Raw genomic sequence first — 69,330 nt, forward strand, 5'->3', positions numbered from 1 at the left:
CTCCTCCCGTGCCACGGGGGATGTTGTTTGTGACCTCTCTCCTCCTGTGCCACGGGGGATGTTGTTTGAGACCACGTAGCAAACTAACTAACTAATGAATCTTGTATCATATAACAAACTAACAGATTGGCACTTTTTCGGTGCATATCACATGGGAGTGAGGGATTTGTTCGGTTCGTATGATATGGTTGTCGGGGGGAAGACCCCGGGTAGGGCAATGGACGCGGAGCGGCCGGCTGGCCACTGGCCGGCTCGCGGCAAAGGCCGGCTGAGGAGCAGCCGGCTGGCGCCGTGGCCGGCTGGTCCGGAAGCCGGCTGGCTCTAGGTCCTAGTCGGCCTGGCTACGGCCACCAATGCTGTAGCTGGGCCGGCTTCTACAAGCCATATCCGACTGGGGGTTTGTACCTCAGACCGACTCGAGGCTGGCGAGTCTTGCACTAGAAGGAACCGGGTTGGTGATCCGGGTTCCCAAAGTCCACGATGACTTCATCTTCCGTAAAGCGCGGGGCACTGTAGAGCAATAGTGCCATGCGCCGGACAGGCCATCATGGTCTACGTCGCACCGTACTGGCTACAGTGGCTGACGGCGACAGGGACACTTCCTCTCCATACCGCTGACCGTGGCAGCCGGATGGGACAGGCCACGACGCCTCAACGGCTCCTGACGTCACCGCCTCGGGAAGGAGCGGAAGCCGAAGCCGGCCAAGCCGGCCGATGAGACTATAGGGTCTTATATGTAAAGTGTCGGCGCCTATATAAGCCGCACTACCCCCTCTCGTGCAGGGGATCCATCGATCGATCATTCTCACTTCATTCCACCCCTAGCGCTGCCCTGTGAGAGAGACCATCGTCTCCCTTAGCCTCCCAGGAGCAGCCGGACACAGCTCTAGGAGCACCATTGTATTGTGTGATCATCATATACACTCTAGCAGGAGTAGAGGTTTTACCTCCATCGGAGGGCCTCGAACCTGGGTACGTCGCCGTGTCGCTCGTACCCATACCCGCATCCGGATACCGCCGTGAGATCCCTCAGGAACCACTTCGATTAGCCACCCTATGGCATATGCCGTGACGATACCACGACATTTGGCGCCCACCGTGGGGCCTTCAGCATCCTCGGCCGGTGTCTTCATCCGGACGGGCCTCACCATCACCACCGGCGAGCGAGTCGCTTCAGGCTTGATCTGGAGATTCGGCTCCCTCGACTGCGTCAGCGACAACGCTGGCTGCTTCGCCGACCGGCCCTTCCCAGCCGGCGGCAGCGTCATCTCCTTCGGCGGCCACGACGTCTACGTCGCCACCGTCGCACCGCCGCGCTACCCGCGGCAGGTGCTGCGCTGCGCAAGCCCTCCTCCGCGAGCCGGCAGCAGCGCTCCCGTCAGCCCCGTCGTGCAAGTCATGATGGCTGGCGAGGAGCTCCCCACCAAGAACCCGCGCACCCGTGGTCCCAACCTGGAGCGCAACGTCGACCCCAACGCCTCCGGCTCGGGCCCAAAAGCGCCACCACCACCGTCCCAGCTGGACGAAGTTCGGGCAAGGCTGAGCACCCCGCTCACGCGCGTGGCGCCGACCCCACCACCATCGAGGCAGATTTGGAGGCGCACCGCCAGCTCCTCCTCAAGCAAACCGAAGAACTGGCTGCTGCTAAGCGCCAGATGGAGATCACCCAGCGCGAGTACAACCGCGCCCACGGCCTCACTCCAGGCGGCGACGAGCCTAGCCGAGCCGGCCAGATCCGCCGCAGGGGCCGCGACCTTGGCGCCGAGATCGCCCGCGACGGCGCTCCCTCGCCGACTCCGTCCGCGGAACAACCCGTCTACAACACCCCCGACAAGAACATGCGCGCGGCACAGGCCGCCGCAGAAGAGCTGAGCCGCCTTCAAGGCGAAGAGTTACGCCGCTAGACCAAGCGGGTGACTGAGCTGCTCAACGCAGCCACCAAGCAGGCGGCCGACCCAAGGTATGTCAATGCCCCCAGAGCTTCCCACGCTCGTGGTGCTGCAGGCAACGACAGGGAAGGCGCCAGGGACACGGCCGAGTCCGCCTCCCCAGCACCAAGCCGGCACCGTGACTCCCGGGCCACACATGCAAGCTCGAGCCGGCCGAGCCACCAGCCTAGCGGCAGCAGCCGCAGCCGGCCCCCTCCAAGCCGGAACCAGGAGCAAGACTCCGAGCCCCGCCGCCAGCACCGACCGGCTCCGGAAGCAAGCGGCGCTCGCCAGCCGGCACGCTCCCGGCTGGGCCCGCGCATCGAGCCAACCGACGCCCGAGAACGCCTCGACCGGCTGGTCGAATCCCGCATTGCGGAAGAAGAAGCGCCAGCCGGCCCAAAGTGCTTCGGGCCACGCATCATCAACGAGCCCATGATCGACGGCTTCCAACTCCCGCGCGACACCCCCAAGTACGACGGCACTGCCAAGCCGGAGGACTGGCTGCTGGACTACTCCACCGCAGTCGGCATCGCCAAAGGCAACAAGCGCTGGGCTGTGCGCTACTCCCCCCTCATGCTGCTCGGCTCCGCCCGCACATGGCTCAACAACTTGCCAGCCGGCAGCATAAACGGCTGGCTGGACTTTGAAGCGGCCTTCATCAGCAACTTCACCGGCACTTACCGCCGGCCGGGTCGGCCCCAACAGCTGGAGATGTGTAAGCAGGGCCCCGACGAGACGGATCGCGCGTACCTAACGCGCTGGTGCGAGACGCGCAACTCCTGCGAGGGCGTGCACGAGATCCAGGCCATCAGCTTCTTCATGGGAGGCTGTCGGCCCAACACCATGCTGTGGCACAAGCTACGCCGCAGCGACCCCCAGTCGATGGCCGCCTTGATGGCCATCGCCGACAAGTACGCGCTGGCTGAGGAAGCCGGCAAGCCTCCGGCTGAAATTTCGCCGGCCCCCGCCAGGCGGGACAACAACAAGCCGGCCGAGGGCGCCTCGCATGGCAGCCGGCGGGACAACTACCGCGGCAAGCGGCACAGCGACCAGCCGGACCGCCGGTACGGTTCCACCCAAGTGGCGGCCGTGTCGGACCATGCGGCGGCTGGCGGAAGCCGGCGCCAGAAGCAAGACCGGCAATGGAAGCCGAAGTATACCTTTGAGCAAATGCTCGATTCGCCGTGCAAGTACCACAGCGGCAAGAACCCCTCCAACCACACCACCCGCGACTGCCACTTCATGAAGCGGCTGACAAGCGGTGAACCTCTCCCGCCTCCACCCCCGCCGCCCCCACCCGGTGGGCCGGGTGGCGCAGCCGGCGCAGAGAACGCCAACCTCGAGCACCACGAGGCTAACCAAGTGCACCATGGCGGCCGATATCTGGCCGAAGATGCTGCCTACATCATCTTCACCTCCGAGCCCGAGGACAAGACGAGCCAGCAGAGCCGTTCCCTCGAGGTCAACGCGGTCATACCGCCGGTCCCCCAGTACGAACCGGTCGTAGCGGGCCATCACCTTTGATCGCCGCGACACACCGGCTGTCCTGCCGAAGCCGGGTAGCTACGCCATGGTCCTCGACCCCACCATCGGCACAACCCGGCGCAGCGTGCGTTTTTCGCGCGTCCTCATCGACGGCGGCAGCAGCATCAACATCCTCTACCGCGACACCGCCCGCAAGATAGGCATCCAAGAAGCCGAGCTGCGTCCCACCCCCACCGTCTTCCATGGCATCGTGCCGGGCCACTGCTGCCAGCCGATCGGCCGGATCACGCTGGAGGTGATGTTCGGGAAGCCGGATCACTTCCGCACCGAGCAGATCGAGTTCGAGGTGGTGGACCTCGTGAGTCCCTACCACGCGCTCCTAGGCAGGCCGGCCCTGACCAAGTTCATGGCGGTGCCCCACTATGGGTACCGGAAGATGCAGCTGCCTGGCCCCAAGGGGGTCATCACCATAGCCGGCGATTATCGCCGCTCCATGGACTGCGCCACGCAGAGCTCCAAGATGGCCCAGACGCTGGTCATTGCCACCGAGAAGCAGCTCATCCACGACGCCGTCGCCCTCGCCAAGGCCGCGCAGACAGACATGCCGGCTGCAGGCAACCCGGCTGGGACGACTCACTTCCAGCCGGCCGACAACACCAAGAAGATCCTGCTGGACCCGGCGCAGCCGGACAAGTACGTCACCATCGGTGCCGGCTTGAGCAGGAAATAGGAAAGCGAGCTCACCAGCTTCCTCCGTGAGAATCGGGACATCTTCGCATGGACTCCAAAAGACATGCCGGGTGTGCCGAGGGAGTTGGCTGAGCATCACCTCCACGTCCGGCCTGAAGCCAAGCCGGTGAGGCAGCCTCTCAGGCGCTTCGCCGAAGAACGAAGGAAGGCCATCGGTGAAGAAATCGCCCGGCTCCTAGCTGCCGGCTTCATCATGGAAGTGCTGCACCCGGACTGGTTGGCGAACCCGGTCCTGGTTTTGAAGAAGAACGGTTCCTGGCGCATGTGTATCGACTACACCAGCCTGAACAAGGCGTGCCCGAAGGATCCCTTCCCCCTGCCGCGCATAGATCAAGTCATAGACTCGACTGCCGGCTGTGAATTGTTGTCTTTCCTAGATGCCTATTCAGGCTACCACCAGATTCCTTTGAATCCGGCTGATCAAATAAAGACTTCGTTCATTACCCCGTACGGGGCTTACTGCTACACGACTATGCCGTTCGGCTTGAAAAATGCAGGCGCCACCTACCAAAGGTGCATGCAAAAATGCTTGCAGGATCAAATCGGCAGAAACGTTCACGCATATGTGGATGATGTCGTTGTAAAGACCAAGGAGACGACTACCCTCCTTGATGACCTGAGAGAAACCTTCACCAATCTGAGATGATTTCGGATGAAGCTCAACCCGGCCAAGTGCACATTCGGCGTGCCGTCTGGCCAGCTCCTCGGCTACCTCGTCTCTCAGCGAGGAATCGAAGCCAACCCGGAAAAGATCAGTGCCCTGGAGAAGATGGAACTGCCGCAGTGCCTCAAGGACGTCCAGAAGTTCGCTGGCTGCCTGGCTTCCTTGAGCCGCTTCGTCAGCCGGCTGGGGGAGAAGGCACTGCCCCTGTATCAATTGATGAAGAAGGCGGACAAGTTCGTCTGGTCACCACACGCGGAGGAAGCCTTCCGTGACTTGAAGCGCGTGCTCTCAACCGCGCCAATTCTTGCAACGCCGGCTTCAATGGAGCCGATGCTGTTGTACATCGCAGCCACCAACCGAGTGGTTAGCGTTGTCCTGGTGGTGGAGCGCGAAGAAGCCGGCAGGGAACAGCTGGTTCAGCGGCCAGTCTATTACCTTAGCGAAGTGCTCTCCCAGTCGAAGCAAAACTACCCCCACTACCAGAAGGTCACCTACGGCATCTACATGGCGGCCAAGAAGCTCAAGCACTACTTCCAAGAGCACCCCATCAAGGTGGTTGCCACAGCGCCCTTGGCAGAAATCATCGGCAGCAAGGATGCCAACGGCCGGGTTGCCAAGTGGGCCCTGGAGCTAGCCGCCCACACCATCCTCTACGAGCCACGCACAGCCATCAAGTCGCAGATCCTCGCGGACTTCTTCGTCGACTGGGCTGAGATGCACACTGCCGCCTGTGCCAGATTCCACACACTGGAAGATGCACTTCGACGGCTCGAAGATGCGCAACGGCTTGGGAGCCGGCATCGTCATCACCTCTCCCAAGGGAGACCGGCTGGACTACGTCCTGCAGATCCACTTCGCCGCATCCAACAATGTGGCGGAGTATGAAGCGCTCATTCATGGGCTGAAGCTAGCCAAGGAGATTGGCGTGCGTCGCATACTTTGCTTCGGCGACTCCGACTTGGTCATACAACAAGCATCACGCCACTCGGAACGCGAAGGACGCCAACATGGCCTCATACCGCTTCCATGTCCAGCAGCTATCCGGCTTCTTCGACGGCTGCGAATTCCACCATGTGCCACGAGCAAGCAACGAGGCGGCTGACGCCTTGTCCAAGATTGGCTCAACCCGGCAAGCCATTCCGCCGGGCATCGCCTTGGCGGTTCTCAAGAAGCCGTCCATCATACCGTCACCGGATTCGGATTCAATATTCGTGCCGGCTGACCCGGGGGCTGCTCAGCCGAACCCGGGGGCTTCATCGCCCAAGTCGGGGGCTAACAAGCCGAACCCGCCGGCTGCCATGCCGAACCCGGGGACTTCTCAGTCCAACCCGGGGGCTTCATCGCCAAACTCGGGGGCTAGCAAGCCGAACCCGCCGGCTAGCAAGCCGAACCCGGCGACCATGCAGTCGAATCCGGAAGCTCCCACGCAGGAGGCCCTGTTGGTTAGCGTATTCGAGATAAGATGCGTACCTTCATGGGCACAAGAATTCCTCTCCTACCTCACCGGCGGTGTGCTGCCTGATGATAGAGTCCAGGCCAGGCAGATTGAGAGAAGGGCCAAGGCCTATACAATCATCAACCACCAGCTGTACAAACGCAGTGTAAGTGGGGTGTTCCAGCGGTGCGTCGAGCCGGCTGAAGGGATTGAACTCCTACGGGAAATCCATCAAGGAGAGTGCGGACATCACGCCTCATCCAGAGCCATAGTGGCCAAAGCTTTCCGGCACGGTTTTTACTGGCCGACTGCGCTCAGAGACGCAGAAGAGTTGGTGAAGAAGTGTAACGGCTGTCAGCGCTTCGCAAAGAAGAGACACCAGCCGGCTTCCGCCTTGAAAACCATCCCCATCACATGGCCGTTTGCCGTATGGGGCTTGGATATGGTGGGTCCGTTCAGAACAGCGCGAGGCGGCATGACACACCTCTTGGTGATGATTGACAAATTCACCAAGTGGATTGAAGCCAAGCCAATCAAGAAGCTGGACGGCTCCACAGCCGTCACATTCCTCAAGGAAATCATTGTGAGATTCGGCTACCCTCACAACATTATCACCGACAACGGCAGCAATTTCTCCCAAGGCATCTTCTCTCGCTATTGCGGGGAAATGGGGATCCGGATGGCCCTAGCCTCTGTGGCGCACCCAGAGTCCAACGGACAAGTGGAGAAGGCTAACGGCTTGGTCCTAGCCGGCATCCGGCCCCGGCTGGTGGAGCCGCTCGAGCGAGCAGCCGGCTGCTGGATTGAAGAGCTGCCCAATGTGCTATGGAGTCTGCGCACAACGACAAACCGCTCAGTCGGCTTCACACCTTTTTTCCTCGTGTACGGGGCCGAAGCCGTCTTGCCAACTGATATCGAGCACGACGCGCCAAGGATCAAGCTCTACACAGAAGCCGAAGCCAAAGAAGCTCGCGAAGATGGAGTCGACCTGGTCGAAGAGGCCCGGCTGCTAGCTGCGTCCAGATCTACCATCTACCAGCAAAGCCTCCGACGCTATCACAGTCGGAAGGTCCAGCCCTTAGCATTCCGAGAAGGAGACCTAGTGCTCCGGCTGATCCAGCGGACAGCCGGACAGCATAAACTGTCATCCCCATGGGAGGGTCCCTTCATCGTGAGCAAGGCAGTAGGCAACGATTCCTACTATCTCATAGATGCCCAAGAGGCCAAGAAAAACAAGCCGGACAAGGCTGACAAGGAGACTAAACGTCCCTGGAATGTCAACTTACTCCGCCCATTTTACACATGAGAGCAGGAATGTATGTATCCCTTGTATCCCTTTTGTGAGCTATGAAAAAGCACGCGCCAAGAGCGCCGTTTCCGACAAGTTTTTCGCGTACTCTACTTCGTTTCGCCAATTGGCTTGAACCCTCTCACGCGGTCGGCTCAGTAACGTGATCCGGTTTCCGACAGCCGGCTTCCGATCCAGCTACAGACCGCAACCCGGCTGTCCGGCTGGCGGGAGTAAGGCCTAGGGAGCCGGCACGCGAAAAACGACTAAGGGAAAGAGTAAAAGCGAGTTGACTTGCAACTTTTCATAAAAGTGCCGGATTGCCGAATTCAGCTCGTTCGACTGAAATACTGTCGGCCTCACCCAGCGGCCCGCTCTTGATCCGGCGACGGATCGCAAGTCGGACGTACGACCGGCAAGAGCACAGCCAAAGAGTGGGGCAGATGGGAAAAAGCGAACGAGTCGAAAGACAGCAACTTGGCACACAAATGATTAACAAACACATTAAAATGTGACATAATTAAAGGACGGTTATATCCATACATATGCACCCGGCATCCCGGGGATTTAATAAACTGTCTTGGCAAAAGAACAACTGAAAAGCAGGTAAGCTAAGCCGGAGGGGCGTCAGCGGAGCCGGCTGCCGGGTCGTCCTCGGGCACGTCTTCCGCCTCTTCATCTTCCATGTATTCCTCATCGGACAGAGGAGGGTTCGGGTCCGCGACGAAGACGCCCTTGTCGACGAAGTCGGCGATGGCGCTGGCTCGGGCAAGCCGGGCGGTCTTGTGTTCGGCTGGGAGCTTGTCCTCCACGCCGGCTCGCCGGAACTCGAGCTGCCCCAGGTCCACCTCGGTGTACCAAGAGAGGACGAAGGACAGAGCCATGTCGGCACCAGCGCGTGTGGCCGACTCCTTCCAGTCGAGGAAGCGATCCGACGCCCGCTCCATCAGGGAGGTGAGATTGGAGATATCTTGCGGCACCGCCTCCTCAGGCCACAGCATCGGCACCAGCTCCTCAGCCGCCTTCCGGAGTTCCCAGCCAAGCTTGGTGATGGGCTCGACGCGGGCAACCATGGACGCCATGTAATCCTCCATGGTGAAGAACTCAGAGCTGCCCTCGCCGGTCTCCCGCCTCCTGGACTCGCGCGCAACGCCAACAGCTGCCAAAGCCGCGTCCTGCGTCTCCGGGAAGGCCGCTGCAAGAAGAAGCAAGTCAGAAATCATCAAAGCCGAAATAAGCTGAAAAATGCAAATTTTCGAAGCTCTAAAGTAAGACTGGCGGCAGCCGGCACGAGCCGACTGCCCCCAGCCCGAAGATGGAGATTCCGAAGCTCTAAAGTAAGACTGGCGGCAGCCGGCACGAACCGACTGCCCCCAGCCCGAAGATGGAGATTTCGAAGGATAAAAGAAAAAGCCTGGCGGCAGCCGGCAAGAACCGACTGCCCCCAGCCCGAAGATGGAGATTCCGAAGAAAAGTTTCTGCCGCCGGCTGCCACCAAAAGCCGGCAGCCGACAGCCGAAAGCCGGCAAAGGGAAAGGAACATGGAGATGCACTCACCCGACAAGCCGCGATCAAGCGCGCCAATCTCGTCCGTCCAGCGCTTGGCGGTAGCCGTCAGCTCCGTGGACTTGGTGGTGACCTCCTCCTGCAGCGCAAGCCGCTGCTTCTCCACCTCCGTCAGCCGCCGGCTCAGATCCTCCACCTTCTCCTTCTCCGCCGTCCTGAGGGAGTTGAGCTCAGCGAGGTGGTTCTGCTCCAGCAGGCGCAGCCGCGTCAGCTCCTGCTCAGCCAGCTTGAGCTTGGCGGTGGCAGATCGGCCCGCCTCCTCGCTCTCGGCGCACTGGGCGCGAGCAGCCCGGAGATCCGCCTCCAGCAGCGGGACCTTGGCGGCTTCAACTGCAAGGCAGCCGGAAAGAAACATCAGCCAACCAAGACTAAAAAGAAAGGACATCGAGTCGAAAGAAGCAAAATCCTACCCTTGACGGTTTCCAGCTCGCGGACCAAGTCGGCCCGATCCAGCTTGGCCTTGTGGTAGTGGGTCACGGCGCGGTTGTACAGAGTGGTGCGCCGATCCGCCACAGCCTAAGGAAAAAAGAAAAATCAGTATGCTAGGCGAAACCCGGGCCGGCTCCAAGTAGCCGACCCATGCCTCGGAAGGCTACCAGGATGATAACCAAATCAAAAACAGATGAAGCATACCTTGTTGGCTTCCTCCACCTTGGCGACGTTGGCCGCGGCCTCGGCAGCCCTGGCCTTGAGGTTGGCCTGCAGGCTGGAGAAGAACATCTCCACAGATGCTTGGCCGAGGTTCCCCTCCCGGCTGGTCACCTCGTAGGAGTCGGCGCGGAGCCACGCCTGCTCCATAGTGGCAGCCGAGCCAAGGCTGGAGTCGGAGGCGGACGGCACCTGAAGGAGAAGAGCACCCTTGGCCACGTGCAGGCCCTGCTGTGGCGCCGATGGGGCTCCCGTCCTCACCAGCGCGCGCGAGTCGGCGCCCTCCGTGCGCGACGGCTCATCTCTTGCCGGCTCCCGCCTGGCCGGCTCCTCTATCGTCGGCTCCGGCGGTGGCGACGCTCCAGGCGCGGCAGACGGCCCAGCCGACGCAGCTGTCTCCGGCGCCTGAGGCGCCCCCTCCGGGCTCTCGTCCAGCACCACCACGCTTGGCCTGGTACCGGCTCCGGTCGCAGACGGCGCAACCCTGCCGGCTCCGGCTCCAGTCGCGGGCGGCGCAGCTCTGCCGGCTCCGGTTCCGGTTGAGGGCGGCATGCCCCGCCCGGCCCCAGCGGCTGGGTCCAGAAGACGTGTCCGGCGTGGGAACATATCGTCCAGCGTCGGCTGCCGCGTCGGCTCGGCCCGCGTGCCGCGATCAGGCGCTGAGGCCAGCGGTACGGCGGAGGAAGGCGCCCCTGCGGGAGGCGGAGTACCCGCAGGTGGCGGCGGCGTAGGCGCGCGCGATGTTGGTTGTGGCGTCGGTTCCCTCCTTTGGCGCAGAGGCGGCGACGCGACGCGTGGAGTCTGCCGGGAGCCACCGCCCTGGGCAAACTTGATAGGGGCCCTAGCCGGACAAACAAGAAGAAGATAAGCATAAAGAGTAAGGAAAGAAAAGGAATCAAACAAGAGAGAAGAAGAGAGCTCACCCGGCCTGCTCCGGAACCTTCCTCGGCTGCAGCCGGCGGAGTTTCTTCGCCTTCGCCTCCAAGGCGGCAGTAGAGCGAGGCTCGCTGGCCCGTTTCTTCCCCTTGGGCGCCGAAGTCGCCGTGGTGCTTGGCGGCCTCGTGCGCAGAGGCACGGCGGGGATTGGCCCCGTGGCGGACGTCGCCGGCTCCTCGTCCTCCTGCTGCTCCGGTGAAGGGGGCGGATTGTGCTCCCCCTGGCCGCCCAGATCAGGCGCCTGCAGCAGGTCGTCGTCGCCAGCCTGGTCGCCGGCTTGGTCAGCCGGATCGACGTGATCCGGCGTCCACCTCCTCGTCGCCAGGTCGCCGTCCTCGGCGTCCTGGCGCTCAAAGAGCTAGAAAGACAGAAAACATAAGCAAACAGCAAGCCGGAAGTCGGCAAAAGCAAAGGAAGTCGGCCTCGCAGCCGCAAGCCGGAAGCCGGTGAAAACGTAAAGCTTACCTGCTCGGGTAGGTGGTCCCTGTCGTGGGGCGCCAGCCCGTAGCTCCAGTCGTCCGCCACGTTCGCCTTGGTGATGTTATTCACCCGGCTGGCCACCTGGGCCTTGGAGAGCGGCGCCTTGGACGTCCGGTTCGGGTCGAACCGGCCGGACATGTGCCCGATTTTGTGGGTGCGCATTTGGAGCGGCAGCACCCGGCGCTCGGCGATGGTGCAGAGGAGGTCCTCGGCGGTCAGCCCGTTGGCGACGGCCGCCCCCAGGAAGTCCCAGAGCTGATTCACTTCGGCGTCCGGGTTCGCCGTGCGGGCGTTGTAGCTCCAGTTGATCCGGCCGACTGGAGGAGCCGGGTTGTACTCCGGCAGGTTGATCCGGTCGACGAGCTGCCCCTCGTTGCGCACATAGAAGAACGACATTTGCCAGTTCTTCACCGAGTCAACGGTGGGGATCTTGGGGAAAGGCGTACCGGGCCGAGTGTAGATCGAGGCGGCGCCGCAAGCCCGCAGGCGGCCCTCGGTGGTTTGCGCCTTCAAGTAGAACAGCCGGCTCCAGAAGTCGATGTCTGGCCACAAGCCGGCGTAGGCCTCCATGAACGCCACGAAGCAGCTGAGGAGGACGCACGCGTTGGCCGGCAGGTGGTGCGGCTGCAGGCCGAAGTTGTCGAGGAACTGCCGGAAGAAGGTGGAAGCCGGCAGGCCCAGCCCGCGATCGAGATGCGCGCCGAAGACGACGCGCTCGCCGGGCTCCGGCGTGGGCTCCATCTCCTCGCCGGGCGCCCGCGTGACCACCGACCGCGGGATCCGCCGGAGGCGCACCAACCGCTCGATGTCGTCTTCCCGCATGTACGAGCCCCTCCACGATCCGCTAGGGGAGGCCATTGTCGAGGCAGAAGATGAAGATGACCACGAGAGGCGGAAGGGCGAAGAAGAACCTTGCGACGGCGGCGGCGACGACGGCGGCTGAGGACGCTCCGTCGAAACGCGCGGCCCCGTGGCGCCGGATTGGTGGAGTGGCGGCGGCGGCCCGGCGGAAGAACGTCGGGGCAGCTGCCCGCCGGAGTTCGCCAGGAGAACGGTGGAGGAACCGCGTCGGAGCAGCGAAGAGCTCGAAGGAAGAGAAGGAGCGGAGCGGGAGCGCGAGGAGGAAGAAAGGGGCAAGTGGCCGCCTCGATGCCTCCCCGCGGCATTTATAGCCTCCTGCCGCGGGCGGTTGGCCTCCAAGTGGCGAAAGTGGGCCACGTCCCCGGATTTACTGCGCCATAACTCCGCCCACGACCACAGCAGTTACCGAAAACGGCCACACCACGTCGCCCACGACCGCACCGGATTCGGAGGGAACATTGATGTGACCAGACGAACCGACCGCAGAGCCAGGCGTCAGACCGGTCAAGTCGGGTGCAGGACCCGAGGCGGCGGAGACTCCGGCGCGCCGCAAGCCGGAGCCGGACGATAAGTTCAACTCGGACCAAAAGTCATCAGCAAGGCGGAGACGCCACCAAAACTTGCGAGAAAGCAAAAGCTGCCTAAGTGTAAAAAGTGGCCGGCTAGAAGCAGTCGGCAGGAACGAGCCGGGTGAGGGCGTAGCCGGCTGAATGGAAATTCTCAGTCGGCCCCTCCAAGTGCCGTCAAATATATTCGAGAAGCCAGGAAAACCTGCCTAGGTCCTTCTAAACGCAGGACCTTGCCAGCTTCGGGGGCTAATGTCGGGGGGAAGACCCCGGGTAGGGCAATGGACGCGGAGCGGCCGGCTGGCCACTGGCCGGCTCGCGGCAAAGGCCGGCTTAGGAGCAGCCGGCTGGCGCCGTGGCCGGCTGGTCCGGAAGCCGGCTGGCTCTAGGTCCTAGTCGGCCTGGCTACGGCCACCAATGCTGTAGCTGGGCCGGCTTCTACAAGCCATATCCGACTGGGGGTTTGTACCTCAGACCGACTCGAGGCTGGCGAGTCTTGCACTAGAAGGAACCGGGTTGGTGATCCGGGTTCCCAAAGTCCACGATGACTTCATCTTCCGTAAAGCGCGGGGCACTGCAGAGCAATAGTGCCACGCGCCGGACAGGCCATCATGGTCTACGTCGCACCGTACTGGCTACAGTGGCTGACGGCGACAGGGACACTTCCTCTCCATACCGCTGACCGTGGCAGCCGGATGGGACAGGCCACGACGCCTCAACGGCTCCTGACGTCACCGCCTCGGGAAGGAGCGGAAGCTGAAGCCGGCCAAGCCGGCCAGTAGACTATAGGGTCTTATATGTAAAGTGTCGGCGCCTATATAAGCCGCACTACCCCCTCTCGTGCAGGGGATCCATCGATCGATCATTCTCACTTCATTCCACCCCTAGCGCTGCCCTGTGAGAGAGACCATCGTCTCCCTTAGCCTCCCAGGAGCAGCCGGACACAGCTCTAGGAGCACCATTGTATTGTGTGATCATCATATACACTCTAGCAGGAGTAGAGGTTTTACCTCCATCGGAGGGCCTCGAACCTGGGTACGTCGCCGTGTCGCTCGTCCCCATACCCGCATCCGGATACCGCCGTGAGATCCCTCAGGAACCATTTCGATTAGCCACCCTATGGCATATGCCGTGACGATACCACGACAATGGTTACTTGTGCGGTGGTAATTTTTATGTATTAGATAGAGGTGTGACATAATGTGAGGTGTATCACCATCACAAATTTTGCTTTTGTTGTAAAGATTGCAGTATGCCATATTCTGCTACATTGTATTTCTAGATCATCCTCTTCACATCCACATGTAAAAATGGCAAGAAATATATATGTGTGTACCTATATATCGTATTTACTAGTTAAATGCCCATGTGTTGCCACGGTTTAATTTCCGTCGGTTCCGTCTCTTTACTTTAATAAAATGAAACATACATTTCTATTGTCCCTATCATATGAGGTGTAAAGATTCACAGTTCTTGCAAAACAAGTCCACAACAAACATATTAGAAATCCTACAAAATTTCGCTACAATCAACAGGCGAAGGCGATATTATGGAAAAAGCAGTAGGCGACTGAGCTCTTCCGGTTTTCCGTTCACACTCACTTTTTCAATCCTCACTTTTCCAGTATTATGTACCTATGTCTCAGTTGACTGAGATTTTCTTAAGTCTCAGTCAACTCAGAAAAGTGCAACTGCAGTTCAAAGAAATGTGCAACTGGGTTCAGTTGCACATTTCTGTCAGAAAAGTGCAATTGCACTTTTTTAACAGAAAAGTGCAACTCCAAGCACATTTTTGTAAGTGACTTAGACTTAAGAAAATCTCAGTTGACTGAGAAATAGCAAAACCGCTAATATATTCGGTCAGTTGTGGCCCAAAGACAAATTTCACATCCGTGATCCGATGCAAACGGACACACACGATCACTTTTTGCGTCCATTTTACATCAACTTAAGATAAAGTGAAGTTTTCTCAGCTCACTCACAGCCCTATGGTCCAGGTAGAGCTTCTATCTTACTTGAACTGGTCCAGGACTCCAGGTAGAGTTTTGATGGGTCTTCTTCTTCAGCTTTGAATATTTTACGTGGCGGAGCAGGAGTGTTCTTGCTTCTTTTGGAAGGAAATCTAAGAAGTGGTCAACATGCAGAACGACAGAAGCCATAAACAGGCGTAGACCAGTCAACACGCGAATGCACGGCTGACTCACTGCTTGGACCGACAGTACATATGCAACAGAAGCAGTAGGCGGCGATCCCACATCTGCGATGAGGATTCCGGCGACTCCACTGGCGGCTTTGTTGCTGTTGCTGCTGTGCTTCTTGGCGTCGGCTCAGGTCACACGAGGTGCATCAGGGCCGCCGCCAGGCTGCCCCACCAGCTGCGGCGGCGTGAGCGTGCCGTACCCTTTCGGCATCGGCGACGGATGCCACTGGCCGGGATTCAACCTCACCTGCGATCGGACACGCGGCCGGCTGCTCATCGGCGGCGGCGGCACACTCGAGGTCGTGGAGATCTCGCTGGCCAACTCCACGGTGCGTGTCAAGGACAGCGCGGGCGCCGTCAACATCACCTACCATGGTACCCCCGACGGCAACGGCACCTGGGGCGGCCTCGCCGGCGCCGGCCCGTTCGTGGTCTCGGAGACGCGCAACCAGTTCGTGGTCACCGGGTGCAACGTCCAGGCCACCCTGCTCGGGGACACCGGCAACGTCATCGCCGGCTGCTCCGCCTTCTGCGCCATCAACGACAGGTGGGAGCAGGGCGCCGGCACGAGCTCCCCCGCCGCCGTCGCCGCCTGCTCCGGCATCGGCTGCTGCGAGACGCCCATCCCCATCGGCCGCCCCTCCTACGGCGTCGAGTTCAAGTGGCTGGACCCCAACCACGAGAAAGACCACGAGCTGCCCAACACGGTGCGCGTCGCCGAGAGGGGCTGGTTCCAGGGCGCCTCCGCCGCGCTGCTCAACAACTCGCTCGCGGACTCCTCGCCCCGGACGCCGGTCCCCGTGGTGCTGGAGTGGGCGGTGGACTCCGCGCCGCTCGCGCCGCCGGCGCTGGCGACGACGGGCTGCCCCCGGGACGCGGCGAGGAGCGCGTGCCGGAGCAGCCTCAGCTCCTGCCGCAACGTCACCGGCAACTACCGCAGCGGCTACGTGTGCCAGTGCCAGGACGGCTACCAGGGCAACCCCTACGTCGCCGACGGATGCCAAGACATCGACGAGTGCGCGCTGCCCGGCCTGTGCTCCGGCGAGTGCACCAACACCCCTGGGGGATACACATGCCGGTGTCCGCGTGGTGCCCGTGGCAACCCACGCATCAAAGATGGATGCATAAAATCCTCCCTAGGTGAGCACATCACCAATCATGATAAATGCCGATTGCACATCAGAGATTGCATCGCTTCTTGCTCTGTTTCATAGTACTCCGTAACAGAGTTTTTCCAGAACCATGACATATTTTCTTCACAACATAGTTTTTCCAGAACCATGACACATTTTCTCTCCAATTTTCAGGTTTAAGTGTCGGCATAGGAATTGGCAGTGGCGCTGGCCTTCTACTCCTAGTACTCGGTGCTATTTTCGTGACCAGGAAGATCAAGCATCAAAGAGCAAAAATGTTGAAGCAGAAGTTCTTCAAGCAGAACAGGGGACATCTGTTGGAACAATTGGTGTCGCAAAAGGCGGACATCGCCGAGAGGATGATCATCCCCTTGGTGGAGCTGGAGAAGGCCACGAACAACTTCGACAAAGCCCGGGAGATCGGAGGAGGAGGGCACGGCACCGTGTACAAGGGGATCATGTCAGACGACCTGCACGTTGTGGCGATCAAGAAGTCCAAGGTTGCGGTCCAGAGGGAGATCGACGAGTTCATCAATGAGGTGGCCATCCTCTCACAGATCAACCATCGCAACGTGGTCAAGCTCTTCGGGTGCTGCCTCGAGACGGAGGTGCCGCTGCTGGTCTACGAGTTCATCCCCAATGGGACCCTTTACCACCACCTTCACGTCGAGGAACCTCAACCATCGCTGCCATGGATGGACCGGCTGAGAATCGCAACAGAGACCGCCAGAGCTATCGCGTACCTTCACTCGGCCGTATCAGTCCCCATAGTCCACAGGGACATCAAGTCTCAGAATATTCTGTTAGACAGCACTCTCGTGGCAAAGGTGTCGGACTTTGGAGCTTCCAGATGCATTCCAGTCGATCAAACAGGGGAGGCAACTGCCATCCAAGGGACATTCGGGTACCTAGACCCCGTGTACTATTACACGGGGCGGCTCACCGAGAAGAGCGATGTTTATAGCTTCGGCGTTCTGCTCATGGAGTTGCTCACCAGGAAAAAACCGTGCTCATATCGGTCGTCCGACGAGGAAAGCCTTGTCTCATATTTCACCACTTTGCTTGCAGCAGGCGACCTAGCTCGTGTCTTGGATCCTCAGGTCGTGGAGGAAGGAGGCAAGGATGTAGAAGAGGTAGCTATGTTGGCGGCAGCATGCGTGAGAATGGAAGGTGACCACCGGCCGACCATGAGGCAAGTGGAGATGACGCTCGAGAGCCTTCATGTATCCCACGGAAACATTGTGGCGTGTCACATGGATGCACCAAATTATTCTGTGATTAAGGGTGCAAATAGGGAGGAGGTGAGCAGACAATATAGCTTGGAAGAAGAGTATTTGTTGTCATCAAGGTACCCCAGGTAGTCATCGATGTATAATGTGTGTGTCTGCAGTTTGACTAGCCAGGTGACCCGCTAATGTAGTGTACTAAACTTGCTTGATACACTAATACTGCCTCCGTTCCAAATTCACCGTCCAGCTTCCCTCAGATTTGGTGTATATATCTTGACGAGTTTTAGTGTGTAAGTTTGCTCTTGAAAAAGAAGGTGGAATACTAAATTTGAAACGGAGGAAGTACTCCCTCCATACCAGTTTATTATGGTATATCATGCATTTCGAGGTTAATTTTGACTAATAATTTAAACAACAAAATCTTAGTTATATGTTACAGAAAAAAATATATCATTGCATTCACATTTTAAAGACGTTTCCAACTATACAATTTTGATGACATATAAGTAATATTTTGTTGGCTAAATTACTAGTCAAAGTTTTACCTCGAAATGTGTAATACCCTAATAAACTGGTATGGAGGTAGTATGTCATTGTTATTCATATCAGACTTATCAGTGTATGTATATCAAAAAATAATTAATTGTATTATGAAGAAGGATCTATGACGAGTAAATTGAACTTTTCTTTGTTGACCAATTAAAATATCACTATTTTATATACGGCCTAAGTTTTTTTTTTTTGAGTTGTAATCCACTGCTTTATTAAACGGAAAAGTGGTTACAATCCGACTGAATCACATCAGCCAAAAATCCATGTATTACATCAAAGCGAACAAAATCTACTAAGCTAAGAGCTTCCTTAGCACACAAATGTTCAGCCTTATTTGCATCACAACCTAAGAAAAGAAGCTTGACTTCCTCGAAACTAGAGCTTAAACCCTTCATCCCACTAATAATGTGAGCTCCTTCTATACGAACTTGCGCCTCCTCTTGCCAAACCCTCTCAAGGGAAAGACAGTCAGTTTATATAATCACCTTCTGAATGCCCAACCTAGCTGCCGCCTCAAGACTTTCTCTGGCAGCCAAGATTTCACTGATAAAGGGATCATCAACGTGAATGTGTTCCCTACATCCTGCCTCAATAAGCTCACCATTGTGGTTCAGTGAGCCAACAACATTCACCATGCACCATCCAACCGGATGTTTTGACCATTTGCATATCTGGATTGGCATCTCTGCTTGCCGTGGTGGTAGTTCTAGAAGAGCCATCTGCTCTTCAATTAGCTGCATGGAGCCCAGAGGTTTGTATTATTCTTCTCCATGCACATATTTATTCTAGCTAGACCAAACACACTAGAGCACTGTGATAGCTATACGTAGCTGGTCTGTACCAAGGTATGAGCCTACCAGTATATCCCGTATCCAAGTAGTTGGGTGCTACCTCGGAAACGTAAAGCCAAAGTGATCCGAAGCCATCGACCAAAACTGCTTTGCATGGGGACAAGTCACCAACGCATGATGCAGCGTTTCATCTCCATGTCCACAAAGCTTGCATGTATCATGTGTTAGAATTGTAATTAGGTTCGACCTCCTCCCTGTTGTGTATCCCGGTGTATCAGTGGATGCTACTTCCCTTGAGCATGCCATTTGTTTTCCCTCCGATGAACCAGTTACTAGTGAACCTGTGCGAAATTACGACCTCTCGTACCTGTCTACTAATCCGCCTGTGCAAAGTGTTGATGTTTCCCCGCAGGTGGTCGGTGCTCTTTCAGATCAGGCGAGGACCGACGATCCGATCGTAGTGCATGGCGATGGCATGCGTGCGCCGTCCCTCAGCGCCAACCCGTCTCCCTCCGTGCCGGCCCATGGGCCGCCGGCGCCCCCTGTATCTGGTCAGCCCACGTCGCCTCCCGCCGCACCGTCGGCCGCGACGTCTTCGGCTGACCCGACCGACGCTACTGTGTCGCAACATGCGATGATAACCAGGCATCGTGACCAGACTCGACGGGAAAAGGAGTATACTGATGGTACGGTCCGATATGATCCTCGCCGACGTGCCTTCTTTGCTGCCCCGTCTTCGCATCGCGAAGCACTTCTCGAGCCGGCTTGGCATTCAGCTATGGCTGATGAGTTCTCTGCACTGAGGAAGACATGCACGTGGATTTTGGTTCCTCGGCCTCCTGGTGTTAACATAGTCGGCAGCAAGTGGATTTTCAAAACAAAGCATCGTCCAGATGGGTCTATTGACAAGCATAAGGCCAGGTTGGTCGCTCGTGGTTTTACTCAGCAGCACGGGATTGATTATGGAGACACGTTTAGTCCGGTGGTGAAGCCGGCCACAGTTCGTCTCGTTCTGTCTCTCGCAGTTTCTCGAGGGTGGACACTTCGACAGATTGATGTCAGCAATGCCTTTTTGCACGGGTTCTTGGCTGAAACGGTCTATATGCAGCAACCTCCTGATTTTGAGGACGTCCAGTATCCCTCTCATGTTTGCAAACTACAGCGCTCGATCTATGGTCTAAAGCAGTCTCCGCGTGCATGGTATGCACGGCTGAGTCAGCGTTTGTATCGACTGGGGTTTACTTCTTCCAAAGCTGACACGTCGCTCTTCATCTACTCACATCACGGTGTGCAGATTTTTATGTTGGTATATGTGGATGATATTGTTATTGCTGGGTCTACGCCAGATGCAGTGGATGTTCTGGTTCGCTCTCTCGCTGCTACTTTTCCTATCAAGGACTTGGGCAAGTTGGAGTATTTTCTTGGATTAGAGGCCACTTACAATTCAGGGGGGATGATCTTGACTCAAAATAAGTATGCTCTTGACCTTCTGCACCGAGTCAACATGGAGAATTGTAACCCAGCTATTACTCCACTTGCAGTGTCAGAGACTTTGTCCAGAAGTTCAGGTACTTTGCTCAGTTCTGATGATTCTCATAGATACCGCAGTGTTGTCGGAGGACTAAAGTATCTTACGCTCACTCGGCCAGATATCTCTTTTGCGGTAAACAAGGTTTGCCAGTTCCTATCACAACCAACTGATGTTCACTGGGAGTCTGTGAAACGCATTTTGCGATATATCAAAGGGACGTTGGCGACTGGCTTGCGGATTCACAAGTCATCATCAACAGTCGTTAGTATCTTCACTGACGCAGATTGGGCCGGCTGTGTGGATGATCGGCGTTCTACCAGCGGTTTTGCAGTATTTGTTGGAGCAAATCTTATTTCTTGGAGCTCTAAGAAGCAACCAACAGTCTCGAGGTCAAGTACAGAGGCAGAATACAAAGCATTGGCTAATGGCGCTGCTGAAGCTATATGGGTCGACTCTCTTCTCAAAGAGCTTGGCGTGGTTCGGCAACGTACCCCTATATTGTGGTGTGATAATCTTGGGGCAACTTACCTGACGGCAAATCCAGTCTTTCATGCTTGGACGAAGCACATTGAGATTGATTTTCATTTCGTGCGAGAACGAGTAGCTACCGGTGACTTGGATGTCAGGTTCATCTCCACACGTGATCAACTGGCTGATGTACTTACTAAACCAGCCACCCGACAGATGATAGATAGATTTAAGTCCAATCTTAACCTTGTCAAGGTTTAGATTGAGGGGGAGTGTTAGAATTGTAATTAGGCTCGACCTCCTCCCTGTTGTGTATCACGTATACGTGCCGTGTATGTATGTAATTGTATGATCATATCAATATAAGTGGAGACCGGTGCGGGGCAGAGACCCACGCACAAAAACCATAAACCTCTTTTTCAAACTTCATGATCCATCACATGTCATCTCTTCAGCTCAGCGTAACAAGGGAGGAAACCTTTCATAGCCCGCCACAAAAAAAATCCTCACCTTTGGTATAACCTTGAGCTTCCACAACTTCTTCCACTGCTGCTCCGAAGTGGAGCTACCTGGATTATCAGCAACATGCTGAACCAACATATAGTATGCAGGCCGAAGTGTATAAGTTCCTGTTTTTTCTTCACTCCATGCCCAAAAATCTTCACCACCATGTGTTGGGCGTGGTAGTCGAAGACTACGGCCGCATCTAAGGGGCACAAGGTTGCATTGACAGCAGCCTCATCCCATTTCCCCGTCGCATGATCCAGTAGCTCCGAGACTCTTGTCAGTTCGGTGCCATCATTTTGTTTGGCCTCATCTCGATACAAGGGTTTAAGTCCTGGGACCCATGTGATCCACTGATCATCCCAGATATAGCATACTGCCCATCACCAATGCACCGGACAAGACCCTTCTTTAAAACCTCTCTACCACAGATGATTGCCCGCCAAACCTTTGAAGAATTCTTCGGACATCTTGCAGAAAGTATATCACCATTGGAAAGTATCTCCTTTTTAGAACACGGGAACACAAGCTCGTTGGTTTAACTAATAGTCTCAATGCTTGCTTACCCAGCATAGCATCATTGAATTTTTGGAAGTCTCTGCAGCCTAGACCTCCTTTACTTTTAGCAAATGGCATCTTTTCCCAAGCCTACCAATGCATACCACATTTATCTAGTGATCCACTCCACCAGTATTTGGACACAATTGCCATTAATTTGGAGCATAAACCTTTTGTGAGCTTGAAGCAACTCATAGAATAGGTTGATAGAGACTGGATCATTGACTTTATTAAAACCTCCTTGGCCGCAAAGGACATAATTTTCTTACAATAACCTTGGACCCTGGACCTGGATCCTTCCACCAAATGATAAAACTGCTTATCTGTGAGTCTGCCCGAGGCAGTGGGTAGCCCTAGGTACTTTTCAGACAGAGCCTCTCTCTCAATATGGAGCCCGTTCCTCACCAGACAGGAACCAAACAATTGCCGTTTATTCAATATGGAGCCCCTTGCTGTAAATCCTCACCTTTGGTATAACCTTGAGCTTCCACAACTTCTTCCACTGCTGCTCCGAAGTGGAGCTACCTGGATTATCAGCAACATGCTGAACCAACATATAGTATGCAGACCGAAGTGTATAAGTTCCTGTTTCTTCTAGTGGTGTCGTGTGAACGTCGACTACACGACACTTCACCTTTATGGGCCTAGGGGAATGCATCTTGTACTCGTTTGCCAATTGCGGGGTTGCCGGAGTGACAGAAACCTGAGCCCCCGTTGGTATATCGATGCAGGAGGGATAGCAGGATCTCAGAGTTTAAGGCTGTGGTTAGATTTATCTTAATTACTTTCTTGTAGTTGCGGATGCTTGCAAGGGGTATAATCACAAGTATGTATTAGTCCTAGGAAGGGCGGTACATTAGCATAGATTCACCCACACAACACTTATCAAAACAATGAAGATTAATCAGCTGTATGTAGCGAAAGCACTAGACTAAATTCCCGTGTGTCCTCAAGAACGTTTAGTCATTATAAGTAAACAAACCGGCTTGTCCTTTGTGCTAAAAAGGATTGGGCCACTCGCTGCAATTATTTCTCTCGCACTTTATTTACTTGTACTTTATTCATCTGTTACATCAAAACCCCCTGAATACTTGTCTGTGAGCATTTACAGTGAATCCTTCATTGAAACTGCTTGTCAACACCTTCTGCTCCTCGTTGGGATCGACATTCTTACTTATCGAAGATACTACGATACACCCCCTATACTTGTGGGTCATCAAGACTATTTTCTGGCGCCGTTGCCGGGGAGTGAAGCGCTATTGGTAAGTGGAATTGGTAAGGGAAATTTCTACTGTTTGTGCTGATTTTATTTTTGCCTGCTGCTATAATTCATTATGGAGAGATCTTCTCTTGAGTGTTTATTTGGGAAAGTTTCGTTTGTCGGTCTTTCTTCATCTAGTCGGAGTGATGAGGTTCGGAAAGCTCCGTGTAATATCCGAGATTTAGAGGCTACAAAATGAGAGAACACCAAAGTGTGCAATGCATTCATGCATAGAAACTCTGGGAAATTTTCGAGCTTTCAAATAAAACTTGTCACATGAAGTTTCACTTGACTTGATGGAATTGAAGTAGCTCATCAAGTTAAGCGCTATAAACCTTAATGTGACCTTTGCTAAACCCTTATTTTGGGTAGACATAATCTGATCCATAGGTTGGATCAAAAGGAACTAGAACTATTACACAATACTTTAAGTGGGGATCAAATACCAAATCCTATAAAGGATCATAGCTCAGGTCACACGAGGTGCATCAGGGCCGCCGCCAGGCTGCTCCACCAGCTGCGGCGGCGTGAGCGTGCCGTACCCTTTCGGCATCGGCGACGGACGCCACTGGCCGGGCTTCAACCTCACCTGCGATCGGGCACGCGGCCGGCTGCTCATCGGTGGCGGCGGCACCCTTGAAGTTGTGGATATCTCGCTGGCCAACTCCACGGTGCGCGTCAAGGACAGCGTGGGCGCCGTCAACATCACCTACCGGGACCCCTGACGGCAACAGTTCGTGGTCACCGGGTGCAACGTCCAGGCCACCCTGCTCGGGGACACCGGCAACGTCATCTCCGGCTGCTCCGCCTTCTGCGCCATTATAATATCTATAAAATTGATCTCCAGTACGTGCATTTAATGTTATCTAATAGCTTCACGCCAATGGAACACGTCAACAGAAAAAAGCTTCACGCCAACCGAACAGACTTCAACAGCATCCTAGGAAACTAGCCCATGCATGCCATGACTTAATTAACCAGGAGGATACGTCCCCTTTACGAGATGGTGTTTCGTTTCCCAAAACAATCCTCCACGTCACTGATCCATGCCATGATCCATTTCATCCGTTGATCATCTCCGTCCATAGCTCCCAGCATGCTAAAAAGGAGAACCGATCGAACATGCGGTATCTCCCTCACCTGAAGCTTGTCTCTATAAGTACAAGTTCATCGTCACAGTCCGCGTGCGGTTACGTGTGTGACTTGTGACTTTGGACTTTGGCGAGGAGAGGTGAGGTGAGGACTAGGCGATGCCAAGAGTGGTGAGCGTAGTCTACTTCGTCCTCGCATCGCCGAATGGCCGGTCACGAGCAGACGCCATGAACTCCTTCCGTCGCAGCACCATCGTCGATGGATCGACCGAGCTGCATATCCTTCTTGTATGATTTTACTCTTACCCATACAATGGCAATGGCGCTGCCGGCGGCTAGGTGGTGGCTCCGGCGGGAGGTGCTCGCGGGGCTTGCGCTCGGGCAGCTCGTGTCGCTGCTCATCACCTCCACCGGCTTCTCCTCCTCCGAGCTCGCCCGCCGACCGGCGGCGCCGCCCGTCTGCTCTGGTCGATGTCTGCCTGTGTTTTCGCTTCCTTTCTTCTGACTTCGTGGTATTTTGCTGTAATTAGTGCTAGCTCGACAAGAAATTTCTTCTTTTGCAACTCTTAATTTCGTCACACGAACTGAACTTTGGTACTGCTCTCAAGTCTGAACCCATGTCTATCGGCTCAACCAAAGGGGATTAGTGTAATCTGCCGCAATGCTAAGCAGCCTTTTTTTACGAAAATGCAAAACGCTTTGCGTTTCAAATGTAAGTACAAGCTTGAGACAGCCAACACCCCACCATATTACTCAGCCCACTAGATCCCAAATTACTTTAGCGAGGAGAGGGGAGGGAAGGTGATGCCGGCCAGCGAGCGCTCTTCATGGCCTGGTGTGGCGAGGACATGAGACGAGGCCGGCCAACACCCCACCATATTACTCAGCCCACTAGATCCCAACACCACCACACGAACTTGCCAAAACTGGATTATTCCTCTTCCCTCATGGAGAGGTGAGGCCGGCCGGCGAGCGCTGTGGCGTGGTGTGGCAATGATCGGCAAGGAGAGGTGAGCCCTTCCCCGATGCCGGCCAGCGAGCGCTCTTGGTGGCGTGGTGTGGCGAAGAGCGGCGAGCTCCAAGCTCCTTCCCTAATCCCATAGACTCCGCTCGTACCTTGCTCTTCATCCATGGCGACGAGCGGCGAGCTCCGAGCTCCTTCCCCGATGCCGGCCAGGCAGCGAGCGCTCTTGAGGGTGTGTTGTGGTGATGAGCGGCAAGCTCCTTCCCTCATCCCATACACTCCACTTGTATCTTGTTCTTCAATCCCACTAGCCCGTGGAGTCTCCCCTCTCTCTTCTAGTCTGTCTAATTGAATCACTAGTGCAGGTAAGTTCTTTGATGGTGTTCGCAGGCCTGATAGACTTTCCAGTCTACTTTTCCATCCTTAACACATCCTTTCCATCTCCCAACACCACCACACGAACTTGCCAGAACGGACCGTTCCTCTTCCCGGCGGCTGCTCGACCTACGCGCGCCTGCACGCTAATTGCCGCGATGGTGATGTACCCTGGCTACCTCGTGCCAAACCTCCGGTGACAGTAGTATTGTCTTCATCAACGCCCTATGGTACACACTTGATATTTTTTAGAGGCCGGCCAGCGAACGCTCAGCGTCACCTGTCTCGCTAAATCACTATAGCACTCGTTCACATCTCATAGCGTGACCCGTCTTGTTAAATCACTAGCACACGTTCACATCGCTAGACTTTTCAATCCTGTTCACATCCCTTTTGTCTCCCAACACCACCACACGGATAACGGACAGTTCTTCTTCCCCGACGGTGGACTGAACTCAAGACTCCAACCTCCCTAGTACTGTCTTCATTGACTCGGGCTTCTGATAAGAAGAACACTAAAAATAGATCTTTATCCCGCCCACTGACATCTTTGTCCCGCAAGCCGGAGGAAGGCGACGGTGCTGACGGGCACGCTACTACTGTCTTCCATCGACTCCAGCCTCCAACCACACTAGTATTGTCTACATCAATGCCCTATGGTACACACTGGAACTTTTGTTTTGTGAAAGTACACGGTGGAACAAGAACTGAAAATAATGCATGTTTTTGCTTTATATGGAAGACTGGAATAATGCGTACTTTTGCTCTATATCACCTAAAAGTCCAACTGTAATCACTAACATGATTGGAACATTGGCTGTCCACTTTGTCTGTTTTACAGGTAAAAGAGACAAACCACGATGCGATTAGTTGGGGAGCCAAATTATTCGTGCAATTGTCAAATAAAGTGTTCCAAGCGAATCATGGACGGAGGCCCATGAAACTGATGAAGTGAAGACAAGAACATAGGAAAACAAACGAATGATAAAAAAGTCGGCACACAATCAAGAATTAGGAAAAGATCATGTTACTTGTGGTTGAATAGCTGCTTTTTCTTGAGACTCTTGGCTCTCTTGTTTTTTATTTGTCTGATTTCTTTCTTTCTGTACTGAACATGGTTTCTGGTAATAGAAATCGGGGGAAATCCCTTATTTAAGAAAAACACACACACCCTCCATACTCGAACTAGAACTAACAGCACGTACACACGTACAACGGGAGGAACCTGATTCTCTAAAACTTCTTCTCGGTTTCCAGAGTTTCCAGCAAGAAAATGAAAGTAGCCAGGACATGATTTCCATGCTTTTTTCAACCCGTCTGTTGTGCAAAGAAAATACACACTTAGGTGGTTATTCTCATATATTGTGCACAAATGTCGCAGAATCAACAACTGATCGAGAAACTTACATTTCAGAATAAAACCTGCTTGGCTCAAGAATGGACAATTAGCATTATCTGTTTTACACGTCGATCAGCTAATGTAAGCTTTTTAGAACATCCAAACCTGCACACCAAGCAATGACTACAACTAAAACAATAGTCCCAACCCATGTGACATATCAACATACACTCAACCAGAATTTTCTCAACGCCGGATAACGAACAACTTGCAAAGCAAAGCTGATGCACATCATGCAGGTTTCTGCAATCCCATCATAGGATGGTTACATACAATGCAAGATCGCTGCATTAGGACATACTTCCAGATCCGAAACCTGGGCTGTTCATGCGTTAAATGGCATCCAAGTGTTTAGCATCAACGTGCTAGAAAGCTGCTGCTACAAAGAGGTGGTAGCATCATGTCTTCCAGCTTCCCAGGTGATGCATCGGGTCTCCAGCAGCATATAGATAACCTCCGCAGTATCCTCCAACAACAAGAACAAACACATGATGGTCAGATCTATGCACGATATTTGAGCTTTCATAAGCTACAGAATAAGTATGAACACACTAATCAAGAAAAGCATAATATTGAGCTATTATGTCGCAAGATAACACTAACAATCACCAATTAAAAAGAGATCAATGAGAACTAGAACTTCAGGTTACCGGAACCAAACACTCCAACCAGCAAGCTAAATTCGCAACGGTTAGATGCAACAGGCAAGGACAGAGCATGCATCCATGGCAGGCAAAGCTTGAACAAAAAAGGACAAGGAAATCATGCATTCAATCACACTACGACACATATCCATGGCACAGGGTAAGCATACAAGTTTCAACAGGTTGCATACATCTAGACTATGCATACAACATATTTTACATTTAAAAGGAAAAGGTGAACAATGATGACAGAAGCCCTATGAATGCAGCAAAAGCCTAATATCTGAAAGTATGGGCAGCACCAAAACTCACAACTTGTCATAAAAAGCAGCGAGATATACATTTCTATGAATCGTAGTTGTCCTTGTCCTTAGCGGCGTTGTGAGTGGAGCAAGTCGTCGCCGTGGTCAAGATCTCTAACACAGACAGATGAAATAGCCTCACAACCAGAATTACATAATCAGAAGTGTATGGCTGCTGTTATATGAAGCAATAATAATTAATGAAATGAAGCTACAGTTAGCAAGTTCTTTTAGCATGTCAATACCAGACAAACATTACACTATAATTATTCTTCCAATTATTTACAATGATCAGCAGAATTTCCTTTGACAAATAAAACCAGTAACTAAGCTAGTTAATTAATCAAAATCAATTAGCAAGGATGTGCAAAATTTTGGCATGAACTTGACTGTTTTTGGACATTCAAACCTGCACAGCAAACTATATACTTCAACTAAGGCAATAGTAAAAAACCATGTGACATGCCAGATTCAATCGACGATAATTTTCACAACACCAAAGACAAGGCAAAGCTGTTGCACAGAAAAACAAAATTACATACAACACAACATGCATCATACCCAGATATATGCAGAACTCAGCAAGGCGCTTGAAAGGAAGTTCGTCCGAGCTTGTCCCCGGGGTCTTCCAGCTTCCTTCCAAGCGATGCATCATCCTGTGGGCAGCAGCTGCAGGTTCAAGCTGCTACCCCAGTCTCTCCTGATCCCACCTAGTCCTCGTTTCTATTGAACAAAACAAAAAAAATGATGGTCAGGTCTATAGCAGATTGAGCATTTATGAATACAATTTGAAATTGGCATTAACATATGATCAGAAAGTGTATGGCTGCAAATAGTGAATAATAAAAACAGGAAATATATTGAGAGAAACATTCTTGGCAATGATAACTTGATAAGTAACAGCAGCCATATGATATGCATGCAACAAACATCAGCGAGTATAGGTCGCTAAACACTGTCAGTAAGTCATTGCTTATTTCCGAGACAAAGATTACTTATCTTAACTGTTACACTTTATTCATTCATTCATAACACAGCAAGCAAGCAACTCAAGCCAAACAAGCATCAATAAGCTCGATAAAGTTTCTAATTCAGACAACAATTCAGAAACATTTTAGTGGCAGAAATCCATCTTTCGAGATAAGCAGCAGGACGGGCATCAATAAGGCAACAAAATGAATTCATCAGGGTAAACATTGTGTCTAATCACAATAGACCTTAGCCACTTGGATCATTCAAGTCCAGATCATCTACAACAAGTGCAACAAGCAGCACTACTGACAAATGCTTTTTAAATAACAAGAACTCAAGATCCAGGTCCAAAACACACTAATAAAATATCGGGTTTAAGGTTCCAAGTAAGGCAACAATTAGGCGACAGTTTAGGGTCAGAACTCATATTTTTGAAATAAATAGCAGCACAGGCATCAATATGGAAAAAATCTCAGGACAATAGTGTTGAATCGCAAAAGAGGATAGCCACTTTATTCTTATTCTATTTCTGTTGACTTGGATTGGTAACACAATATCTGAAATTGTTAGGAGGTCAGCATTTTTCGTCCGGTTGCCAGCAAACTCCCCAGCCCCTCCGTCATGTAAACCAGACATGAGTCACATGAAACAAGAATTTTCTTGTCATGGGTTCTTCAGTTGTGTCAATGTCTCAGGGTTCTTTTGTATTCCTCTTTTACTCTTTGCAAATTTCATATATCTTAGTCCAGATCACTCCCAGCAAATGCAACCAGTCACATCTTAGACAAAACCCTCTTAAATAATAATGACTCAAGCTACAGGTTTAGCGCACATTAAATAAAAATCTGTACTATGCATAGACATCCTATGCATAGTCAAATAAAACTACTACCCTCTGACATCGGAAAGCGAAAAGAGAACTTACATTAGCATGCTTAAAAGTGCCACAGCTCTAAGCGTTGAACTTTTCTGAATAAACAACTGAATTGTCATCCCCCTGCAATTAAGAAGTTGGTCAAACAACACAGTACTTGACCTTACAATCTATAATTTGTAATAAACAACAAAACTGAAGTGACAAGGAGTGCTACACTAGACCATCATCGCACTACCATCTAATTCCAATTTAATGAACACAAATTCGCCCTAGAAGCACGCAGTAGATAATTGCAAGGCTGAGGCTGCATATACAGAGATGGCATCTCCTTGCTTACCACCCCTCTATTTTACAGCTTCCTTCAAACACATGATGCGGAAGCCTGCTGCAACAACTACTACAGCCATCTAGTCCATGTAAAAATCATGGAACAAAAAGAATCAAAAAATCATTGATAGCTCTAGAGCATATTTATTTATTGGCAACAACTAATGAAATTTGGAAGCCAACATGACACCCATGCAACTTATACAGGCTAGTACACTTGTATTCTCTACAAATTATTAGCTAAATCATGTCTATCATATTACCGCCAAATCAGCCCATGAATGCTAACTCAAGGCATTAAGTGTTAAGTAATTAGAATGAATACACTACCGTGTTACCATTGGATTCTGGGGGAAGCACGGTGACATTGTAACACACTGTTATATATATTTTTGTTGCATTATGAAATACTTATTTTTGACACCATATAAGGCAATATAACACACAACTCTGAGACTCCACAAGAAACTGCAGTATATGCCATCTATCAATGAACTTTGTATGTTCCAACTTTCTAAGAAGCATGTAGCAGAATAAGCATGAACATTAACTAACTGACCGAATAGCAAAATAATGAGACACCAAATAACAGACAACACATGAATGAATGATGGTGTGTTACGAAGAAGTCCTTTCGGGTATCGGCTGGCACAATGAATCTTCGTAACCAGGCCGCTATAGCTTCTACCCTGCTAGCTGACATCTAGTCTTCCTCCTCCTACTCCTCTTAGTAATCATGGGCTAGTACACTTGTTTTCTCTACAAATTATGACCTAAATAATGCCTACCCTATTAAAGCCAAAATAAGCACCAGCCATGAATGATAATACAAAGAACCATATATAATTTTTATAGACCAATTATGACTTGGAATTTGTTGTATTTTTCTTCGTCATGGGGGAATTAAGCAACTAAAGAAAAAAACCAAAAAAAACAACTAATGAAAGAGCCAAGGACTGCTCAAATTTTTTTGCACGACCTTGCCTATCTTTTGGCATCCAAACCTGCACAACTAAATATTCGATTAAGACAACAGTCACAACACATGTGACATTGTGACATACAATCAACCAGAATTTACGCAACACCGGACAACAAACAACCATCAAGGCAAAGCACATCATCAAAGTTTCCACAATCCCTTCCGAGCCCAGGGTGGGACGGTAAAATACAACACAACATGCAAGCTGCATATGTACACCTCGCAATTGGCAAGAGCATACATAAAGCGCAAAGCATATCACCATGTGCAGCAACGCCATACATACTGATCCACCAGGGTTGGGAAAGAGAGATTACCGTTACTTGATGCTGATGCATCCTGGACGCCCAGCAGCGAGGGACGAAGATTGTGGTATCCTCTCCACCGACATCAACAGTGCCCCGTTGCGGACAGCAACAGCGTGCAGGCAGGGCAGGTTCACTCAGCCCGACCTGCCGGCGTTCTTGAACTCGTCCAGGCAGATCCTGCACTCGTAGGACCACGAGGCCACCATCACAGGTGCAGCCCGGGTAGGTGCTCTTTCTCCAGGCGAAATAAAGTATACATACCTGCATATTAGCAACAAAACGACTTCATTACCAAAGTGGCAGCTTAAAACTCATACGGCTTGCAGAAAGCAAACCTGACGAAGACCCAAACCATATGAGCTAACAAATTGATACACCATTTCTTGTCATATTAGCTATTAGCCTATTACACCAGAATAAATTACACAAATATATCTTAGCACTGAGAGAGGCCGATAAAATGTAGTGATGCACATGATTAAACAAGACCATCATGGTATATTTCTGGACACTAAACATTGAAAAAATCACTTTCCTTGACTTACATTAGTAGGTTATTAAGTATGGAACAAGTAGATTGTCTGGTTCAACCTCCTCAGGGGGAAGATATACACAGCATGCGTCCTCAAAACACCAGAAGAATCAATATGGGTGACATCCTCACGAGGTCCGCTGCAAACAGAATAATAAGAACCATGTCATGTAGAGTTCAAACTGAACCAACATATGCATCAGCTTAATATTGCAAAATAAGCACTCCTTAGTAGCAATGCATACAAAATCAGGCAGGGCTTCAACCATTAAAACACCGCTTAAAAAAGAATTCAAGTGACACAATTAGCAATTTCTTTTACTCCCTCCGATCCATAATAAGTGTCGGTGAGTTAGTACAACTTTGTATGAAGTTATACTGAATCACCTATGCTTATTATGGATTGGAGGGGGCAGCATGTTAAGATCGGACAAGCACTTCACTTGGGCAGGGGGTAATCACAGAAGCTTGTAATCTACTTTGTTTTCAATTTCACAAAGTATCAGCAACACTTGAACTAGGATTTTGCTATGCAAAGCAACACAGGATAAAAATCAATTCAAGGGCAGAAAAGATAGGCTGCTCAATTGATGTGATCCTGAACTACCACATATGAATAACATACATCACGCAATGCAAGTACAGACTACCTGAAGCATTCATTCAGCCTTAATTAGTGTTCTTCACCAAAAAGATGAACAGGGTATTGGAACCATTCCAACAAAACCCACTACCATCAAACCATCAATATGCTTCCCAAGTTTTCATATCGAATCCACAACATATGAAACACACATAGGTATAGCTAGATGGCCGTGTAGCCCGTGCTATCACGGAAAAACCTAGAGGACTAAGAAGAGGAACCAGAAAATTTACCAAAGGCCACGGAGTCAAAGAAGTAGACCACCCGCTGCCATCGCACGCCGCCGCGGTAAATGCACAGGCTGGTTTGCATTCTTGCCAGCCACACCTACAACGAAGATACATGCAAAACCAGTTCAATTTCCTGTAGGTGCGAAAATTTCTATTGATGCATACAATGCAATTTTGAACCAGGCAGTACTAGTACGAAAATCTAGAGTGATCTAGTGCAATGTAGCTTGAAGTAGGACTTGAGCAAATACGCAGTCATACAAAATTGTTGTGTCGACTCTAGCGCGAGCGGCGAAGATTTCGACCTTTGGGGTGGCAAGATGTGCTCCAGGACGGCAGCGTGGAGGTGGGGCTTGGGGCCGAGGTCTTGCAGGTCGCGGAAGGGCCGCGTCCATGGCCCTGGGTGATCCCTCCAATACGCCGGCGAGGCAGCGGTGCCGGAGCTCGCCCGGCGGCGGCGACCTTGGTGGTTCCCGTGGACGAGCAGCGGCTCCGACGGATGGCGAATCGACGCACGGCGCGAGGTTGCCGCATGGTCGTCTTCCGGAGCTAGAGTTTGGAACAGCTCGGGATGCGACCAGAAGTCCGTACTGCGGTCGGCCCCGTCCTCATGCGCCGGCGCCAGCGCCGGCAGAGGAGCGGCTAGTGTTTGCGGGGCTGCGTGATTGAGGACACGGGAGGGCTCCGTCGGCGGGGGAAGTGAGCGGGGATAGGGCGAGCGGGGGCGGCATGGTGGCCGGAGTAGACGGCGGCGGGGAAGAGGGAATGGCGGGAGCGGTTCCCGATGGGTTGTGAGAGAAAGGGATGGGGAATCGAGGTGAGTAATGCGTGTGTTTTCTTTTTCTTCAGATGCATGCGTTGTGTGTGCGTTGGATTGGATAGGTGTGGTGGCCTAGTCATTCACTCATTCGACTGCGGCGCAAATTTCTTTTCCCGCTTGGCTTACTAAGTACCTCTATTCATAAAATAATGTCGAAAGTTTGTCTAAATATATATATGCTGGATTTACATAAATTTTCGACATCATTTTATGAAATGGATGGAGTACATGAAAAAAAAACATGAAATTGTGCCGCCCACAATCACAACACATTCATTAACCATATCTCGTGGCCTGGTCTTCTTTGTGCGAAAAACTCCCAAGATATAATCGCTCCCAAACCACGGGGAAGATCCCCGGCCGACGTGCCACAAAGTCTCGGGCTCGTCCTCTGCGACGACCCGGTTCATCGGCTCAAAAGGCATCATTGAATGCGATGGTGCTCTCCTAGATCTAGGTGTGGAGGTTGTTCGTCTCTTTTCCGGCGTTACCATGGTGACGGTGGAGGAAGATGGACGATGTTTCAGCGAGGCACATGTTTCTCCAAGGGTGAACTTGTAGTTTTACTTCTTGTGAGTTTTATAAAGTTGTTTGACGCAGATATTTGTCTTGTGTGGTGATCATATGGGTAATCTCCGTGAACAGATTGTCTAATGAAATATATGGTTACATCAACAAAAAAAACACATTCATTAACCGTTGCAGTATATTTGTGACATTCATCACACCTCGTCTCTCCTGTTATGATCAATTTAGCGAGTTCGCATCACCGATCAGTGGCCTGAAGCATCTCGCCCGTCCATCCCGCTGCTGATCCCACCAAGTATAGAAGAGAACCGAGATCTTTGTATCTCCTCCAACCTATATTTGGTAGTCCTCGTCTGAGCGCATCGACAGGCGGAGCTTCCTTCTCAAGTTGCAGGTCTGTTTTTTGTGTCCCCCAAAATAGTTTCTCAATAATTTGAGATATTTCTGACATGTCCTTAAATTCTTTGCATTCATTGCACCGTCTTTGTGCATGTACATACACGTACATTACTTATGACATCGCACTTGACAAACCCCTGTAATACCCTACTATAAATACATGTATTGTACCCTTGTAATACCCCTGTAATACCCTACTATAAATACATGAGGTCGACCCTTGTGGTGTCGTGCGGCACCCTACCAAAACTTCTCCTGTTTCACATGGTATCAGAGCAAGAAGGTCTTCAGTTCAAACTCCGGCTAATGCACTACTTCATCTACTCCAAATAGTTGCGGCCCCGATTACCCACGTCTAGCGTCTTTCCGTTTTGCTAGACTATACATTTTAGCAACACTTACTTTGTCAGGTAGATTTTTTGATCACCTAAAACCTCCTTAAATCCCATTCTAAGGGATCTGAAGTCTGGAAGGATATGAGGGGGCTAGCATCGGTGGTGGCATGGTGAAAGGGCGGTGGTAGTACTTAGATGTGAGGACGATGAACCTGAGCTCGTGTGGGTTCCTTCATTAACGTTGCCTCATGCGATAATGATGATATCATCACCGAGAGAAAGTCTTGTTTGCTTTCTCGACCTCTCTTTGCGTCTCTCTCGACCTAAGAAACAGGAGATATACATAAAACCTATACCATGAACATATACAAAGATGAAAGTAACATGAAATATGATATTGGTGTGAAAATATGATATCACACATAAGATTATGTACATGTAGGTGGAAAAGATAAAAAAATAGATGGAATAGCCAATTTCGACAATAAACTTTGGGTTAGATGACCCAAAGCCCAGGCAATAGGCTTGCGCTGGAATCATGCGAGAAATGTTTGGAAAAAATCAACCGCTTGCATGGGGTTCTAATATGGTACTACCTCAATCCCAAGGCTTAAGGCCTATATTTTTTTCATAAAATCAAACGAAGTAAAGTTTAACCAAATTTTTAGAAGAATTTATGAACTAATATGATATTTTGTAGGTACCATATGAAAATATATTTCATTATCCATCTAATGATATTGATTTTGTACTTTTCATATTAATGATTTTTGATAAAAACTTAGTCAAACTTAACATAGTTTGACTTTCTAAAAAATATAGGCCTTAAGCCTTGGGATGGAGGTAGTATATAAGAGTGTTGTAAAGATCAAAAATAGTATACAACTCTAAAGTGACCTATCCTAAAAAAATAGAGAGATAAGTAACGTGGAGTAACCACTTTCGACCCGAGGCTTACGTGACATGGCGTCAACTAAATTGCACGAGGGAGGTTCAGAAAGCCTACCCTCTTGCATATGTGTTAATATGATTATGTAAGTGTAGTGTAAAGAGGAAAATCCACTACAAAACTCTAAAATGGCACTTACTTCACAAATAGGACTATCTTGTAGGAAGATTGCAAACCCATAGTGCAAAACTCTCAATTTGAGGCAAACAACCCAACTCTTCTAAGAACTTGGTCTATTCTTTCATTTTTCATGTTCCCATAACATATTAATTATAACCAATGGTAAGAAAATTGTTAATCGTTAGCTGCTCGGCTGGCTTGGGAGTACATACTAATTAGAAGTAAGACGATTAATTTATTTTAATTGGTCAGCAATTAATCGGTGCAACATATACATATTAGCACTTAAAACACATGTATATAAGAAAGAAATATTTTACGGCCCTCTATATGTCTAGCCTTACTTCTCTAGAGCCCAAAATCTTATTAAACCAAGTACGCTTCTCCACTCTCATCTAATCTTCAAGGTCATGAGCGACTGAGGAGCCACCAGCCTCCACCATGTTCCTTCCTTTCGCTTCTCCTCCTCCGACATTTGAACTTTATAATCTCCTACTACCTAGCCAAGGTATGATTCCCCTTGCAACTCAACAACCTACACTAATGAAGGCGGCCTCGAGCTTCTTGACGAGCTCCTCAAGGCGGACAAGATCATGTATGTGAAGTCTAGTCAGCAAAGGAGGAACTGATCAGCGACGACAAGGAGCTGGTCGCTGATGACAAGGAACTAGCGAGGGAGCTTCGCAAACCTACTTGATTTGGGTGGTGTACCGGCTGGACAATAGATTTGCGTTGTAAAATTTGCGACTATTTTTTTGACCAAATATAGTAGTTGATTGGGAGCATGCCTAGTAATCGAACTGTCATAGTGATTAGTCGGGACAAAAGATTAACACAACCAATTAGAGGTATTCGACATAGTCAGGTCCGGAGCAACGATTAATTGGACTATTAATCGTTGATTCAGCGGATGTTTTAAAGAATAATGATTATAACACAAGCAAATAGAAAAGTCAGAATCACCAGTTTTGAAGGAAAGCTAGGGCAGACTTGGTGGAGCCTAACGAACATGGATTCACCTAAAATCACCCCGATGAGGGGTGACAAACTCTCTAACTCTTGCATGTAGTCCTATCGTGGGTATTTGAGGGTGGTTAAAAGAGGAAGAGTCAATACACAAATCTCAAGTGGCACTTTCTTCACAAACATGACTATTCCGACTTAAAGTGCGAAGCGTCCACTTAGGAGCCCTAGCCAACCTCTAGTAAGAACTCTGCTTCATTTTTGGTTTGCCATGTCCGTATGACATATTCTAACACAAATAGAGAAAATTTAACATGGAATCACCACTCCCGGAGTAGACATCACTGGCCCAGTACATAGGGTTTTGCTCGAAAACACGCAACAAAGGGTCCTATATAGGTATACATATAAGTGCTGCGTAAAGAGAGAAATCCAATACACAACATTCGACTTCTTAAGTGGCCACTCGATTCACAAACATGACTATCATGACTCAGAGATTATGAACTTATAGGGAAAATTCCCACTTCGGGGCACCGACCCAACTCTTATAAGGCTTGACCTCTTTTGGAGGTTTTCATGTTCACATGACATGTGATAACACAAATAAAGAGAAAGTCACATGGAATCACCACTTTTGAATGAAAGTTAGCGTTGACCTAGCGGGAACCACAAAAATAGGAGCCAACTTGATATGGCACAAGGAAGGATTGGAAACCCTCCTCCTAATTCATGATGTACTATTATAGGTATGGTGTCGGGGAGAGAGAAAAAAACTGGAACGCAACTCATAAGTGGCTTTTGCTTCACATATATGTCTACCCTTAAGGAAGATTTCTAGACTTTTTGCGCAAACATCCCACTTCGAGGCAACCGACCAAATTCTTGTAAGAACTTGGTCTATTTATTGATATTTCATGTCATTATGACCTATGTTAAACAAATACAAATATAAAATTCGCATGCCTAAAGAAAGTTAGGGGTAGATGTTGCGGGACCACAAACAAAGTTTTGCCTTTAAGCGAGCGAGGAATGACGGGAGACCCTTTTATGTCATGGTGTATTAATACTACTCCCTCCGTCCCAGTTCGCAAGGCAAATTCCCAAAAAATATTTGTCCCAAAATCCCTCACCTCCTAGGCATATTTTGCATTTAATGTGGGAGTAAACTAATTCATTTTTGCATGCAAACACTCCTCTTTTCATCTCCCACCACGCACTAGTACTCCATGCATGTGAAACCACCACGCACTAGTACTCCATGCATGTGAAAGGCAAAGTTTTTGCATGTTTTAACGTGCAAATTTAGAGCCAATGAGAATTCACCTTGGGCCAAGATATTTGAAAACTTTGCCTTGCGAACTAGGACGGAGGGAGTAGTATGTAAGAGTGTTGTAAAGAGAAAAATCACATGGAACCACTGCTTGGAAGGAAAGATAGGGATTGTCGTCGTGGGGCCCGCAAACATGGTTTCTCCTGAAACTAGAAGAGGAATGGTTGAAGACACTCACCCACTTGCATGGGGTCCTACTATGCATATATGAGGCTGGTCATAGTGCTAGTATTTTAGGTAGTATCATGCATCTTAGGCCCACAAAAAAGCTGATGTGGCATCTAATTAATGAGGAGAGATAAGATTACAGTAACATAGGTGGATAACCGTATCATAGCGCACGTTACGAGAAAAACTAATGCTAAATAGATCTTGTACACACATTTTGTAGTTGCGATTCTACAAAACAATAAATTTAGAAGATTATGATACTACTCTATAATACCACCCACTATAGTGATAGTATTATAGACAAGTATCATATGTATGATACTACAATATGATACTATGCACTATGACCAGCCAGAGGGTGGTGTAAATAGGAAAATTAAATACACATCTCTTGAAGTGACACCTAATTCGCGAACGGAACAAAACTTTTTCGGACCCCTGTTGATTCGACTATACTTGTTGGACGTCCTGGCCAGGGCTGAAAAGTTGGACCATTGGGACTCTCTCTTTGAGTTTGCCTTCTCGCTCATGCCCTAGTATGTACAATTGCTTCTCGGCGGAGTATTACACATCGAGGTTGGGGCGTTGTCGACGTGTCTCTATATGACATTGATTGTTGTTATCTCGGAGACGGTAGGTGTAGGTAGTTGTTTAGCTAGGGGAGTTGAGTTTATCGATGATGAAGGATGCGACCTTTAGTCGTCGAAGCTGCCGGACGCGACAAATGTGTGGAGAGAGTTTCTCCATATGTACATGTAGTGCAAGTGTAGGTGATAAGCGCGCCTTGTGAGAAAAGAAAATCGACATGGCACAAACACAATCGGCCCCCTTTTCTCTCCCCCGTGAACAGTAGTGAGAGAGGCGACTCCAGTTTCCTCCCTTTTCTCGCCGGCGAGCCGCGGGTTCTCTCCCCCTCCGCCGGCCGCTCCGGCGGCGGGAGGGTGGGGGAACCCCGGATCTCTGCTCTGGCTTGTAAATAGGGTAGGATTAGGTAGGTCTTCGGCCGGCATCGCTGTGGAGGTGGTGGTGATGTCGGGGCGAGGTGTGGTGCCGCCGATCCTTCCCCTCTCCGACGGCGTCCTGGGTGGCGTCGTGGGGGATCTGGCGGCTTTTGGTGCTCGGAGGTCTTCGGGTCTTCTGAGCCTCCGTTCCCTGCATCTGGCCGGCAAGGCGTCGGCGCCGACCAGATGCGATGGGGATTCCGTCCTCCGGCTTCGTCCTCGTTCCGCTGTTGCCTCCTCCAGCGGCGGCGGGAAGCTTGTGAGGTGGTGTGTAGGAGGATTAGCGGCGCCAGCAAGCAGGCTTCGCCGTCTTCGTCGGCGGTGGAGGAGTCTAGGCGGTGGTGCAGTTGGTGGGAGAGGGTGCTGGTCGTGGTCGTTCACCGTCTCAGGTCCTGTCACGGCGTGGCAGGCGGATCTTGCGGCCGTTCTTCATGCGTGGAGGTGCTCTCGGGTTGCGGCTTCGAGGTGGTTCGGTTCCTTCTGCTCCGACGACGGCGGTGCGGCTGATGCTTTGCGTTGCGTCGTGTACTCTTTTCGTATGTATTTGGCTGTTCCTGTATCGGTGTTTGTACTCTGTTTCTGATGAATACATGCGAAATTTCAAAAAAAAAAAATCGACATGGCCTAGGCGTTTAGGTAGAAGAGCTACATGCATATACACACATGTGAAAAGCTACATGCAAGCTATTTTCCATTTGTCTCTCATATGGTAGCTCTCTAAATTCCGATTAAAATTTGTTGTAATCGCCGAAGCATACCTATGCAGCATAGTGGGAATCAGAAATGGCGTCAATATCCAACTTAGTCAACAGAGAAAGTAAGGAAAGTGCCAACAATGCAATTAACAATCAGTTGGATTTTCATCACTTAAGATAGAGTAATTACGGCGACTTATTTCTTCTCATGATGCCGATTGATCTCCTCAAGGCAGGTAGTAATTACGGCGCGATATATTTTTCCACGGTATGCTGATTGATCTTCTCAAGGTAGGTAGTAATTACTGGGCGTTTAATTTTTTCTCGGGACCTTAACTTGCCAAAATCAAGAGACGAAAATTTGGTTAAGTCCAAACCCCACCCAACACAGCGCCACTCTCTTTCTTTCTCGTCTTTTACCCTTCTCAGCTCCACCTCCCGTTCCCCTTCCATCGCCGGCAAATCCCGCCTGGTTCTGGCCAGCCCTCGCGCCGCCGACCACCGCACCGGCACCAACTCCTCCTCCTGCACCGTATCCATGGCATGGAACCACCGTTCTGCAGCCCCCACGGCGATCCATAGACCCACAGGAATCCGCCAAAGCGGTGCCACCGCGTTGCTCCGTCGAGCTCCGGCCGGCCCTCCTCCTCAACCGCATCCACAGGCCGCCTCGACCGCAACTCACAGCCAAAGATCGAATCGCTGCTGCCGGTGAGCGCGTGTGACCACGGCCTGCGGGAGGGCTCGCTGCGGCGCCGGGATGGCGGCGGGGAGGCACGGAGGGCGAGCCGGTGGTCGCCTGCACCGCCTGCTTCTGCCGCATTCCGGCCGGAGGTGCTGCTGCCGGCTTCTCCTTCTTTGGCAACCTCGCCCTCGACCTACTGATGTCGGCCACCACTCGAAGTCGCTGCATCCCGGTGAAGCCTCTCTCCTCCTCTTATTCCATCTGTTCTTGCTAAAATTTGTAGCTTTTCTCCCGTTGAACGTGTAACCAGTAGAGGAAGTCACATGCAACTGAATATTTTTCAATCTGTTAGATAGTGTTGTTCAGCTGAGCTATTCTTCAGGTCACGCACGCCTAAAATAATTGTTAACCAATCGACGCATGTACGCCCATTCAGTAGGAAGGATTTTAAATGTGTTCCAGCCTTCCAGGTATATATTAGCCCTCGTATGCAAGGGATATATTTTCGATCCGACAGGACAATATAATGTCACCAAGTTTTTGTGAAATCCAAATTTGAATTCATTGATTTTTCTCTGTTTCCTTGTGCTGCTGGTGTGAGTGCAAACGCCAACAAGCGAGCGGTTCGGCATCTCATTTATAGATTAATTAACCAAAATAGCAAACTAATCACTAGTAGCTCTATATTGCATCTGTTTGTGTCTTACCACGTCCATTAGCCTGGTATGAACATGTCCATTAGTTATCCATGCCTTGATCGAAAAGCCTATCTAGTGTAATGTGCTCTCAGCATGTATATGCAGCTGATAGACTAGGTATTCTAGTAGTATGAGTTCGTTGCTAATCTGTTGTAGTATGAGTGTATTTTGCCCTATCTCCTCATGTACCTATTTATTACAACATTGTGGAAGAAAACAGTCACTGGTTCTCCATTTCTTGTAGTTTTATTTGCTTCCTGTTACATTAATCTACAGGTTCAGACTTTTCCAGTTCTAATATTTGAACAGCTGCTACAGGTGATGGCTTGTGACGGCAGGCTGTGTGAGGGGCTCGCTGTGTTGCTGTGATGGCGGCGGGAGGGCACCGATGACAAATCAGTGTTTACCTGCCCTGGCTGCTGCTGCCCGCAGTCCAGCCGGAGCTGCTGCCGCTGGCATCTTCTGGTGGCCACGCCATCGAGGTTCTACTGCCGGCCACCACTCTGAGCCGCTACTGCATCGTGAGGTCTCTCTCCTTTTCTTCTATCTATTCTTGCTAAAAATTGCATCTTTTCTACGAATCTGGCACGAAGCTAACATTTGGTATCTTGTTGCATGCCACAAAGCTGAGAATCTGGACCTTATCTATCTGGATGTTGTTTAATTGATTTAACATGTCTAAATCTGGTTGTAGTACACCAGCCACATAGAGTAGATTTTATTGATTTAAGAATCTGGACCTTATTAATCTCGTCGAACTGTATGTAAATGTTCAAGCCTGATGTGCCACTTCAAGACTTTTAATAGTTTTTTCTTGAACTGATGAAATAAACCATCACCAGGTCTTTTATTAAAACCTGATCAAACATGCACGTCATCTTATTGATTCAACTTGTTTAAGTAGCAGGACAGCAGCCACTTAGATAAATTATAATTTGTGCATGATTTGGTATTGCCCTTTGCGAGCAAGAACTTATATATACATTTTTATTTAATGTGTTTAAGTAGTAGAGCAGCAGCCGCTTAGGCAAAAAAAACTTTTTTGCCTGTGTTTTATAAGCCTGAATTGCAGTTGATTCTGAATTTGTTTTGCAGGAGAAGCACGAGGCTTTTTGCTAATAACCAGAATAATCAGCATACTGTTGATAAAAGTGGGAACATACTCCCTGGTTAGTTGTTTGTGCAAACAAGTTCTTTGTGGGCTTTGCTTGATTCCATCTTATCACTGAGGAATGGACCTTTCTGATTTTTTTAGGCACTATTATTGAATCGAAGCTTTGCCATCCGACAGAGTTTGATTTCTATTTGTGTAGTCATGCTGGCATTCAGGTTGGCTTTCCTTTATTTGCAATTCTTCACTTGATGGAATGGGTTGATTGCTGACTTATGTCTTGATTCCTTTCATATGGGCATAACCCAGCTGTATGGTGTTGCATGATTGGAAGTTCTCTCTTTCTAGTAATGTACTCTGCACCAACTGCAAGGGGTAAGTCTTGTTTGTCCATTCCAAAAACCCAGCTGGCCATGTATCTTTCGCAGTACTGTTCTTGACCATGGTCCCTTGTTTATTTCAGCAAGGGCTTTAAGTCTGGTGCTTCCATGAGGTGCCCAGGTTGCCAGGGTTCAGCCATGAAAGTGTCTATCTGCATCTGGAGCCTTCCATGATACAGCAGATGCAGCAGCCTTGTAAACTCTGGTACGTTTTCTTATTTAAAATAATCTTATGGTAAAATATTTTCTTTTCCTGTAAATAACAAAATGCTCAAGTAAAGTTGGTTTGCAGTGAGATGGATGTGTAGTTCTTAAACATGGGTTGGTAGATGTTATATGTATATCCCAGTTGACCTTTGACTTTGCATGTTCTTTTGAGGTTTGAGGTTGCATATCTGGTTGCAGACATGTTTCTGGTATTTCCATGTTAAGTGTTCAATACTTTGTTTAGAAGGACAAAAGATAGTCATTGATTTGTTATCTTTCTCTCTCGAGTTGATCATCTTGAAGTTGCTGGCTTCTATCATGCTGTTGGCTACTACATCTATGTTACGTCTGTCCATCTACACTTGTCCAATTGATTTCTTGCGTCAACCGGTTATTGCTAGATTGTGTGTTGATTTGGTTAATGACAGATGAACTGGCACTGGTGTAAGTAGTAGGATGTTTTTAGTACTTTTATTGTGATGTTCATACCAGCTCATCCCATTTCCCGTCGCATGATCCAGTAGCTCCGAGACTCTTGTCAGTTCGGTGCCATCATTTTGTTTGGCCTCATCTCGATACAAGGGTTTAAGTCCTGGGACCCATGTGATCCACTGATCATCCCAGATATAGCATACTGCCCATCACCAATGCACCGGACAAGACCCTTCTTTAAAACCTCTCTACCACAGATGATTGCCCGCCAAACCTTTGAAGAATTCTTCGGACATCTTGCAGAAAGTATATCACCATTGGAAAGTATCTCCTTTTTAGAACACGGGAACACAAGCTCGTTGGTTTAACTAATAGTCTCAATGCTTGCTTACCCAGCATAGCATCATTGAATTTTTGGAAGTCTCTGCAGCCTAGACCTCCTTTACTTTTAGCAAATGGCATCTTTTCCCAAGCCTACCAATGCATACCACATTTATCTAGTGATCCACTCCACCAGTATTTGGACACAATTGCCATTAATTTGGAGCATAAACCTTTTGTGAGCTTGAAGCAACTCATAGAATAGGTTGATAGAGACTTGGATCATTGACTTTATTAAAACCTCCTTGGCCGCAAAGGACATAATTTTCTTACAATAACCTTGGACCCTGGACCTGGATCCTTCCACCAAATGATAAAACTGCTTATTCGTGAGTCTGCCCGAGGCGATGGGTAGCCCTAGGTACTTTTCAATGAGCCTCTCTCAATATGGAGCCCGTTCCTCACCGAGACAGGAACCAAACAATTGCCGTTTATTCAATATGGAGCCCCTTCTTTGTAAATCCTCACCTTTGGTATAACCTTGAGCTTCCACAACTTCTTCCACTCTTTGCTCCGAAGTGGAGCTACCTGGATTATCAGCAACATGCTGAACCAACATATAGTATGCAGACCGAAGTGTATAAGTTCCTGTTTCTTCTAGTGGTGTCGTGTGAACGTCGACTACACGACACTTCACCTTTATGGGCCTAGGGGAATGCATCTTGTACTCGTTTGCCAATTGCGGGGTTGCCGGAGTGACGAAACACAGGCCCCGTTGGTATATCGATGCGGGAGGGATAACGGGATCTCGTAGTTTAAGGCTGTGGTTAGATTTATCTTAATTACTTTCTTGTAGTTGCGGATGCTTGCAAGGGGTATAATCACAAGTATGTATTAGTCCTAGGAAGGGCGGTACATTAGCATAGATTCACCCACACAACACTTATCAAAACAATGAAGATTAATCAGCTGTATGTAGCGAAAGCACTAGACTAAATTCCCGTGTGTCCTCAAGAACGTTTAGTCATTATAAGTAAACAAACCGGCTTGTCCTTTGTGCTAAAAAGGATTGGGCCACTCGCTGCAATTATTTCTCTCGCACTTTATTTACTTGTACTTTATTCATCTGTTACATCAAAACCCCCTGAATACTTGTCTGTGAGCATTTACAGTGAATCCTTCATTGAAACTGCTTGTCAACACCTTCTGCTCCTCGTTGGGATCGACATTCTTACTTATCGAAGATACTACGATACACCCCCTATACTTGTGGGTCATCAAGACTATTTTCTGGCGCCGTTGCCGGGGAGTGGAGCGCTATTGGTAAGTGGAATTGGTAAGGGAAATTTCTACTGTTTGTGCTGATTTTATTTTTGCACTTTCTGCTATAATTCATTATGGAGAGATCTTCTCTTGAGTGTTTATTTGGGAAAGTTTCGTTTGTCGGTCTTTCTTCATCTAGTCGGAGTGATGAGGTTCGGAAAGCTCCGTGTAATATCCGAGATTTAGAGGCTACAAAATGCATTCATGCATAGAAACTCTGGGAAATTTTCGAGCTTTCAAATAAAACTTGTCACATGAAGTTTCACTTGACTTGATGGAATTGAAGTAGCTCATCAAGTTAAGCGCTATAAACCTTAATGTGACCTTTGCTAAACCCTTATTTTGGGTAGACATAATCTGATCCATAGGTTGGATCAAAAGGAACTAGAACTATTACACAATACTTTAAGTGGGGATCAAATACCAAATCCTATAAAGGATCATAGCTCAGGTCACACGAGGTGCATCAGGGCCGCCGCCAGGCTGCTCCACCAGCTGCGGCGGCGTGAGCGTGCCGTACCCTTTCGGCATCGGCGACGGACGCCACTGGCCGGGCTTCAACCTCACCTGCGATCGGGCACGCGGCCGGCTGCTCATCGGTGGCGGCGGCACCCTTGAAGTTGTGGATATCTCGCTGGCCAACTCCACGGTGCGCGTCAAGGACAGCGTGGGCGCCGTCAACATCACCTACCGGGACCCCTGACGGCAACAGTTCGTGGTCACCGGGTGCAACGTCCAGGCCACCCTGCTCGGGGACACCGGCAACGTCATCTCCGGCTGCTCCGCCTTCTGCGCCATTATAATATCTATAAAATTGATCTCCAGTACGTGCATTTAATGTTATCTAATAGCTTCACGCCAATGGAACACGTCAACAGAAAAAAGCTTCACGCCAACCGAACAGACTTCAACAGCATCCTAGGAAACTAGCCCATGCATGCCATGACTTAATTAACCAGGAGGATACGTCCCCTTTACGAGATGGTGTTTCGTTTCCCAAAACAATCCTCCACGTCACTGATCCATGCCATGATCCATTTCATCCGTTGATCATCTCCGTCCATAGCTCCCAGCATGCTAAAAAGGAGAACCGATCGAACATGCGGTATCTCCCTCACCTGAAGCTTGTCTCTATAAGTACAAGTTCATCGTCACAGTCCGCGTGCGGTTACGTGTGTGACTTGTGACTTTGGACTTTGGCGAGGAGAGGTGAGGTGAGGACTAGGCGATGCCAAGAGTGGTGAGCGTAGTCTACTTCGTCCTCGCATCGCCGAATGGCCGGTCACGAGCAGACGCCATGAACTCCTTCCGTCGCAGCACCATCGTCGATGGATCGACCGAGCTGCATATCCTTCTTGTATGATTTTACTCTTACCCATACAATGGCAATGGCGCTGCCGGCGGCTAGGTGGTGGCTCCGGCGGGAGGTGCTCGCGGGGCTTGCGCTCGGGCAGCTCGTGTCGCTGCTCATCACCTCCACCGGCTTCTCCTCCTCCGAGCTCGCCCGCCGACCGGCGGCGCCGCCCGTCTGCTCTGGTCGATGTCTGCCTGTGTTTTCGCTTCCTTTCTTCTGACTTCGTGGTATTTTGCTGTAATTAGTGCTAGCTCGACAAGAAATTTCTTCTTTTGCAACTCTTAATTTCGTCACACGAACTGAACTTTGGTACTGCTCTCAAGTCTGAACCCATGTCTATCGGCTCAACCAAAGGGGATTAGTGTAATCTGCCGCAATGCTAAGCAGCCTTTTTTACGAAAATGCAAAACGCTTTGCGTTTCAAATGTAAGTACAAGCTTGAGACAGCCAACACCCCACCATATTACTCAGCCCACTAGATCCCAAATTACTTTAGCGAGGAGAGGGGAGGGAAGGTGATGCCGGCCAGCGAGCGCTCTTCATGGCCTGGTGTGGCGAGGACATGAGACGAGGCCGGCCAACACCCCACCATATTACTCAGCCCACTAGATCCCAACACCACCACACGAACTTGCCAAAACTGGATTATTCCTCTTCCCTCATGGAGAGGTGAGGCCGGCCGGCGAGCGCTGTGGCGTGGTGTGGCAATGATCGGCAAGGAGAGGTGAGCCCTTCCCCGATGCCGGCCAGCGAGCGCTCTTGGTGGCGTGGTGTGGCGAAGAGCGGCGAGCTCCAAGCTCCTTCCCTAATCCCATAGACTCCGCTCGTACCTTGCTCTTCATCCATGGCGACGAGCGGCGAGCTCCGAGCTCCTTCCCCGATGCCGGCCAGGCAGCGAGCGCTCTTGAGGGTGTGTTGTGGTGATGAGCGGCAAGCTCCTTCCCTCATCCCATACACTCCACTTGTATCTTGTTCTTCAATCCCACTAGCCCGTGGAGTCTCCCCTCTCTCTTCTAGTCTGTCTAATTGAATCACTAGTGCAGGTAAGTTCTTTGATGGTGTTCGCAGGCCCGATAGACTTTCCAGTCTACTTTTCCATCCTTAACACATCCTTTCCATCTCCCAACACCACCACACGAACTTGCCGAAACGGACCGTTCCTCTTCCCGGCGGCTGCTCGACCTACGCGCGCCTGCACGCTAATTGCCGCGATGGTGATGTACCCTGGCTACCTCGTGCCAAACCTCCGGTGACAGTAGTATTGTCTTCATCAACGCCCTATGGTACACACTTGATATTTTTTAGAGGCCGGCCAGCGAACGCTCAGCGTCACCTGTCTCGCTAAATCACTATAGCACTCGTTCACATCTCATAGCGTGACCCGTCTTGTTAAATCACTAGCACACGTTCACATCGCTAGACTTTTCAATCCTGTTCACATCCCTTTTGTCTCCCAACACCACCACACGGATAACGGACAGTTCTTCTTCCCCGACGGTGGACTGAACTCAAGACTCCAACCTCCCTAGTACTGTCTTCATTGACTCGGGCTTCTGATAAGAAGAACACTAAAAATAGATCTTTATCCCGCCCACTGACATCTTTGTCCCGCAAGCCGGAGGAAGGCGACGGTGCCGACGGGGCACGCTACTACTGTCTTCCATCGACTCCAGCCTCCAACCACACTAGTATTGTCTACATCAATGCCCTATGGTACACACTGGAACTTTTGTTTTGTGAAAGTACACGGTGGAACAAGAACTGAAAATAATGCATGTTTTTGCTTTATATGGAAGACTGGAATAATGCGTACTTTTGCTCTATATCACCTAAAAGTCCAACTGTAATCACTAACATGATTGGAACATTGGCTGTCCACTTTGTCTGTTTTACAGGTAAAAGAGACAAACCACGATGCGATTAGTTGGGGAGCCAAATTATTCGTGCAATTGTCAAATAAAGTGTTCCAAGCGAATCATGGACGGAGGCCCATGAAACTGATGAAGTGAAGACAAGAACATAGGAAAACAAACGAATGATAAAAAAGTCGGCACACAATCAAGAATTAGGAAAAGATCATGTTACTTGTGGTTGAATAGCTGCTTTTTCTTGAGACTCTTGGCTCTCTTGTTTTTTATTTGTCTGATTTCTTTCTTTCTGTACTGAACATGGTTTCTGGTAATAGAAATCGGGGGAAATCCCTTATTTAAGAAAAACACACACACCCTCCATACTCGAACTAGAACTAACAGCACGTACACACGTACAACGGGAGGAACCTGATTCTCTAAAACTTCTTCTCGGTTTCCAGAGTTTCCAGCAAGAAAATGAAAGTAGCCAGGACATGATTTCCATGCTTTTTTCAACCCGTCTGTTGTGCAAAGAAAATACACACTTAGGTGGTTATTCTCATATATTGTGCACAAATGTCGCAGAATCAACAACTGATCGAGAAACTTACATTTCAGAATAAAACCTGCTTGGCTCAAGAATGGACAATTAGCATTATCTGTTTTACACGTCGATCAGCTAATGTAAGCTTTTTAGAACATCCAAACCTGCACACCAAGCAATGACTACAACTAAAACAATAGTCCCAACCCATGTGACATATCAACATACACTCAACCAGAATTTTCTCAACGCCGGATAACGAACAACTTGCAAAGCAAAGCTGATGCACATCATGCAGGTTTCTGCAATCCCATCATAGGATGGTTACATACAATGCAAGATCGCTGCATTAGGACATACTTCCAGATCCGAAACCTGGGCTGTTCATGCGTTAAATGGCATCCAAGTGTTTAGCATCAACGTGCTAGAAAGCTGCTGCTACAAAGAGGTGGTAGCATCATGTCTTCCAGCTTCCCAGGTGATGCATCGGGTCTCCAGCAGCATATAGATAACCTCCGCAGTATCCTCCAACAACAAGAACAAACACATGATGGTCAGATCTATGCACGATATTTGAGCTTTCATAAGCTACAGAATAAGTATGAACACACTAATCAAGAAAAGCATAATATTGAGCTATTATGTCGCAAGATAACACTAACAATCACCAATTAAAAAGAGATCAATGAGAACTAGAACTTCAGGTTACCGGAACCAAACACTCCAACCAGCAAGCTAAATTCGCAACGGTTAGATGCAACAGGCAAGGACAGAGCATGCATCCATGGCAGGCAAAGCTTGAACAAAAAAGGACAAGGAAATCATGCATTCAATCACACTACGACACATATCCATGGCACAGGGTAAGCATACAAGTTTCAACAGGTTGCATACATCTAGACTATGCATACAACATATTTTACATTTAAAAGGAAAAGGTGAACAATGATGACAGAAGCCCTATGAATGCAGCAAAAGCCTAATATCTGAAAGTATGGGCAGCACCAAAACTCACAACTTGTCATAAAAAGCAGCGAGATATACATTTCTATGAATCGTAGTTGTCCTTGTCCTTAGCGGCGTTGTGAGTGGAGCAAGTCGTCGCCGTGGTCAAGATCTCTAACACAGACAGATGAAATAGCCTCACAACCAGAATTACATAATCAGAAGTGTATGGCTGCTGTTATATGAAGCAATAATAATTAATGAAATGAAGCTACAGTTAGCAAGTTCTTTTAGCATGTCAATACCAGACAAACATTACACTATAATTATTCTTCCAATTATTTACAATGATCAGCAGAATTTCCTTTGACAAATAAAACCAGTAACTAAGCTAGTTAATTAATCAAAATCAATTAGCAAGGATGTGCAAAATTTTGGCATGAACTTGACTGTTTTTTGGACATTCAAACCTGCACAGCAAACTATATACTTCAACTAAGGCAATAGTAAAAAACCATGTGACATGCCAGATTCAATCGACGATAATTTTCACAACACCAAAGACAAGGCAAAGCTGTTGCACAGAAAAACAAAATTACATACAACACAACATGCATCATACCCAGATATATGCAGAACTCAGCAAGGCGCTTGAAAGGAAGTTCGTCCGAGCTTGTCCCCGGGGTCTTCCAGCTTCCTTCCAAGCGATGCATCATCCTGTGGGCAGCAGCTGCAGGTTCAAGCTGCTACCCCAGTCTCTCCTGATCCCACCTAGTCCTCGTTTCTATTGAACAAAACAAAAAAAATGATGGTCAGGTCTATAGCAGATTGAGCATTTATGAATACAATTTGAAATTGGCATTAACATATGATCAGAAAGTGTATGGCTGCAAATAGTGAATAATAAAAACAGGAAATATATTGAGAGAAACATTCTTGGCAATGATAACTTGATAAGTAACAGCAGCCATATGATATGCATGCAACAAACATCAGCGAGTATAGGTCGCTAAACACTGTCAGTAAGTCATTGCTTATTTCCGAGACAAAGATTACTTATCTTAACTGTTACACTTTATTCATTCATTCATAACACAGCAAGCAAGCAACTCAAGCCAAACAAGCATCAATAAGCTCGATAAAGTTTCTAATTCAGACAACAATTCAGAAACATTTTAGTGGCAGAAATCCATCTTTCGAGATAAGCAGCAGGACGGGCATCAATAAGGCAACAAAATGAATTCATCAGGGTAAACATTGTGTCTAATCACAATAGACCTTAGCCACTTGGATCATTCAAGTCCAGATCATCTACAACAAGTGCAACAAGCAGCACTACTGACAAATGCTTTTTAAATAACAAGAACTCAAGATCCAGGTCCAAAACACACTAATAAAATATCGGGTTTAAGGTTCCAAGTAAGGCAACAATTAGGCGACAGTTTAGGGTCAGAACTCATATTTTTGAAATAAATAGCAGCACAGGCATCAATATGGAAAAAATCTCAGGACAATAGTGTTGAATCGCAAAAGAGGATAGCCACTTTATTCTTATTCTATTTCTGTTGACTTGGATTGGTAACACAATATCTGAAATTGTTAGGAGGTCAGCATTTTTCGTCCGGTTGCCAGCAAACTCCCCAGCCCCTCCGTCATGTAAACCAGACATGAGTCACATGAAACAAGAATTTTCTTGTCATGGGTTCTTCAGTTGTGTCAATGTCTCAGGGTTCTTTTGTATTCCTCTTTTACTCTTTGCAAATTTCATATATCTTAGTCCAGATCACTCCCAGCAAATGCAACCAGTCACATCTTAGACAAAACCCTCTTAAATAATAATGACTCAAGCTACAGGTTTAGCGCACATTAAATAAAAATCTGTACTATGCATAGACATCCTATGCATAGTCAAATAAAACTACTACCCTCTGACATCGGAAAGCGAAAAGAGAACTTACATTAGCATGCTTAAAAGTGCCACAGCTCTAAGCGTTGAACTTTTCTGAATAAACAACTGAATTGTCATCCCCCTGCAATTAAGAAGTTGGTCAAACAACACAGTACTTGACCTTACAATCTATAATTTGTAATAAACAACAAAACTGAAGTGACAAGGGAGTGCTACACTAGACCATCATCGCACTACCATCTAATTCCAATTTAATGAACACAAATTCGCCCTAGAAGCACGCAGTAGATAATTGCAAGGCTGAGGCTGCATATACAGAGATGGCATCTCCTTGCTTACCACCCCTCTATTTTACAGCTTCCTTCAAACACATGATGCGGAAGCCTGCTGCAACAGCTACTACAGCCATCTAGTCCATGTAAAAATCATGGAACAAAAAGAATCAAAAAATCATTGATAGCTCTAGAGCATATTTATTTATTGGCAACAACTAATGAAATTTGGAAGCCAACATGACACCCATGCAACTTATACAGGCTAGTACACTTGTATTCTCTACAAATTATTAGCTAAATCATGTCTATCATATTACCGCCAAATCAGCCCATGAATGCTAACTCAAGGCATTAAGTGTTAAGTAATTAGAATGAATACACTACCGTGTTACCATTGGATTCTGGGGGAAGCACGGTGACATTGTAACACACTGTTATATATATTTTTGTTGCATTATGAAATACTTATTTTTGACACCATATAAGGCAATATAACACACAACTCTGAGACTCCACAAGAAACTGCAGTATATGCCATCTATCAATGAACTTTGTATGTTCCAACTTTCTAAGAAGCATGTAGCAGAATAAGCATGAACATTAACTAACTGACCGAATAGCAAAATAATGAGACACCAAATAACAGACAACACATGAATGAATGATGGTGTGTTACGAAGAAGTCCTTTCGGGTATCGGCTGGCACAATGAATCTTCGTAACCAGGCCGCTATAGCTTCTACCCTGCTAGCTGACATCTAGTCTTCCTCCTCCTACTCCTCTTAGTAATCATGGGCTAGTACACTTGTTTTCTCTACAAATTATGACCTAAATAATGCCTACCCTATTAAAGCCAAAATAAGCACCAGCCATGAATGATAATACAAAGAACCATATATAATTTTTATAGACCAATTATGACTTGGAATTTGTTGTATTTTTCTTCGTCATGGGGGAATTAAGCAACTAAAGAAAAAAACCAAAAAAACAACTAATGAAAGAGCCAAGGACTGCTCAAATTTTTTGCACGACCTTGCCTATCTTTTGGCATCCAAACCTGCACAACTAAATATTCGATTAAGACAACAGTCACAACACATGTGACATTGTGACATACAATCAACCAGAATTTACGCAACACCGGACAACAAACAACCATCAAGGCAAAGCACATCATCAAAGTTTCCACAATCCCTTCCGAGCCCAGGGTGGGACGGTAAAATACAACACAACATGCAAGCTGCATATGTACACCTCGCAATTGGCAAGAGCATACATAAAGCGCAAAGCATATCACCATGTGCAGCAACGCCATACATACTGATCCACCAGGGTTGGGAAAGAGAGATTACCGTTACTTGATGCTGATGCATCCTGGACGCCCAGCAGCGAGGGACGAAGATTGTGGTATCCTCTCCACCGACATCAACAGTGCCCCGTTGCGGACAGCAACAGCGTGCAGGCAGGGCAGGTTCACTCAGCCCGACCTGCCGGCGTTCTTGAACTCGTCCAGGCAGATCCTGCACTCGTAGGACCACGAGGCCACCATCACAGGTGCAGCCCGGGTAGGTGCTCTTTCTCCAGGCGAAATAAAGTATACATACCTGCATATTAGCAACAAAACGACTTCATTACCAAAGTGGCAGCTTAAAACTCATACGGCTTGCAGAAAGCAAACCTGACGAAGACCCAAACCATATGAGCTAACAAATTGATACACCATTTCTTGTCATATTAGCTATTAGCCTATTACACCAGAATAAATTACACAAATATATCTTAGCACTGAGAGAGGCCGATAAAATGTAGTGATGCACATGATTAAACAAGACCATCATGGTATATTTCTGGACACTAAACATTGAAAAAATCACTTTCCTTGACTTACATTAGTAGGTTATTAAGTATGGAACAAGTAGATTGTCTGGTTCAACCTCCTCAGGGGAAGATATACACAGCATGCGTCCTCAAAACACCAGAAGAATCAATATGGGTGACATCCTCACGAGGTCCGCTGCAAACAGAATAATAAGAACCATGTCATGTAGAGTTCAAACTGAACCAACATATGCATCAGCTTAATATTGCAAAATAAGCACTCCTTAGTAGCAATGCATACAAAATCAGGCAGGGCTTCAACCATTAAAACACCGCTTAAAAAAGAATTCAAGTGACACAATTAGCAATTTCTTTTACTCCCTCCGATCCATAATAAGTGTCGGTGAGTTAGTACAACTTTGTATGAAGTTATACTGAATCACCTATGCTTATTATGGATTGGAGGGGGCAACATGTTAAGATCGGACAAGCACTTCACTTGGGCAGGGGGTAATCACAGAAGCTTGTAATCTACTTTGTTTTCAATTTCACAAAGTATCAGCAACACTTGAACTAGGATTTTGCTATGCAAAGCAACACAGGATAAAAATCAATTCAAGGGCAGAAAAGATAGGCTGCTCAATTGATGTGATCCTGAACTACCACATATGAATAACATACATCACGCAATGCAAGTACAGACTACCTGAAGCATTCATTCAGCCTTAATTAGTGTTCTTCACCAAAAAGATGAACAGGGTATTGGAACCATTCCAACAAAACCCACTACCATCAAACCATCAATATGCTTCCCAAGTTTTCATATCGAATCCACAACATATGAAACACACATAGGTATAGCTAGATGGCCGTGTAGCCCGTGCTATCACGGAAAAACCTAGAGGACTAAGAAGAGGAACCAGAAAATTTACCAAAGGCCACGGAGTCAAAGAAGTAGACCACCCGCTGCCATCGCACGCCGCCGCGGTAAATGCACAGGCTGGTTTGCATTCTTGCCAGCCACACCTACAACGAAGATACATGCAAAACCAGTTCAATTTCCTGTAGGTGCGAAAATTTCTATTGATGCATACAATGCAATTTTGAACCAGGCAGTACTAGTACGAAAATCTAGAGTGATCTAGTGCAATGTAGCTTGAAGTAGGACTTGAGCAAATACGCAGTCATACAAAATTGTTGTGTCGACTCTAGCGCGAGCGGCGAAGATTTCGACCTTTGGGGTGGCAAGATGTGCTCCAGGACGGCAGCGTGGAGGTGGGGCTTGGGGCCGAGGTCTTGCAGGTCGCGGAAGGGCCGCGTCCATGGCCCTGGGTGATCCCTCCAATACGCCGGCGAGGCAGCGGTGCCGGAGCTCGCCCGGCGGCGGCGACCTTGGTGGTTCCCGTGGACGAGCAGCGGCTCCGACGGATGGCGAATCGACGCACGGCGCGAGGTTGCCGCATGGTCGTCTTCCGGAGCTAGAGTTTGGAACAGCTCGGGATGCGACCAGAAGTCCGTACTGCGGTCGGCCCCGTCCTCATGCGCCGGCGCCAGCGCCGGCAGAGGAGCGGCTAGTGTTTGCGGGGCTGCGTGATTGAGGACACGGGAGGGCTCCGTCGGCGGGGGAAGTGAGCGGGGATAGGGCGAGCGGGGGCGGCATGGTGGCCGGAGTAGACGGCGGCGGGGAAGAGGGAATGGCGGGAGCGGTTCCCGATGGGTTGTGAGAGAAAGGGATGGGGAATCGAGGTGAGTAATGCGTGTGTTTTCTTTTTCTTCAGATGCATGCGTTGTGTGTGCGTTGGATTGGATAGGTGTGGTGGCCTAGTCATTCACTCATTCGACTGCGGCGCAAATTTCTTTTCCCGCTTGGCTTACTAAGTACCTCTATTCATAAAATAATGTCGAAAGTTTGTCTAAATATATATATGCTGGATTTACATAAATTTTCGACATCATTTTATGAAATGGATGGAGTACATGAAAAAAAAACATGAAATTGTGCCGCCCACAATCACAACACATTCATTAACCATATCTCGTGGCCTGGTGCTGCTGTGCGAAAAACTCCCAAGATATAATCGCTCCCAAACCACGGGGAAGATCCCCGGCCGACGTGCCACAAAGTCTCGGGCTCGTCCTCTGCGACGACCCGGTTCATCGGCTCAAAAGGCATCATTGAATGCGATGGTGCTCTCCTAGATCTAGGTGTGGAGGTTGTTCGTCTCTTTTCCGGCGTTACCATGGTGACGGTGGAGGAAGATGGACGATGTTTCAGCGAGGCACATGTTTCTCCAAGGGTGAACTTGTAGTTTTACTTCTTGTGAGTTTTATAAAGTTGTTTGACGCAGATATTTGTCTTGTGTGGTGATCATATGGGTAATCTCCGTGAACAGATTGTCTAATGAAATATATGGTTACATCAACAAAAAAAACACATTCATTAACCGTTGCAGTATATTTGTGACATTCATCACACCTCGTCTCTCCTGTTATGATCAATTTAGCGAGTTCGCATCACCGATCAGTGGCCTGAAGCATCTCGCCCGTCCATCCCGCTGCTGATCCCACCAAGTATAGAAGAGAACCGAGATCTTTGTATCTCCTCCAACCTATATTTGGTAGTCCTCTGCCTCGAGCGCATCGACAGGCGGAGCTTCCTTCTCAAGTTGCAGGTCTGTTTTTTGTGTCCCCCAAAATAGTTTCTCAATAATTTGAGATATTTCTGACATGTCCTTAAATTCTTTGCATTCATTGCACCGTCTTTGTGCATGTACATACACGTACATTACTTATGACATCGCACTTGACAAACCCCTGTAATACCCTACTATAAATACATGTATTGTACCCTTGTAATACCCCTGTAATACCCTACTATAAATACATGAGAATTAACCCTTGTGGTGTCGTGCGGCACCCTACCAAAACTTCTCCCGTTTCACATGGTATCAGAGCAAGAAGGTCTTCAGTTCAAACTCCGGCTAATGCACTACTTCATCTACTCCAAATAGTTGCGGCCCCGATTACCCACGTCTAGCGTCTTTCCGTTTTGCTAGACTATACATTTTAGCAACACTTACTTTGTCAGGTAGATTTTTTGATCACCTAAAACCTCCTTAAATCCCATTCTAAGGGATCTGAAGTCTGGAAGGATATGAGGGGGCTAGCATCGGTGGTGGCATGGTGAAAGGGCGGTGGTAGTACTTAGATGTGAGGACGATGAACCTGAGCTCGTGTGGGTTCCTTCATTAACGTTGCCTCATGCGATAATGATGATATCATCACCGAGAGAAAGTCTTGTTTGCTTTCTCGACCTCTCTTTGCGTCTCTCTCGACCTAAGAAACAGGAGATATACATAAAACCTATACCATGAACATATACAAAGATGAAAGTAACATGAAATATGATATTGGTGTGAAAATATGATATCACACATAAGATTATGTACATGTAGGTGGAAAAGATAAAAAAATAGATGGAATAGCCAATTTCGACAATAAACTTTGGGTTAGATGACCCAAAGCCCAGGCAATAGGCTTGCGCTGGAATCATGCGAGAAATGTTTGGAAAAAATCAACCGCTTGCATGGGGTTCTAATATGGTACTACCTCAATCCCAAGGCTTAAGGCCTATATTTTTTTCATAAAATCAAACGAAGTAAAGTTTAACCAAATTTTTAGAAGAATTTATGAACTAATATGATATTTTGTAGGTACCATATGAAAATATATTTCATTATCCATCTAATGATATTGATTTTGTACTTTTCATATTAATGATTTTTGATAAAAACTTAGTCAAACTTAACATAGTTTGACTTTCTAAAAAATATAGGCCTTAAGCCTTGGGATGGAGGTAGTATATAAGAGTGTTGTAAAGATCAAAAATAGTATACAACTCTAAAGTGACCTATCCTAAAAAAATAGAGAGATAAGTAACGTGGAGTAACCACTTTCGACCCGAGGCTTACGTGACATGGCGTCAACTAAATTGCACGAGGGAGGTTCAGAAAGCCTACCCCTCTTGCATATGTGTTAATATGATTATGTAAGTGTAGTGTAAAGAGGAAAATCCACTACAAAACTCTAAAATGGCACTTACTTCACAAATAGGACTATCTTGTAGGAAGATTGCAAACCCATAGTGCAAAACTCTCAATTTGAGGCAAACAACCCAACTCTTCTAAGAACTTGGTCTATTCTTTCATTTTTCATGTTCCCATAACATATTAATTATAACCAATGGTAAGAAAATTGTTAATCGTTAGCTGCTCGGCTGGCTTGGGAGTACATACTAATTAGAAGTAAGACGATTAATTTATTTTAATTGGTCAGCAATTAATCGGTGCAACATATACATATTAGCACTTAAAACACATGTATATAAGAAAGAAATATTTTACGGCCCTCTATATGTCTAGCCTTACTTCTCTAGAGCCCAAAATCTTATTAAACCAAGTACGCTTCTCCACTCTCATCTAATCTTCAAGGTCATGAGCGACTGAGGAGCCACCAGCCTCCACCATGTTCCTTCCTTTCGCTTCTCCTCCTCCGACATTTGAACTTTATAATCTCCTACTACCTAGCCAAGGTATGATTCCCCTTGCAACTCAACAACCTACACTAATGAAGGCGGCCTCGAGCTTCTTGACGAGCTCCTCAAGGCGGACAAGATCATGTATGTGAAGTCTAGTCAGCAAAGGAGGAACTGATCAGCGACGACAAGGAGCTGGTCGCTGATGACAAGGAACTAGCGAGGGAGCTTCGCAAACCTACTTGATTTGGGTGGTGTACCGGCTGGACAATAGATTTGCGTTGTAAAATTTGCGACTATTTTTTTGACCAAATATAGTAGTTGATTGGGAGCATGCCTAGTAATCGAACTGTCATAGTGATTAGTCGGGACAAAAGATTAACACAACCAATTAGAGGTATTCGACATAGTCAGGTCCGGAGCAACGATTAATTGGACTATTAATCGTTGATTCAGCGGATGTTTTAAAGAATAATGATTATAACACAAGCAAATAGAAAAGTCAGAATCACCAGTTTTGAAGGAAAGCTAGGGGCAGACTTGGTGGAGCCTAACGAACATGGATTCACCTAAAATCACCCCGATGAGGGGTGACAAACTCTCTAACTCTTGCATGTAGTCCTATCGTGGGTATTTGAGGGTGGTTAAAAGAGGAAGAGTCAATACACAAATCTCAAGTGGCACTTTCTTCACAAACATGACTATTCCGACTTAAAGTGCGAAGCGTCCACTTAGGAGCCCTAGCCAACCTCTAGTAAGAACTCTGCTTCATTTTTGGTTTGCCATGTCCGTATGACATATTCTAACACAAATAGAGAAAATTTAACATGGAATCACCACTCCCGGAGTAGACATCACTGGCCCAGTACATAGGGTTTTGCTCGAAAACACGCAACAAAGGGTCCTATATAGGTATACATATAAGTGCTGCGTAAAGAGAGAAATCCAATACACAACATTCGACTTCTTAAGTGGCCACTCGATTCACAAACATGACTATCATGACTGTAGATTATGAACTTATAGGGAAAATTCCCACTTCGGGGCACCGACCCAACTCTTATAAGGCTTGACCTCTTTTGGAGGTTTTCATGTTCACATGACATGTGATAACACAAATAAAGAGAAAGTCACATGGAATCACCACTTTTGAATGAAAGTTAGCGTTGACCTAGCGGGAACCACAAAAATAGGAGCCAACTTGATATGGCACAAGGAAGGATTGGAAACCCTCCTCCTAATTCATGATGTACTATTATAGGTATGGTGTCGGGGAGAGAGAAAAAAACTGGAACGCAACTCATAAGTGGCTTTTGCTTCACATATATGTCTACCCTTAAGGAAGATTTCTAGACTTTTTGCGCAAACATCCCACTTCGAGGCAACCGACCAAATTCTTGTAAGAACTTGGTCTATTTATTGATATTTCATGTCATTATGACCTATGTTAAACAAATACAAATATAAAATTCGCATGCCTAAAGAAAGTTAGGGGTAGATGTTGCGGGACCACAAACAAAGTTTTGCCTTTAAGCGAGCGAGGAATGACGGGAGACCCTTTTATGTCATGGTGTATTAATACTACTCCCTCCGTCCCAGTTCGCAAGGCAAATTCCCAAAAAATATTTGTCCCAAAATCCCTCACCTCCTAGGCATATTTTGCATTTAATGTGGGAGTAAACTAATTCATTTTTGCATGCAAACACTCCTCTTTTCATCTCCCACCACGCACTAGTACTCCATGCATGTGAAACCACCACGCACTAGTACTCCATGCATGTGAAAGGCAAAGTTTTTGCATGTTTTTAAACGTGCAAATTTAGAGCCAATGAGAATTCACCTTGGGCCAAGATATTTGAAAACTTTGCCTTGCGAACTAGGACGGAGGGAGTAGTATGTAAGAGTGTTGTAAAGAGAAAAATCACATGGAACCACTGCTTGGAAGGAAAGATAGGGATTGTCGTCGTGGGGCCCGCAAACATGGTTTCTCCTGAAACTAGAAGAGGAATGGTTGAAGACACTCACCCACTTGCATGGGGTCCTACTATGCATATATGAGGCTGGTCATAGTGCTAGTATTTTAGGTAGTATCATGCATCTTAGGCCCACAAAAAAGCTGATGTGGCATCTAATTAATGAGGAGAGATAAGATTACGATAACATAGGTGGATAACGTAGTATCATAGCGCACGTTACGAGAAAAACTAATGCTAAATAGATCTTGTACACACATTTTGTAGTTGCGATTCTACAAAACAATAAATTTAGAAGATTATGATACTACTCTATAATACCACCCACTATAGTGATAGTATTATAGACAAGTATCATATGTATGATACTACAATATGATACTATGCACTATGACCAGCCAGAGGGTGGTGTAAATAGGAAAATTAAATACACATCTCTTGAAGTGACACCTAATTCGCGAACGGAACAAAACTTTTTCGGACCCCTGTTGATTCGACTATACTTGTTGGACGTCTGGCCAGGGCTGAAAAGTTGGACCATTGGGACTCTCTCTTTGAGTTTGCCTTCTCGCTCATGCCCTAGTATGTACAATTGCTTCTCGTGGAGTATTACACATCGAGGTTGGGGCGTTGTCGACGTGTCTCTATATGACATTGATTGTTGTTATCTCGGAGACGGTAGGTGTAGGTAGTTGTTTAGCTAGGGGAGTTGAGTTTATCGATGATGAAGGATGCGACCTTTAGTCGTCGAAGCTGCCGGACGCGACAAATGTGTGGAGAGAGTTTCTCCATATGTACATGTAGTGCAAGTGTAGGTGATAAGCGCGCCTTGTGAGAAAAGAAAATCGACATGGCACAAACACAATCGGCCCCCTTTTCTCTCCCCCGTGAACAGTAGTGAGAGAGGCGACTCAGCTTTCCTCCTTTTCTCGCCGGCGAGCCGCGGGTTCTCTCTCCGCCGGCCGCTCCGGCGGCGGGAGGGTGGGGAACCCCGGATCTCTGCTACGGCTTGTAAATAGGGTAGGATTAGGTAGGTCTTCGGCCGGCATCGGCTGTGGAGGTGGTGGTGATGTCGGGCGGGTGTGGTGCCGCCGATCCTTCCCTCTCCGACGGCGTCTGGGTGGCGTCGTGGGGGATCTGGCGGCTTTTGGTGCTCGGAGGTCTTCGGGTCTTCGAGCCTCCGTTCCACATCGCCCCGGCCGGCAAGGCGTCGGCGCCGACCAGATGCGATGGGGATTCCGTCCTCCGGCTTCGTCCTCGTTCCGCTGTTGCCTCCTCCAGCGGCGGCGGGAAGCTTGTGAGGTGGTGTGTAGGAGGATTAGCGGCGCCGACAACGACCTTCGCCGTCTTCGTCGGCGGTGGAGGAGTCTAGGCGGTGGTGCGATTGGTGGGAGAGGGTCTTGGTCGTGGTCGTTCACCGTCTCAGGTCTGTCACGGCGTGGCGGCGGATCTTGCGGCCGTTCTTCATGCGTGGAGGTGCTCTCGGGTTGCGGCTTCGAGGTGGTTCGGTTCCTTCGCTCGACGACGGCGGTGCGCGATGCTTTGCGTTGCGTCGTGTACTCTTTTCGTATGTATTTGGCTGTTCCTGTATCGGTGTTTGTACTCTGTTTCTGATGAATACATGCGAAATTTCAAAAAATCGACATGGCCTAGGCGTTTAGGTAGAAGAGCTACATGCATATACACACATGTGAAAAGCTACATGCAAGCTATTTTCCATTTGTCTCTCATATGGTAGCTCTCTAAATTCCGATTAAAATTTGTTGTAATCGCCGAAGCATACCTATGCAGCATAGTGGGAATCAGAAATGGCGTCAATATCCAACTTAGTCAACAGAGAAAGTAAGGAAAGTGCCAACAATGCAATTAACAATCAGTTGGATTTTCATCACTTAAGATAGAGTAATTACGGCGACTTATTTCTTCTCATGATGCCGATTGATCTCCTCAAGGCAGGTAGTAATTACGGCGCGATATATTTTTCCACGGTATGCTGATTGATCTTCTCAAGGTAGGTAGTAATTACTGGGCGTTTAATTTTTCTCCGGGACCTTAACTTGCCAAAATCAAGAGACGAAAATTTGGTTAAGTCCAAACCCCACCCAACACAGCGCCACTCTCTTTCTTTCTCGTCTTTTACCCTTCTCAGCTCCACCTCCCGTTCCCCTTCCATCGCCGGCAAATCCCGCCTGGTTCTGGCCAGCCCTCGCGCCGCCGACCACCGCACCGGCACCAACTCCTCCTCCTGCACCGTATCCATGGCATGGAACCACCGTTCTGCAGCCCCCACGGCGATCCATAGACCCACAGGAATCCGCCAAAGCGGTGCCACCGCGTTGCTCCGTCGAGCTCCGGCCGGCCCTCCTCCTCAACCGCATCCACAGGCCGCCTCGACCGCAACTCACAGCCAAAGATCGAATCGCTGCTGCCGGTGAGCGCGTGTGACCACGGCCTGCGGGAGGGCTCGCTGCGGCGCCGGGATGGCGGCGGGGAGGCACGGAGGGCGAGCCGGTGGTCGCCTGCACCGCCTGCTTCTGCCGCATTCCGGCCGGAGGTGCTGCTGCCGGCTTCTCCTTCTTTTGGCAACCTCGCCCTCGACCTACTGATGTCGGCCACCACTCGAAGTCGCTGCATCCCGGTGAAGCCTCTCTCCTCCTCTTATTCCATCTGTTCTTGCTAAAATTTGTAGCTTTTCTCCCGTTGAACGTGTAACCAGTAGAGGAAGTCACATGCAACTGAATATTTTTCAATCTGTTAGATAGTGTTGTTCAGCTGAGCTATTCTTCAGGTCACGCACGCCTAAAATAATTGTTAACCAATCGACGCATGTACGCCCATTCAGTAGGAAGGATTTTAAATGTGTTCCAGCCTTCCAGGTATATATTAGCCCTCGTATGCAAGGGATATATTTTCGATCCGACAGGACAATATAATGTCACCAAGTTTTTGTGAAATCCAAATTTGAATTCATTGATTTTTCTCTGTTTCCTTGTGCTGCTGGTGTGAGTGCAAACGCCAACAAGCGAGCGGTTCGGCATCTCATTTATAGATTAATTAACCAAAATAGCAAACTAATCACTAGTAGCTCTATATTGCATCTGTTTGTGTCTTACCACGTCCATTAGCCTGGTATGAACATGTCCATTAGTTATCCATGCCTTGATCGAAAAGCCTATCTAGTGTAATGTGCTCTCAGCATGTATATGCAGCTGATAGACTAGGTATTCTAGTAGTATGAGTTCGTTGCTAATCTGTTGTAGTATGAGTGTATTTTGCCCTATCTCCTCATGTACCTATTTATTACAACATTGTGGAAGAAAACAGTCACTGGTTCTCCATTTCTTGTAGTTTTATTTGCTTCCTGTTACATTAATCTACAGGTTCAGACTTTTCCAGTTCTAATATTTGAACAGCTGCTACAGGTGATGGCTTGTGACGGCAGGCTGTGTGAGGGGCTCGCTGTGTTGCTGTGATGGCGGCGGGAGGGCACCGATGACAAATCAGTGTTTACCTGCCCTGGCTGCTGCTGCCCGCAGTCCAGCCGGAGCTGCTGCCGCTGGCATCTTCTGGTGGCCACGCCATCGAGGTTCTACTGCCGGCCACCACTCTGAGCCGCTACTGCATCGTGAGGTCTCTCTCCTTTTCTTCTATCTATTCTTGCTAAAAATTGCATCTTTTCTACGAATCTGGCACGAAGCTAACATTTGGTATCTTGTTGCATGCCACAAAGCTGAGAATCTGGACCTTATCTATCTGGATGTTGTTTAATTGATTTAACATGTCTAAATCTGGTTGTAGTACACCAGCCACATAGAGTAGATTTTATTGATTTAAGAATCTGGACCTTATTAATCTCGTCGAACTGTATGTAAATGTTCAAGCCTGATGTGCCACTTCAAGACTTTTAATAGTTTTTTCTTGAACTGATGAAATAAACCATCACCAGGTCTTTTTTATTAAAACCTGATCAAACATGCACGTCATCTTATTGATTCAACTTGTTTAAGTAGCAGGACAGCAGCCACTTAGATAAATTATAATTTGTGCATGATTTGGTATTGCCCTTTGCGAGCAAGAACTTATATATACATTTTTATTTAATGTGTTTAAGTAGTAGAGCAGCAGCCGCTTAGGCAAAAAAAACTTTTTTGCCTGTGTTTTATAAGCCTGAATTGCAGTTGATTCTGAATTTGTTTTGCAGGAGAAGCACGAGGCTTTTTGCTAATAACCAGAATAATCAGCATACTGTTGATAAAAGTGGGAACATACTCCCTGGTTAGTTGTTTGTGCAAACAAGTTCTTTGTGGGCTTTGCTTGATTCCATCTTATCACTGAGGAATGGACCTTTCTGATTTTTTTAGGCACTATTATTGAATCGAAGCTTTGCCATCCGACAGAGTTTGATTTCTATTTGTGTAGTCATGCTGGCATTCAGGTTGGCTTTCCTTTATTTGCAATTCTTCACTTGATGGAATGGGTTGATTGCTGACTTATGTCTTGATTCCTTTCATATGGGCATAACCCAGCTGTATGGTGTTGCATGATTGGAAGTTCTCTCTTTCTAGTAATGTACTCTGCACCAACTGCAAGGGGTAAGTCTTGTTTGTCCATTCCAAAAACCCAGCTGGCCATGTATCTTTCGCAGTACTGTTCTTGACCATGGTCCCTTGTTTATTTCAGCAAGGGCTTTAAGTCTGGTGCTTCCATGAGGTGCCCAGGTTGCCAGGGTTCAGCCATGAAAGTGTCTATCTGCATCTGGAGCCTTCCATGATACAGCAGATGCAGCAGCCTTGTAAACTCTGGTACGTTTTCTTATTTAAAATAATCTTATGGTAAAATATTTTCTTTTCCTGTAAATAACAAAATGCTCAAGTAAAGTTGGTTTGCAGTGAGATGGATGTGTAGTTCTTAAACATGGGTTGGTAGATGTTATATGTATATCCCAGTTGACCTTTGACTTTGCATGTTCTTTTGAGGTTTGAGGTTGCATATCTGGTTGCAGACATGTTTCTGGTATTTCCATGTTAAGTGTTCAATACTTTGTTTAGAAGGACAAAAGATAGTCATTGATTTGTTATCTTTCTCTCTCGAGTTGATCATCTTGAAGTTGCTGGCTTCTATCATGCTGTTGGCTACTACATCTATGTTACGTCTGTCCATCTACACTTGTCCAATTGATTTCTTGCGTCAACCGGTTATTGCTAGATTGTGTGTTGATTTGGTTAATGACAGATGAACTGGCACTGGTGTAAGTAGTAGGATGTTTTTAGTACTTTTATTGTGATGTTCATACCAGCTCATCCCATTTCCCCGTCGCATGATCCAGTAGCTCCGAGACTCTTGTCAGTTCGGTGCCATCATTTTGTTTGGCCTCATCTCGATACAAGGGTTTAAGTCCTGGGACCCATGTGATCCACTGATCATCCCAGATATAGCATACTGCCCATCACCAATGCACCGGACAAGACCCTTCTTTAAAACCTCTCTACCACAGATGATTGCCCGCCAAACCTTTGAAGAATTCTTCGGACATCTTGCAGAAAGTATATCACCATTGGAAAGTATCTCCTTTTTAGAACACGGGAACACAAGCTCGTTGGTTTAACTAATAGTCTCAATGCTTGCTTACCCAGCATAGCATCATTGAATTTTTGGAAGTCTCTGCAGCCTAGACCTCCTTTACTTTTAGCAAATGGCATCTTTTCCCAAGCCTACCAATGCATACCACATTTATCTAGTGATCCACTCCACCAGTATTTGGACACAATTGCCATTAATTTGGAGCATAAACCTTTTGTGAGCTTGAAGCAACTCATAGAATAGGTTGATAGAGACTGGATCATTGACTTTATTAAAACCTCCTTGGCCGCAAAGGACATAATTTTCTTACAATAACCTTGGACCCTGGACCTGGATCCTTCCACCAAATGATAAAACTGCTTATCTGTGAGTCTGCCCGAGGCAGTGGGTAGCCCTAGGTACTTTTCAGACAGAGCCTCTCTCTCAATATGGAGCCCGTTCCTCACCAGACAGGAACCAAACAATTGCCGTTTATTCAATATGGAGCCCCTTGCTGTAAATCCTCACCTTTGGTATAACCTTGAGCTTCCACAACTTCTTCCACTGCTGCTCCGAAGTGGAGCTACCTGGATTATCAGCAACATGCTGAACCAACATATAGTATGCAGACCGAAGTGTATAAGTTCCTGTTTCTTCTAGTGGTGTCGTGTGAACGTCGACTACACGACACTTCACCTTTATGGGCCTAGGGAATGCATCTTGTACTCGTTTGCCAATTGCGGGGTTGCCGGAGTGACGAAACCCGAGCCCCCGTTGGTATATCGATGCAGGAGGGATAGCAGGATCTCAGAGTTTAAGGCTGTGGTTAGATTTATCTTAATTACTTTCTTGTAGTTGCGGATGCTTGCAAGGGGTATAATCACAAGTATGTATTAGTCCTAGGAAGGGCGGTACATTAGCATAGATTCACCCACACAACACTTATCAAAACAATGAAGATTAATCAGCTGTATGTAGCGAAAGCACTAGACTAAATTCCCGTGTGTCCTCAAGAACGTTTAGTCATTATAAGTAAACAAACCGGCTTGTCCTTTGTGCTAAAAAGGATTGGGCCACTCGCTGCAATTATTTCTCTCGCACTTTATTTACTTGTACTTTATTCATCTGTTACATCAAAACCCCCTGAATACTTGTCTGTGAGCATTTACAGTGAATCCTTCATTGAAACTGCTTGTCAACACCTTCTCGCTTCCTCGTTGGGATCGACATTCTTACTTATCGAAGATACTACGATACACCCCCTATACTTGTGGGTCATCAAGACTATTTTCTGGCGCCGTTGCCGGGGAGTGAAGCGCTATTGGTAAGTGGAATTGGTAAGGGAAATTTCTACTGTTTGTGCTGATTTTATTTTTGCCTGCTGCTATAATTCATTATGGAGAGATCTTCTCTTGAGTGTTTATTTGGGAAAGTTTCGTTTGTCGGTCTTTCTTCATCTAGTCGGAGTGATGAGGTTCGGAAAGCTCCGTGTAATATCCGAGATTTAGAGGCTACAAAATGAGAGAACACCAAAGTGTGCAATGCATTCATGCATAGAAACTACGGGAAATTTTCGAGCTTTCAAATAAAACTTGTCACATGAAGTTTCACTTGACTTGATGGAATTGAAGTAGCTCATCAAGTTAAGCGCTATAAACCTTAATGTGACCTTTGCTAAACCCTTATTTTGGGTAGACATAATCTGATCCATAGGTTGGATCAAAAGGAACTAGAACTATTACACAATACTTTAAGTGGGGATCAAATACCAAATCCTATAAAGGATCATAGCTCAGGTCACACGAGGTGCATCAGGGCCGCCGCCAGGCTGCTCCACCAGCTGCGGCGGCGTGAGCGTGCCGTACCCTTTCGGCATCGGCGACGGACGCCACTGGCCGGGCTTCAACCTCACCTGCGATCGGGCACGCGGCCGGCTGCTCATCGGTGGCGGCGGCACCCTTGAAGTTGTGGATATCTCGCTGGCCAACTCCACGGTGCGCGTCAAGGACAGCGTGGGCGCCGTCAACATCACCTACCGGGACCCCTGACGGCAACAGTTCGTGGTCACCGGGTGCAACGTCCAGGCCACCCTGCTCGGGGACACCGGCAACGTCATCTCCGGCTGCTCCGCCTTCTGCGCCATTATAATATCTATAAAATTGATCTCCAGTACGTGCATTTAATGTTATCTAATAGCTTCACGCCAATGGAACACGTCAACAGAAAAAAGCTTCACGCCAACCGAACAGACTTCAACAGCATCCTAGGAAACTAGCCCATGCATGCCATGACTTAATTAACCAGGAGGATACGTCCCCTTTACGAGATGGTGTTTCGTTTCCCAAAACAATCCTCCACGTCACTGATCCATGCCATGATCCATTTCATCCGTTGATCATCTCCGTCCATAGCTCCCAGCATGCTAAAAAGGAGAACCGATCGAACATGCGGTATCTCCCTCACCTGAAGCTTGTCTCTATAAGTACAAGTTCATCGTCACAGTCCGCGTGCGGTTACGTGTGTGACTTGTGACTTTGGACTTTGGCGAGGAGAGGTGAGGTGAGGACTAGGCGATGCCAAGAGTGGTGAGCGTAGTCTACTTCGTCCTCGCATCGCCGAATGGCCGGTCACGAGCAGACGCCATGAACTCCTTCCGTCGCAGCACCATCGTCGATGGATCGACCGAGCTGCATATCCTTCTTGTATGATTTTACTCTTACCCATACAATGGCAATGGCGCTGCCGGCGGCTAGGTGGTGGCTCCGGCGGGAGGTGCTCGCGGGGCTTGCGCTCGGGCAGCTCGTGTCGCTGCTCATCACCTCCACCGGCTTCTCCTCCTCCGAGCTCGCCCGCCGACCGGCGGCGCCGCCCGTCTGCTCTGGTCGATGTCTGCCTGTGTTTTCGCTTCCTTTCTTCTGACTTCGTGGTATTTTGCTGTAATTAGTGCTAGCTCGACAAGAAATTTCTTCTTTTGCAACTCTTAATTTCGTCACACGAACTGAACTTTGGTACTGCTCTCAAGTCTGAACCCATGTCTATCGGCTCAACCAAAGGGGATTAGTGTAATCTGCCGCAATGCTAAGCAGCCTTTTTTTACGAAAATGCAAAACGCTTTGCGTTTCAAATGTAAGTACAAGCTTGAGACAGCCAACACCCCACCATATTACTCAGCCCACTAGATCCCAAATTACTTTAGCGAGGAGAGGGGAGGGAAGGTGATGCCGGCCAGTGAGCGCTCTTCATGGCCTGGTGTGGCGAGGACATGAGACGAGGCCGGCCAACACCCCACCATATTACTCAGCCCACTAGATCCCAACACCACCACACGAACTTGCCAAAACTGGATTATTCCTCTTCCCTCATGGAGAGGTGAGGCCGGCCGGCGAGCGCTGTGGCGTGGTGTGGCAATGATCGGCAAGGAGAGGTGAGCCCTTCCCCGATGCCGGCCAGCGAGCGCTCTTGGTGGCGTGGTGTGGCGAAGAGCGGCGAGCTCCAAGCTCCTTCCCTAATCCCATAGACTCCGCTCGTACCTTGCTCTTCATCCATGGCGACGAGCGGCGAGCTCCGAGCTCCTTCCCCGATGCCGGCCAGGCAGCGAGCGCTCTTGAGGGTGTGTT

At 48.6% G+C, this 69,330-nt stretch overlaps 4 protein-coding genes and 3 long non-coding RNA genes across 18 annotated transcripts in view; 5 read left to right on the forward strand and 2 right to left on the reverse strand.

Moving 5' to 3' along the window:
* Positions 1 to 14,743: 14,743 nt before the first annotated feature.
* Positions 14,744 to 17,499, forward strand: LOC127302138 (wall-associated receptor kinase 2-like). The gene is made up of 2 exons (XM_051332500.2): positions 14,744 to 15,949; positions 16,117 to 17,499. Exons 1-2 carry the CDS (start codon positions 14,872 to 14,874, stop codon positions 17,301 to 17,303), a joined length of 2,265 nt encoding a protein of 754 aa, XP_051188460.1. The 5' UTR covers positions 14,744 to 14,871; the 3' UTR covers positions 17,304 to 17,499.
* A 3,981-nt stretch (positions 17,500 to 21,480) lies between these two features.
* Positions 21,481 to 26,428, forward strand: LOC127302142 (uncharacterized). Its single transcript, XR_007852676.2, has 2 exons — positions 21,481 to 22,837; positions 26,108 to 26,428. It is a non-coding gene; the product is annotated as an uncharacterized lncRNA (long non-coding RNA).
* A 229-nt stretch (positions 26,429 to 26,657) lies between these two features.
* On the reverse strand, positions 26,658 to 33,712 carry LOC127304158 (uncharacterized). The gene is made up of 9 exons (XM_071821085.1): positions 33,584 to 33,712; positions 32,788 to 33,374; positions 32,517 to 32,579; positions 31,669 to 31,749; positions 31,087 to 31,338; positions 29,509 to 29,580; positions 28,173 to 28,334; positions 27,651 to 27,725; positions 26,658 to 27,131 (listed from the first exon to the last, which is right to left on the reverse strand). The coding sequence occupies exons 1-5, from the start codon at positions 33,710 to 33,712 to the stop codon at positions 31,212 to 31,214; spliced, it is 987 nt and encodes a 328-aa protein (XP_071677186.1). The 3' UTR covers positions 26,658 to 27,131; positions 27,651 to 27,725; positions 28,173 to 28,334; positions 29,509 to 29,580; positions 31,087 to 31,211.
* A 6,467-nt stretch (positions 33,713 to 40,179) lies between these two features.
* Positions 40,180 to 44,943, forward strand: LOC139831102 (uncharacterized). 6 transcript variants are annotated; one of them, XR_011745606.1, is made up of 7 exons: positions 40,180 to 40,713; positions 41,498 to 41,700; positions 42,275 to 42,348; positions 42,435 to 42,508; positions 42,600 to 42,665; positions 42,758 to 42,875; positions 44,803 to 44,943. XR_011745606.1 is itself a non-coding variant. In XM_071820324.1 (7 exons), exons 2-6 carry the CDS (start codon positions 41,568 to 41,570, stop codon positions 42,842 to 42,844), a joined length of 438 nt encoding a protein of 145 aa, XP_071676425.1. In that variant the 5' UTR covers positions 40,180 to 40,713; positions 41,498 to 41,567; the 3' UTR covers positions 42,845 to 42,875; positions 44,803 to 44,943. The 6 variants fall into 6 exon arrangements, 4 of the variants coding, with proteins under 4 accessions (XP_071676425.1, XP_071676426.1, XP_071676424.1 ...); XM_071820324.1 differs by having other exon boundaries at positions 42,754 to 42,875; XR_011745607.1 differs by lacking the exon at positions 44,803 to 44,943 and having other exon boundaries at positions 41,498 to 41,705; positions 42,758 to 43,027.
* A 3,602-nt stretch (positions 44,944 to 48,545) lies between these two features.
* LOC139831105 (uncharacterized) lies at positions 48,546 to 55,439 on the reverse strand. Of its 4 annotated transcripts, XR_011745612.1 has the most exons (9): positions 54,882 to 55,428; positions 54,580 to 54,673; positions 53,718 to 53,843; positions 53,182 to 53,433; positions 51,605 to 51,676; positions 50,269 to 50,430; positions 49,746 to 49,820; positions 48,769 to 49,226; positions 48,546 to 48,678 (listed from the first exon to the last, which is right to left on the reverse strand). It is a non-coding gene; the product is annotated as an uncharacterized lncRNA (long non-coding RNA). The 4 variants fall into 4 exon arrangements; XR_011745613.1 differs by lacking the exon at positions 48,546 to 48,678 and having other exon boundaries at positions 48,753 to 49,226; positions 49,717 to 49,820; positions 54,882 to 55,439; XR_011745614.1 differs by lacking the exon at positions 48,546 to 48,678 and having other exon boundaries at positions 48,753 to 49,226; positions 54,838 to 55,439.
* A 6,821-nt stretch (positions 55,440 to 62,260) lies between these two features.
* Positions 62,261 to 65,108, forward strand: LOC139831104 (uncharacterized). Of its 4 annotated transcripts, none has more exons than XR_011745610.1 (6): positions 62,261 to 62,792; positions 63,577 to 63,784; positions 64,356 to 64,429; positions 64,516 to 64,589; positions 64,681 to 64,746; positions 64,839 to 65,108. XR_011745610.1 is itself a non-coding variant. In XM_071820335.1 (6 exons), exons 2-6 carry the CDS (start codon positions 63,647 to 63,649, stop codon positions 64,923 to 64,925), a joined length of 438 nt encoding a protein of 145 aa, XP_071676436.1. In that variant the 5' UTR covers positions 62,261 to 62,792; positions 63,568 to 63,646; the 3' UTR covers positions 64,926 to 65,108. The 4 variants fall into 4 exon arrangements, 3 of the variants coding, with proteins under 3 accessions (XP_071676436.1, XP_071676435.1, XP_071676437.1); XM_071820335.1 differs by having other exon boundaries at positions 63,568 to 63,779; positions 64,835 to 65,108; XM_071820334.1 differs by having other exon boundaries at positions 63,577 to 63,779; positions 64,835 to 65,108.
* A 1,816-nt stretch (positions 65,109 to 66,924) lies between these two features.
* LOC139831106 (uncharacterized) overlaps positions 66,925 to 69,330 on the forward strand; it is a 3,702-nt gene continuing 1,296 nt past the window's right edge. Inside the window, exon 1 of the long non-coding RNA XR_011745615.1 lies at positions 66,925 to 67,037. This is a non-coding gene — a long non-coding RNA (uncharacterized lncRNA). The remainder of the gene's footprint in view (positions 67,038 to 69,330) is intronic.

The sequence above is a fragment of the Lolium perenne genome, chromosome 5 (genome assembly GCF_019359855.2).
Source record: "Lolium perenne isolate Kyuss_39 chromosome 5, Kyuss_2.0, whole genome shotgun sequence".
NCBI lineage: Eukaryota > Viridiplantae > Streptophyta > Magnoliopsida > Poales > Poaceae > Lolium > Lolium perenne.

What these genes read in the sequence shown, in the direction of transcription:
- LOC139831104 (XM_071820335.1), top strand. Translation starts at nt 63,647, where the DNA reads ATGACAAATCAGTGTTTACCTGCCCTGGCTGCTGCTGCCCGCAGTCCA. An exon ending in GTAGTCATGCTGGCATTCAG is followed by an intron (nt 64,590 to 64,680) that starts GTTGGCTTTCCT and finishes GGCATAACCCAG; the next exon opens with CTGTATGGTGTTGCATGATT. An exon ending in CTCTGCACCAACTGCAAGGG is followed by an intron (nt 64,747 to 64,834) that starts GTAAGTCTTGTT and finishes TGTTTATTTCAG; the next exon opens with CAAGGGCTTTAAGTCTGGTG.
- LOC127304158 (XM_071821085.1), bottom strand. Translation starts at nt 33,712, where the DNA reads ATGAACCGGGTCGTCGCAGAGGACGAGCCCGAGACTTTGTGGCACGTC. An exon ending in AGACCAGGCCACGAGATATG is followed by an intron (nt 33,375 to 33,583) that starts GTTAATGAATGT and finishes GTGAATGACTAG; the next exon opens with GCCACCACACCTATCCAATC. An exon ending in GCGGCGTGCGATGGCAGCGG is followed by an intron (nt 31,750 to 32,516) that starts GTGGTCTACTTC and finishes TTCTGTTTGCAG; the next exon opens with CGGACCTCGTGAGGATGTCA.
- LOC127302138 (XM_051332500.2), top strand. Translation starts at nt 14,872, where the DNA reads ATGAGGATTCCGGCGACTCCACTGGCGGCTTTGTTGCTGTTGCTGCTG. An exon ending in ATGCATAAAATCCTCCCTAG is followed by an intron (nt 15,950 to 16,116) that starts GTGAGCACATCA and finishes TCCAATTTTCAG; the next exon opens with GTTTAAGTGTCGGCATAGGA.
- LOC139831102 (XM_071820324.1), top strand. Translation starts at nt 41,568, where the DNA reads ATGACAAATCAGTGTTTACCTGCCCTGGCTGCTGCTGCCCGCAGTCCA. An exon ending in CTCTGAGCCGCTACTGCATC is followed by an intron (nt 41,701 to 42,274) that starts GTGAGGTCTCTC and finishes TTTGTTTTGCAG; the next exon opens with GAGAAGCACGAGGCTTTTTG. An exon ending in AAGTGGGAACATACTCCCTG is followed by an intron (nt 42,349 to 42,434) that starts GTTAGTTGTTTG and finishes TGATTTTTTTAG; the next exon opens with GCACTATTATTGAATCGAAG.